The 57,940-nt window shown below is 39.9% G+C and overlaps 1 protein-coding gene and 1 long non-coding RNA gene across 2 annotated transcripts; both read left to right on the top strand.

Annotated features, from left to right (window-relative positions):
* Positions 1-7,294: 7,294 nt before the first annotated feature.
* tspoap1 (TSPO associated protein 1) lies at positions 7,295-46,927 on the top strand (the record flags this gene model as incomplete). Its single annotated transcript, XM_010767484.1, has 30 exons — positions 7,295-7,402; positions 8,331-8,459; positions 9,453-9,629; positions 11,352-11,558; positions 20,682-20,849; positions 22,524-22,607; positions 23,198-23,287; positions 23,481-23,603; positions 23,681-23,785; positions 23,999-24,049; positions 24,689-24,721; positions 26,054-26,234; positions 27,108-27,197; positions 27,605-27,804; positions 29,258-29,364; positions 29,461-29,570; positions 29,657-30,526; positions 31,919-32,070; positions 32,619-33,083; positions 33,452-33,847; positions 34,683-34,838; positions 35,105-35,776; positions 36,781-36,880; positions 38,393-38,535; positions 38,890-39,058; positions 41,280-41,327; positions 41,975-42,147; positions 42,237-42,308; positions 42,884-42,988; positions 43,497-46,927. Coding segments are annotated over 30 exons (5,820 nt in total), but the record flags the coding sequence as incomplete, so codon positions are not given.
* A 10,111-nt stretch (positions 46,928-57,038) lies between these two features.
* LOC104942281 (uncharacterized) lies at positions 57,039-57,704 on the top strand. The gene is made up of 3 exons (XR_797991.1): positions 57,039-57,109; positions 57,205-57,306; positions 57,484-57,704. It is a non-coding gene; the product is annotated as an uncharacterized lncRNA (long non-coding RNA).
* Positions 57,705-57,940: the final 236 nt, after the last annotated feature.

The raw sequence follows: 57,940 nt of genomic DNA, 5'->3' as shown, positions 1-57,940 counted from the left end.
CTGTCGGTCGTCTCCCGGGAGTGGACGTCCATTGCCTGTAAATAGCTCTGTCACTTTGGCTAACCGCACCACTGTCGGTCGTCTCCCGGGAGTGGACGCCCATTGCCTGTAAATAGGTCTAACTAATAAGGGGTCAGGGAAGCCGTCCGACTGAAGAAGGAGGCCTTCAGGGACTTGTTATCCCGGGGGACTCCCGAGGCAGTTGCAAGGTACAGACAGGCCAGAAGGGCAGCAGCCTCAGCCATGGACGAGGCAAATCAGCGGGTGTGGGAGAAGACATCGAAAAGGACTTTCGGGCGGCACCAAAGTTGTTCTGGAAAACTGTCCGACACCTCAGGAGGGGGAAGCAGGGGACCATCCAAGCTGTGTACAGTAAGGATGGGACGTTATTGACCTCAACTGATGGAGTGTTTGGACGTTGGAAGGAACACTTTGAGGAATACCTGAACCCGACAACTCCGCCCTCTATGTTAGAGGCAGAGCTGGAGTATGACGGGGGATCAACACCAATCTCCCGGGGGGAGGTCACTGAGGTCGTCAAACAACTCCACAGTGGCAAAGCCCCGGGGGTGGATAAGATCCGCCCAGAAATGCTGAAGGCTCTGGGTGTTGAGGGACTGTCATGGTTGACACGTCTCATCTACGTTGCGTGGAAGTCGGAAACAGTACCGAAGGAGTGGCAGAACGGGGTGGTGGTTCCCATTTTCAAAAAGGGGGATCAGAGGGTGTGTGCCAATTACAGAGGCACACTACTCAGCCTCCCCGGGAAAGAGTGACTTCACCTTTTTTTAACCTTGCCTTCTCGGCCCCACCTTTTTCTTTTCGTTTTCTTTGATTTTTATCCATGTTTTTTCATTCTCCCTGTCTAATCCCTTCTCTTCGTGTGGCCTTTTTTTTTTTCTTCGTGTGTTTGATTATTTGACAGACAAGAACCACACAACTGCATTAGCGGCCGCTGTCGCCCTCTGTCGGCCGTCAGCGCAACTTAAATGATGACGTTAAACAATTTTTTGATGACCGGCCGTTCTGTGGTTCTCCAGATTCTACAGATGGCCAGTCCGCCCCTGCCTCCTGGTCACAATATCAAAAAGGACTTTGACCATTATAGATCTCGGTTCTGTGGGAACATATACAGTACGTGATAATTGCTTAATGATACTAACGCTTATATTTTTCAAAGATTAAATTACAGTTGGTAGGAGTAGGTGAAGGTCATCACACTATTAAATATGGTGATATATATTCGATCAAATAACTGTGAATGAGAAAGAAAAGCATAATAAGAGTGCATTGACGTACAGTAGACACGTTGTGCCTCTTCACCTATACATCTTAGTTCTTACTCTTTTCCCTCACTGATGGTATAGATGTAATTATGTTGTGTGTAGACAGTGGAAGCAGGGAGAGGCATACACATGCCTTGATCCCTGCCGAGTCGACGCACAACTGTTGATTGGTGTCAGTGCCAGAACACATATTTAGGAGCAATGCGCTCATGGTATAGATGTATACATCTTAATTCCTACTCTTTTCCCTCACCCTATCCTAAAGGAGTGCATGTACGTAGACACGTTATGCCTCTCCACCTCTGTTCCTTACTTCTTACTTGCTACCCTTTTCCCTCAACCTATCCTAAGGGAGTGCATGTATGTAGACACGTTAGTTTAGCTGCTATAGGCTTAGACTGTCGGGTAGGGCTGCTCGATTATGTCAAAAATCATAATCTCGATTATTTGGGTCAATAATTGATATCACGATTACTAAAAACGATTATCCATTTACTTTGAAAACATCCATGTATTGAAAAAAAAATGTGAACAGTATGTTTTTAACAGTTGATTACCCTGAACTTTAAGTATAATTCAACTGAAAAACCAATACATTTAAAATAAAATAATCGTTTTATTTCGATTATGTTGTTTTCCTAATCGTTGCAAGCCAAAATCGTAATTGCGATTAAAATACGATTAATTGTGCAGCCCTACTGTTAGGTCCGCCAAACGATTGTGTGAACACCTTAAATGCAATGCTGTTCTTTTGGTTGACCTTTAAAGCTTAATTTATGATAAATGGGAGTAGAGTGACTCAGCATTGCTCCATTTACTAACGAGGCCAGTACATGTTGGTGCTGTGACAGCCTGCTGTGCTGCACCACTGTGACAGTCATGTGAGGTAGAGCTCGTCTTTCGTTAGGTATGCTTTGAGTTCAAGAGGAACCTGCAACATTGTTGGGTTCATAATCTGGATTATTGTCACGCATAAAGATCTCCTATAAAGAAAAGGTGTCAGTGTCACAATAAAAAGGGGATTTTCTCTATAAATGCTGTTTTACGGAAAGTAAAGTATTGCACTCCTTTTCATAATCCTAGAAAACCCGATGTGATTAAACTCCTCTTTTTAAATCGAACGAGCATCAAACGAGTAGACAGCTGACTCAAGGCACAAAATATCTCACGCACCAGTTATCAGGAGGAGCTCAGAACCCATCTTTTTATCAGCTGCAGTTGCTCAAATGCCCCCACAGCAAAGACAGAACTAAGATGGGAATTGGACAATTTCGGCTTACTCTGCTGTTCATTTGAGGTCTTATATAATCATGTCTTAGTCTGCATTTAGGATGAAATCCGGCCTAATAAATTATGAATGGAAGCAAAAAAATGTTTCCCATAAAATCACATTCAATAATCAGCTTTACACAGTAGTGAGAAAGTTCTCTGATTTGTTATGTAAGTAAAATAGAAATATCCAATTGTAAAATATATTTTTGAAGAAGAAAAAACTCTTGCATTCACAATCTTAAATACATAAGTATTGGCATCAAAATTAACTTCAAGCACCAACAGTACTTGTTATGGGTAATAGCCAATTTAGATTATTTTTGATGCATTAATGTGTCTAACAAAGCTAGTAAAAGTGGGACCAATTAATAACAGTTATAACTTTTTTTATTTGTATACTGCTGCTGAATATCTTAATTATATATCAATTTGTATTTCTTTGATTTATATTTTGTATTAGCTAATAATCTGAATCTATAAAGTAACTTAAGCTGCCATTAAAAAGTATATTGGAATACAAGTTCAGTATTGACTTCTTCAAATGTAGTTTATAACTACAGTATGAATTAGCATGAAATGATAATACTCAGGTACTTCAGTACAGTACTTGTAAAAAAAAAGTGAATGTATGTTGCTACATTTCAAGACTGGCTTACCCATACTGACAACTATTGATACAATGAAAAATAAATGAAAAATGCCCCTTTTTGTCCTTGATGGTTTGCTCGAGGCTCTGCTGGCAGGGACAGTATGCTAAACAGTGTCAGTGCAGTGAGTGTTTTATACTCCCCTCAGTTATCTGCTTGTAACCATGATTGCAGACAGATCACACAGAGCAGAGGGAGAAGGCTCCATTAGGCTCAGCCTCTCCTGACAGACGTTTGTGCAGAGACCCCTGCCCTGCTGCTGCTGAGCTGCATCTGCCTCCTTTACCGAGCCAGGCCAATATGAGCTACAACTCTGCTATGAGAGAGGAAACCGGCTGAATACTAATACACTGGCCTTGAGTGGACCTCACCACCTGCAGCCCTTTACTGTTGCAGCAAATGAAGCAAGGGCAGGGTGGGTTTTTTACTCCGTAAAAAACCTTGAGAAAAGCCCTGGTGTATTTCCGTGTGATTCCAAGGGAACAATTACAAGACATGGACGGGCTCCAAGATCATTAGAATCCGAATGGAGGCATGCGGAGGCTGGGTTCCCTCTGGCTGGCCTTCCTCTGAGGTGATTGATTGGGCTTTAGTATCGACCTCCTCAGAGGAAGGCTGGGACATTGGGACCGGCTCCTTTTGAACTGATAGTAAAATAACTCTGAAGGACACTTAAGTCTCATCTGAGGCAACATAAAAACTCTGCTTTTATCCAAAAAAAACTAATTGAGGCTGCAACTATTTCTGCTAGTTGCAGTGTTTTAGCATAACTTCAATGACTTTTAGTGGTGTTGTATATCCTTTTGCCATTGGCATACTTTAATAATAGCATCCTGTGTATCACCTCTAGCATCGCTATGAGACTACTTTGTAAAGTCATTCTAAAGGCGTGTTTATATAACTGTGGTTCAGTATTACGTACTTTTCTGTCTTATGTGTAGGAGGATTGTTTAAGTTCTTCATTCCTATTTTTACCTTTTTTATTTTACAGATAACACCCTCACTTTTTCTGATCCTGCACCAAGCCTGTCATGAAGTCTGCTGCTGGTCTAACAACCAGCAATTCAAACTGAACACTTTTTGCTGCTGCCTCTTACTTAAAGCTTCCCACTGGTACTCATGTATCGGAGAGAAACTCACTCTGGAGGGAACTTTAGGATTTCAGCCTTTGCAGACCATATACATGCTCAAAAACCTACATAACACATTACAGTAAAGGGAAATCCCCCAAAAGTAAAATAGGGCCCCTTTCAACATTTGATGCGCAGTCATGCTCAACAAAAATGAATGAGACAACATTTCCTTAAAGGATTTTAGCTGGTGTCAAGCCCAAAGAGAGCATTCAGGTTTAAGGAGAACGCTCCTGCTGAGTCACTCACTGCCTGTATTGATTATAATTGTCGTCCATGAAGCATCTTTTATGCCTACAGTGTCAAATAGTGATCACATCTTTGCTTTGACTGCAAGCTGTTCACAACTTATTGATAGCGATGGAAATTTACAAAAACAGACTTAATTTTGGGAACTGGCAGTGGGCCTTTCCATGACCAGGTTTTTTTTTTTTTAGCTAATAATCTGTTAATTATGATATTGGATTTTCTATACCAGATCCAAATTCTCTGATTTTCCATGCCCACTAAGCAAATAATCAGTTTTACCATCACAATGATACTGGAGGATGAACAAGATGGAGCCTCAGGTGCTGGTTTAGTAAACAGCTGGTCATTAGCGTTTACTAAAGTAAAAGGTACAGTAGCGTAAACAACCCTCCAGAGAGCCACCAGACTGGCCATCATGTGCAGTTACCAAGACAACATAATCTCAAAAGATGACATCACATGATTATTTTTTTTCTCATGTTGTCTTTTTGTGTGATGTTAGAAGCGTGTCAAAGTGGCAGAGGGCTATTTCAGGTTAGTAATGAGGTCCCAGGAGTATTAACGGAGACAGGTTTACTGGTGTTTCACGTGTGGAGCCATCTGTTTGCTTTTGTGGTGTACCACAGAGGCACTTTGCTACATGTGCTTTGGACACTACAGTAACATGAGGATGTATAGGGTGGTGCAGTGACTATGTATTTTTAAAGGCCAAGTTAGCATTGCAAGCGCTCCCTTGACAAAAAACAAGTTTTCTTTTTCTTTTTCAATATTTCGGAAAATAAGATCCGTTGCCCGTTTATGGCTAATTTTTTAGCATGATGAGGTTGCATTCAGGGACTTCGTAGATTTTGCTCTTTTATGACACAGAAGCTTCAGACATTTACAAGCTGGGTATTTGGTGACGTATTTTGTAAGGTAAAATAATTCCTGAACACAAGTGCGTTGACCACAGGACTTATTTCAGGCATCTAACCAAAACATTTTCAAAAAAACTTTGGCTTCAAGGCAAGAGAACCCAAAGTGGTAAGATGCTTACTCATTTGCAGGTTTAAGATGTCAATCCTGCACCACTCTATTACCTTTTTGTGTCTCACTCTGAGGACAAACCCTCCCTTTACCTCCAGCTTATCTGTTCACCCTGTCTGCCCATCTGCTCTCTCTGCAGACATTACACTGATGTGTGCCAGGTCTCCTCTCTTCCCTCTGAGCCTCTGGGCACCCCTGTGTCAGAGGCAGGGTGCCATCCATTCCCCTCAAATGAAAGAGCAATCTGAGGGTTCCACCACTTCCAGGTTTCCTCCACATGGACGAAAAATGATGATACTCTTGATCACCACATTAACAATCTGCCACGTTGACAGTGTGCCACATCGACTGCTGCTTTGTAGAGCTATCTATTCACTAACAGCTCACAATATAACAAGCTCAGGGTTATGACACTATGTAAAACCACAAGAAAACTTTGTGTACTTTTCACAGATCTCCAGCGTCCAATTTTAAAAATTGATAGACTGAGTTTTTTTAAATTAATTTTGTCATTATATGTATATTTTTTTGTAATATTTGATGTCAAAGTGTTGGACGACTTTCTCATCCAATATTCAATCATTCTTTGTGAATGCCTTCATTAGGGAATTTCCTGAAATTTGGCATAAACATCCACTTGGACTGAACTGATTACATTTTATGGTTGTGACCTCACAAAACCCAGTTGTGCCCTGACTCGTTAATGTAACGCTAATAATGCTAATTTGACAAAACAATTCATACAAATGTTAATAAGGATAAAATGATACAGTTTAGAATTGTTCTCTCCAAATTGTCAATGGTCAACCTCCCTGTGACATCATAATGTTCTGCAAACCTTTTCTGGACATTATTTAATGCTAAAACTGTGGAACAAAGAAGGGGGCTTATGCCCGTATTTCACATTTGGGGACACTAATCTTGGATGCCCAACTTGAATATGTGCCGATTCTATATTTTGTCGGGTTGAAGATGTGTGCAAAGCATTTTAAAATGATGTAACTTATTTACAGCAACATCCATATTTGAAGTATTGTCTGTCATGGCTGCACATTTGTGTGTTATCCTATCTCTCTCTTAATCCAACATCCACCTCAAACTCATGTATTGCTGATGTTACACGTCAGATGATTGTCATTGCACCATGTAACAAAGCTCTCTATCGGTCCTTTGTGATATAGTCTCCTGGTGAAGACAGCATCTTTTTCATTCTATATTACAACTTTAATACATTCCATCTTAGCTGCATATATTTTCTGGTATAAGAGTTTGAATAGACATGGATGTAGACTGCTACCTGACATGTTGGTGTATTTGTAATTTTTCTTGCCCTCTCTTTGGCTCTTGATAGCTCAATATGCAACCACAGCTCTCTGTCCTCTCGTGCTGAGTTCATGTGGAGTAATAGGTATTCAGTGCCAGTGGTAGGCTGATTGAGTTGGACTAATGAAAAGCCTTCTCAGAGTGCTGTCATCTGTCAGCGACTATTAGATTATGCTGTGTAAACATTGGCTGAAAGCAGAGGGAGGCATACCAATTACCCAGAGATGGAACAAGATTTAAGCAATTCTATGAAATGAAACTCGATCCCCTTTCTCTCTAAAACTATTTTCATGGTGTATTATCAAAACAATAAAAAGGCTGTGTTTGCTAAACATCTGTCTGTGTTGTGCTTGTTTTCCAGAATGGTACTGACTATGGGTTCTTGGTGCGTCAGAACTCTGAACTCCTGCGAGCCCTCGATGAGCTGGAGAAGACTTGTACCACACTGAGGGAGGAGAATGGCCTGCTGGTAAGTCTAAAAATAATGGCAGAGTCTGCAGTCCTTACTGAAGGCTTCATAGAAAGTAGGCCAAGAGCAAAGACGGAGACAACTAAACTTTTTTAACGTGCATAGTTTCACCAAGGCGTCATTTATCCTGTTTATAAATAGATCATTATCTTGACAGAGTGTTTCCCCATTAATCTTTTTAATGTCTTCCGGGTAACACACACAAATGTTACACGAAGTAGGAAGTGTGCCATTTAATCTTAATTTTGTTTTTGGAAGTGTCAGAAACAACGAAATTATGTGATCAGATTACATTAAAAGGTAACTGTATTCCTTTACAGTTGCATAACAAAGAGGTAATCAGATTATGGAAACATGTTTTAAAACGGGGATAACTAGCAGGGTAACAATGTGAAAGGAGTCTCGAGTGAAATCATAAACTTCCGTCTTATGCTCGTAGCCTCTAGTTCAAAGAATGCTTTCAATTTCCTGGATGGGAACGCGATCAATAATCATGTTGTGTTCTAAGGAGAAAAATCAGTCAGTGAAAGCAGTGCTATCCCACTGTTAATGTTCTATGATAGTCAAAGTGTAAACATCCAATGTAGGCTCTGAAAGATTGTAGTCCTTTGATTACTTCCGTAACATCGCGTGTCTTTTGGCTAGCGCTCAGACACAGTAGTTGATTTGTAGGTTTTTCAAACGTAAATGAAATGTACCAGGTTCAATTATTTTTATATTGTGATACTTTCCGTGATTACGTTTGGTTAACGGGTAATTAGTACATTTATTTTAAACTACCATCCCAGCTCTGCATTCAATCCAAAACGATTGTTCAGGAATAAGCAAAAATGTAGAAATATTGACTTTCATGCTTGTTGTGCTACTGTAGTGTTAATTTTTGCTGCAAGCGTTGTCTGATGAGGCTGTTTGTTTCCCGTTTGTTTAGTGGAAGAGCAGTGCCCCAGAGACGGAGGAGAAGGTCAGGCGGCTGAGGAGGAAGAACACCGAGCTGTCTGTGCTCGCTAAGAGGCTGGAAGACAGAGCTCGCAAATTGCAGGAAGCCAACCTCAGAGTGGTATATACGGCACAAATTAAATACATCACATTTCAGCTTCCGTGTGAAATGCTTTTCCCCCCACTGTGACCCAAAGTGACTCATTATCACGCAGCACCATCCAAATAACCACATCACCATAATGTCCGGTAATGAGTTGAATGGAATAGTTCAGCATGTGATGAATGTGAGCCTTGTTGAAAAAATACCAGCTCCCTATTAAATATTTAATGCATCACTAGAATGGATGGAGGAACTAGGAGGTTTCCTGAGATAATATCCACCAGGGGCTGAAATTAGGGGGAAAGGAAGAAGGGGGAGATTTTTATTTTTGATAACGAGAATAACTTTGACTGAAAGATCATATTTATTTGCAAAAATTCAACCTTTTTCTAAAATTGTAATATAAAAAATACTATAATAACTATAATGTATCTTTCCACAGCTCACTCATTGTTGGTGAAATTGTAAATAATTAGGTTGATGATTTGTCATTTTAATTTAAGGATAAGCTGCATGCATGCAAGGTGTCACCCTTTGAAGTTGGATGTAGTATTTACTCTTGATGTGGAAGAGCCTCTATCTCTCCTGAAGAGCAGTAGGGGCTACCTCTCTGTCTGGGATGCTTCGGTCACTGGTTTGTTTTCACATTGCACCTGTTCACCAGACTGAGGGAGGGACCTCTCCCCTCCCCCGCTCACCTCCTGCTGCTCACTGAAGGGCACAGCAATGCAGCTCTGATAAATCTACACCAAAAAAAGAAAGACTTGTGAGGCTTGATTAACTTAAAAGTCGGCTTTTATTATGAGAGACTGACCCACAGATAGTAAAATACCTACAGTGGTGGACACGCCTCTGTTATTCAGAAGGAACATACAAGTACCTCTGCTCTACCTATACCAGATATCTACTGAGTAAAATGATACACTTTTTCTTTGAAAGAGGAAAAGTTTCTTCCTCTAGGAAATCCCGTCTGGTGATTCAAAGACGTATTTCCTTGTTGCTTTTGTTCAGGTGAACTCCCCGTCGCTTATGAGACCCGGGTCAGTGGAACAGTACAAGAGGGCGTTCGCCCGTCAGCGGGCCCGGGACCTGGCCCAGCACGCCGACGCTCTGCTGTCTAAAGACAAAGAAATCGCCTCTCTGCAGGAGGAGTGCAGAGAGCTGGAGTCACGGCTGGGCAGCACCAAGGTATTTATCACACAGCCTCTCTTTAACTGAGAGGGGCTCACTGATTTGGACTCATGGTAAAGACATATGCTCTCCTTTTCTATGTGAAGCACTTTGGGCCACAGAGGTGGAGTGTAACTAAGTACATTAACCTTACTAAAGTTACATTTTGAGGTACTTTTACTTCTACACCACTACATCTCCGAGGGGAATATTGTACTTTTTACTACACTACATTTATCTCGCAGTTTTAGTTACTAAACATAAAACATCCTTTTTCTAACAAAAACACATCATGTTCCAACATTTTAATAATTTAAACTTTAAACATTTGTTATGTTAAGGTTTGTACTGTAACAAAAAATGTTTGGGTGGCTGTGTCATTTGTGACAATATTTTTGACTTTTTTACATACCAAGCAATTAAATAAATCCAAAATGAAAATAATCATTAGGTAATCGTTATAGAAAAGTGAGTGAACTCGTGCCTTTACATAAATTCAAGAAATATTATATTTAATAGTTAGGCATTCACAGAGGACTTTTTTTTCCTCGTCTGATACTTTTGAAAAATGAAATACATGTTCCTGAATATACTTACAAACTTTTCCTTTAGTAATATTTCCCATGCAGGACTTGTACTTGCATTTGTACAGTGTGTTACTAAAAGTAACCAGATGTGTTACTAAAAGTAACACACTGTACAGTAGAGGTTCTGGATTTTTCCTCCACCACAGTAAACAAAAACAAAGCTGAGATAACTTTATGGTTCTTCCAAGTTTTTTGCCTTGTTTCATATACCCCACTCCTCATCCCTGCCACAAGCTCGCCCTCTGCTGGACACCACGGGTACTCCTTCTGCTCCTAACTCCCTCCTAAGCCCGTATTACTGGGGCTGCGTCACTGCGGATGACTCGATGACAGTGCAGGAATAGGCTGCCTTCGAAGTGCCTGTTTTTAATTACTGCTCCACTGACTTAAGAGCTCATTCTCCTGAATGTGAACATCTGCTGGGTTTCATAATGCAGGGTCTCCCAGGGTAAGCTAGCTATTGATCTAGTGAGAGTGTCTGTGTGGGACGTCCCAGATTCTCACCAAGTAATGAGGACAAGGTGGAGGGCAGATGAAGGAGTATTCTCAACTTGAGAGGGAACATTTAGATATAAAGTCTGCATGATGATGTCTAAGACCTAGAATCAGTTTTACTGCTGCTTTAAGCTATGTTATTGTTATATCCCTCTGACTGTTCTATCTACTACCGTTTTCATTTATTGCATTTGTTTTAAATCTATGTATCTATTAAACACAATCTTAGAGTGTTGTGAAATCAGTTCTAAATTGCAAGAGCAATAGTCTTAACTACTTAACAAAACAAATAAAACAGTGCAACAAACATAACAGTGCAAGCAAGTAGCATGAATAAGAAAATATTTACACAAGGTCGTTTACGATAGAACATACCTAACTTTCAAATTAAATACTGTAGAGTTGAATAAATACTGGTTACTTTTACAATATATAAATATGTACATATGTGGAATAAAAAGGATGTACAAATAAACAGTGTATTATAAACAAACAGCATGTGAGTGGTTCAAAGAGCTAAGGAGTTTAACAGTCTAATGGCCTCTGGGACAAATAGTGCCTGAATCTGGTGGCCTTTGCCGGATGCTACGGTACCAATATTGTGATGACTTGACAACGTTCCTGTCTATCTTTGATGCATACGTCTGTGTCTGTGCAGGGCTCCCCTCTTCCATCTGGCCGAGTGGAATTCGAGAGGCTTCTCAGGGAGTCTCAGAGGGAGGTACTGCGGCTCCAGAGGCAGCTGTCCGTCACATCATCTGGGCAGCAGCACGACCACAGTCCCGACCTTGGCGGCCCGGCGAAGTGTGGGAGGATCCAGGAAGAAGAGGAGGAGGAAGACAAGAAAGAAGATGAGGAAGATAAGGTAAAAGCACCCCCTCAGATCAAGGCTACCCTTACCCCTGTTGGTATAAGACCAACATAACAAGTAACATGTAATAAGGGATTTGAATTAGAGGGCCTTGTCTATGCAAACTAAGAAATGCTGAAATCAATAGAATTCCTTTAATGTCTTCCAACCAAATTAAGTATAAATACTGACGGTGTATTAACACATGTCCAACACTAATACAATATACAAAAAACTGTAGGATAACTTGCATATTGTGCTTCTGGATGTTGCACATTTTCTATTTATTTCTTGTATATAGAGCCACAAGCCCTTTTATAAGTAATAAACAAATATGGAAATAGATGCAAAAGAATATACTAAGCTGTAGTTTGGATATAGACATTTGTGCAGAGTTCTATATATTAATTTGGGATGTTACGTTTTTTTTTAAACGGCTACAATGATGCTGTTCGTTTTACTTGCAGTTAAGTGTGTGATGAAAAGCAGCACACACCAGATAATGTTTTACACCTAGGGTTGTAAACGGTATTTGCACTGCAGTATGGTTTGAATTATTTGCCCCTTGGTCATGCACACTGAGTTTTTCCCAAGTCCAGTATACATTTACGTTGGCATGCATGCTGGTTCGCAGTGTTACATAATGGCTTGTCGTTGGACTCGATACTAATCTGCCACGAGCCATAATGAGAGGATTCCCTGCCTTGAACTTGGGCCTGATCAAAGATACAGAAGTCACACACTCCCATCCCCTCTGCATTTAATACTCATCTCCTCGCTTCTCACTTCTTAGAAACATTAATTTACTTGGGAAGTGATGTGCTGATCAGTCTCAGGGCAAAAAAGCTAAAATGCACATACTTTACGCCTTAAATATTTAAATATGTAATGTATTGCAGGAATTACATTACAATAATTGAAACATTTAGTTTGTCACGCCACTGAACATATGACATCTAACAGTGACATATCATTCAAATAGTGACATTCTTAAAGGCATCATTTATGTGCGTTAGAACCAGTCTTGATCACCCTAAAGGCATACATCTCTTTTATGGAGATACAAAAATGTCCTCACTGTGGAGTAGAGTACATTTTCTGCCTGTGAAGCTCAAATGAGAATGCCGATTGTGGTAATCTCCCCCGTTTGTGGGACGCGCACACTCAGAAAGGGGCCATGTTGTGTGAACTCTAATCCCCTCTAACAACAGAATGGTACAGTCCAGTAATCCGCTCTCTGTTGCTGTGGCAGCGGTGAGAGGGTTTTGCATGGTAGGTAAGACTCCAGTCGCACTAAAGACTTTGCTATCTCGCCCTGCTCTGGATAACTAGCAGGCCAAGGGACGCCTTGACGTTGGCACAGATCACACCAAAGGGGTAGGTCATCTTCTGAGTTTTGTCATCTCCGTGTGTCGGTCTCCGTTCCCGCTGTACTTCTCGTTTACTAACCTCGTATGTGCCTGCTTGGACGTTAGCCTGCAGAACTCAAAGTTCAGACTTAACCCTGAAAACTAATCAGTCACATGACAAATCGGGAGCGATCATTTGTGTTAGATATTCAAAACAGCATCTTATTCTGCAAGATTATAACTGTTACATGTAAGTTTAAGAAAAACCACTTGCAGCTGTTTGCAGGATTTTTCTTCTAGGTCTCATAGTTGCTGTTTTTCTATGTTCATTTCAGTAAATCCTCTGCTAAATTGCAGCCATGCCTGTAATGGCATGCTACTTCCTTACAAATGAGAAAGAAGCGACATGCATTAGGCCTATTGAAGGGCAGCCAGTCAGAAACACGGTTTTATAACTGTCATATTTTGGAGCTTCCAGATGCAGAATTTAGATGGGGGGGACTTAGTGACAGGGTGGTAGAGCGTTTGATTGGTGGACATCGATATGCTACGTATTAAAAAGAAAATCAACGGCCAGGCCAATCCATTAAGGTGCTTTTAAAAGAAGTGATCCAGTTACCCGTTTCAGTAGTCTGCAGGGATTACACCAATGTGCTTATGGCATTCAGGGCCTGCCGAATGGGATCTGACCCTGCTTTAGTACGCATGGGCCCAAGGTGTACTTGATCCTCTAGTATACATGGACCACATCAGTGTGAGGTGTACACAATGGCACCTCGCTGTGTGACGCAAAGTGCACGTAGAGGCGAGCCTCAGTTACAGGAGGATTTGATCTAGGATCGAAGCTACCGTAACATTCAAATTGCCTGTGAGGATATATGTTAGACACGGCTGCATCCTTCATCTGGCCATTCATTGATAATGTTTCATATAACTTCACACATTCTTTAAAATGTCAGTATTGACTTCATGTATTTTATAATTTGAATGTTTTTCTGAATGCACAATCTTTAGACTAGTTTTGCCATACCCTCTACATCCAATTTACTTTTGGAGTGACATGTGAAGTTCTTGTTCTACTGTGACTGAAAAGCCAGCAGCAACGTTTCAAAACATTTCAATTTTAAAAGGAGTATAGTTCATCATGTCGTATTAAACATGTCCGTTTGCAAAGTGCATGGAAGTACGGAAACAGGAGAAGACGTTTCTGATTTCTATATTTTCGAAGTATATAGAAGTACTCGTGTTCTCCGTTGATATATTCTGATATATTTTCCTTTATGCCATGACCCAGTATATCCATAATACCAGCCATCAGGTGATGGGATGTGAGCAGAACATGACATCAAGCGAGAACTGTTCTTCAAGTTTCATTCATTCAAACGACCTCTTAATGAACTCAGAAGTATATTGAGGAAAATACCTTATTGTCAATATAGCATAGAATAGAAAAATAAATCAGGAAAATACATACTATAGTAAAAAGCTGAAAAATCAAACATTAAAAGAAACTGGAGGATTTTAAAATTCCCCAGAGTAAACAATCAATGACATAATAATATTGACATCCTTTCAAGAAGCCGTCAAAGCCATGACTTCAAACTGTTTCCTGTTGAACTCCCTCCCCCTGCATCATTACTCCGACGGTTCCTAATGCATTCTGTTCTATAGTTTATTTGTGTCTTATCTTATTTACTTCATGGCATATTTGTTTATTGTGTAGAATGTAGTAGAAGTATTTTTCAAGCTCAGGTGAAACAACTGCACCAGCAACAGAAACTAATAATTCAAGTTTTTTCAATAAGGAACCACATTGAAAGTTAGCAATGAATTTAAAGGGTAAAATAAACAACCATTAAGGGTCTATAAATAAATAGTATCATCAACAGTTAACTTAAGTGCAGTGTAAAGTCTGCAAATGTCTGCCATTCACATTTATTTTGTGTATAAGCCTGACTCACTCAATGCTTGAATGCATAGCAATCAGGTACAGGCTTGTTAGATTTTAAAGATCACATGCACTTCTTTTAATGTCATACATGTTATAAAAGAAAATGAAATGTATAAGTTATATTTACTGATAAATTGGAGCCAATTCAGGTTAAAAACAAATAATAATCACATCTGTATTTATGTGCAAGTTTGCCTGCCAGGAAACATAATATTGAAGTTAAGGATAGCTAACAATGTACTTAATTGCAGTGTCAAATACTATATGAACATTTTCACATGCAAGCAGGTTTTGTCCTACCAGATTATATTTAATTTGACTCCAGTGGCTTCAGCAACATTACGAAGCGTGTCTGCACAGCATGTTTAAATGCCCCATGCTGTAGAAATTGTCATTATTTATATTTGTGTGTAAAGCAAAGTAAAAACAATCTGGTCAGATATTGTCACAAATATCTCAGTATGTGGTAATCATCACATTTTAAAATTGGTGAAATGTCATAATTATCTTTTGAAAGCAGGAACTGATATTTAGATTGATATACTGTATGTATTTGAAGCTGATATTTTTGATTCGACCACACATGACATTGACTAGTTGATAATTCATACTTATTGTAAGACCAACATGGACACCATTAATACATTCACATAGTATATAACTATTTCATAATATGTTAGTATGGCTTGATGTGTTAGTTTGAGATGAGACCAGGAACCAGCTGTACACTTATTTTATTACTACTCTTCTAAATATATATACAAATATTAAAACATGTTCAATTAAACAATTGTATATTTTATTATAACTGTTTGGATATTGTGAATCTTTATATTAATGCTTCTAGTTTTTGTATGTATTATAGCTGGTTATATATGTAGTGTTTTGAACTGTTTAAGGGCAACGAAAGCACAAACTCTTCGCATATATACTGGTCAACGTCTATTACATATATTGTATAGTTGTCCTGTGGGTACTGATTCTAATCTGACAGGATTTACTCTTTCCCCCACATTTTAATATATATATATATAATATTCTTGAATTGATGAAAGTAGTGAAGCTACAGTAATAGGCTTTGTCCCTGTTTAGTGGTAGGATTGACTCAGCTATTGATTCCTTTCTTTGCTGTTTCTAGTGATTGAAAAAGATAATTTGGTATTTTTCTTGCTGAATATTTTTAAATATATTATCTTCTTGGACGCAAATTGTGAAAAGAAATGGAATGAATACTAATTGAGAACTCATTGTAAAAACCATAAGAATGCCTGAATATGTGATTCTCAGATCTAAATTTAAAAAAATTAAATTAATTAATTAAACAGAATTTAAATCAGATCTTCCCAGAAAAGGAACTATACAATTGCAAATTCACATGAATTTGGGCACTACTCCTTTAACACCTGGTCTGTTAGCTTTTGTATTTCAGATTATGCTCAATTTCACTCAATTGATCTTTTTATCATTAGTGTCCTAATGAAGAAAGAGAATTAAACACAGCACTAAGTCATTTTCTAAAACATGAAGTGCCTTTTGGCCACACTAACTTTTGTTTGGTCAAAGTGTTGCCACATAAACCTATTTTCATAAAAGCTCTGGCCTAAAGCTCTCTGACAGTTCCTTTTATTCCTCCTGATATTTTATAAATGAGGGATTATGTTATATTTGCCCTGTGTTCATCCGTCACAACCTTGATATCACCCGTCACCTAAATCCTGATTAGATTTGCTTTGTGAACCAACGTTTCTTTTTCAAAAAGGATTGCTCCTCTTTAAAGGTTTGTAAACCAATAGGAATACAAATCATACTTAATAATATGTTGTCACTGAAAGGTATGGAAAGGACACAAGTAACGACGTAAAGAAGAGCTGCAAAAAGTAGAACAATAATAATTCAAAAGGATGAGGTGTGTTCAAATTGACGTAGGGTTTCACCTTTGCCACCACTTTTGTGTCACTACATTGGCAAAAGCCTGCCAGATCACTGCAGTTTGCTCCACACACTTAAGCCAGCCCACTCAATAGGTGTGACATGCTACAAGCTAATTAAGAATCCCAAGAAGACAGGTTTAACCGCGGCTGCCGAAATACAAACGTGGGATTGCCGGGCACGTATGATTGATGTGACGGGATCTTAATGACCACCAAAAGAAATTAGCAACAGAAAAGTCAGCAGTGTTTTTTTTAAAGCCCTCATGGCTGTGCACTGTTTTTTGTACAGGGGCCAATGGTATTAGTGCCTCCTGCCGGCCTTTCGTCACCACTACTAACACCATCTGGTCACCTAGCCAAAAGATAAACTGGGGACAGACTCGCTTAACGCCACAGACACTCATTTGGGGCTCAACAGTCACTGTGGGTCATAAGGACCGCTTGTTGGGATCTTCTGTATCTGTAAACATATTTATCCTGTGGAGACAGGAAAACGTTCCCCTGATTCTCATGCTGCCAGAAGTAGAACTATTGTGATAATAAGGAAGAGTGATAGGGTGCTGGGAACTTTATCTTGGTATATATAGTATTATATCACACCAATCAGGCCTAAATACTAACTTTTAAAGTCATTGCCGTGTGGCAGAGAACTTCTAAATCAGTTATACATCATCTTAATAATTCAAATGTTATATAAAGTTCTTGGTAGTTTGAAAATTCAAGGGTCAACGTGTCCACACTGATTCTTGGTATAAAAAATAGCATTAGTGCAGCTGTTGTCATGCTCTTCACAGATCCCAAAAAATATATTTAGATTCAGAATACTTTATTGTTCAATACATGTACATAAAATGGAAATGTGTCTTTGGCACTGGAAAATACTCGCCATACACATTACAACATACAATTCACACAATACACATAAAAGGGAAACTGCATCTTGAAGTGACTAAGTGGCATTGCTAATAAAAGAGCTGAGTGGTTTGTTCTTCCACTGGCTTTCGTTCCATTCAAATGTTTGTTGTATTCAAAAGGAATCATTGAATATCCATTAAATAAGGTGATGGTGGCAGAATGTCCTTAAAAGGATCCTTGAGGCTTGGAAAGGGGACTTAAGGTTGAGTCAAGGTGTGTGTGTGTGTGTGTGTGTGTGTGTGTGTGTGTGTGTGTTTTTTCAGTGGTTGCTTCCGTTCTCTCCCTTTCAAATTGTGGTAGCGCAGTTCCAGTTTTGAATGTAAGAGGAATCTTTTCTCAAAATATCTAGTGCAACATATATTTAACATTTATAGATATGGGCTGCTATTTGCTGTCCCTATTTTAATTTGTTAGAAAGTTGATGGCAACCACAGGAACCACAATCCAATACTTGGTTTTCCCTTTGCTCAAATTTGTTTATATTCTTTCTCTCAATGGTATTATCATCATATGAAAGTTGGTAAATGGAATTACTTTCAAAATAAGTCTTTTTTTCAAAAAAATTAAAAATACATTGCAGCTAATTGCTACCATATCAAAGAAATACAATACTTTTGTTACATTTGCTAAATGTTTTGCTTTTTTTTATTGTGTATTATATTTTTAAAACAGTAGGATTCACCATCCACTGGAAACATCGATAAGCTCCTGTAGCACTTAACCTCACTCATTTATTTCGTTAATATTTGCCTTCTTTACTCTCCGTAGTATTGTATTCCATGTTATTTAGCTTGTGCTTTCATCCAATGTGACTTACCTACACTTCAAAAGCTTAGACATGCCTCCGGGAGGAATTTGGGGTTAAATATCTTGGACATGTTGAATGCAGTGGGGGATGGCGAACGAACTTCTGACCCTCATTGACATAATGGATTAGAAAAAACTAATGACATATAAGTGATACACATACAATAAAATGATCCGTACATATGAGTATCTCCATGGAAATGCTGTAGTCTGGACTGAGAGGTCTTTGAGTGACTAACAATTTGAGAGTAAGCAGGTTGTAAAGGAGATATCCCCTCCCCAGCTCGTGACACCGCGCCTTTGATCCTGTTATTGGGTCATGGCTTTGGCTGCACTAGCACAGTTCTACTTTGAGCATAAGTAGGTTTGCTCTAAATTTAGATACTGATTCCCCACTCTTAACCCTTAACCAATGTCAGCCAATGTCCACCACCTGGATCCAAGTAAGACAAATCATACAACTTTTTAAAATGAACAGCAAAGAAAACAGCCACTGTGAAACATTCAGGTCACTGCACTGCTGCCTAATTAGAAAGAACAGGCTTCCCTGCTAATGTGTGTGAGTCCTGTCGCAGGCTGCAGGGATTCCCCCCGGATTATTCTTTGATTTTAGTTGGACAACTGGGAAGGAGGCTTGCTGCTAATCCCTCACTGTGTGGGGCGTTTAATGTTGATTGTTACTGTACAATATAACAACCCAGGTTGCTCTTGTACAGTGTTCGTAGTTATACCTACTATACCTAGTCATACTATATTATTTGAAAGTAACCCACATCATTTATTTGTATTTAAATAACCCACATAATTAATCTGTTCGTAAATAACCCACATAATTAATCTGTTCGTAAATAATCCACGTAATTCATTTGTATGTAAGTAACCCATGAAATGTATTCATACTGAATATTACCTACATAATGAATGCGTATATAACTTAGCCGCGCAATGAACTCGAATGAAAGTTACCCACATTTTTTTCGGACTGTATGTAACAATGGAATTATTATGAACTGTATATAATCCACGTAATACATTTATGTCTAACCCACGTTTTCATAAAAACCAAAACAGGCAACATACTGTAGTATATATAACAGTAAAGCCCATGTAGTAAGACCAGGAGACCACTGTTCGTGTCCCAAAAGAAAGCAGAAGTTAACGTTTACATTGTGATGTGACTTACGTTACGCCATTTCCGCAGTTATTTTAACTCAATCTACAATATTTTTGTGAACTTTGTGGTTTTCTTGCCTAAACTTAAGCAAGTAGTTCAAACATACTTATTTTAATCCAAAACACAATCTTTGAGTAAACAAATCCAAGTAGTTGTATTTCCTTTACAAGCAAGTAGTTTAAACATTGTCATTTTTAATCCAAACCAGAAGTTCATGTTTAATTTGTCACATAATTTCCCAGAACATCTGAGAATGGCTAGCACTTTAGAATCATTTAAATCAAGTCTAAAAACATTTATTTTTAACATGGCTTTTAAAATGTAAATGTTCAATTTTTCGAACTGTTAAACATGGTTTTCTTTCTTTTAATTATTTTGTGTGTTTTTGTATTTCTTCTCAATGTATTGTGTTTTCTCTGTTTGATCCTGTAAAGCACTTTGAATTGCATCACTGTATGAATTGTGCTATACAAATACATTGCCTTGCCTTGCCTTGCCTAATGCCATTTTCGTAGCTATATTAACCCAAAGTAGTTTGAGGTTAAAATAAAGTAGTTTTATTGCTTAAACTTCAGCAATTACAAAGATATACCTATTTATTTATTTTTAAGGATTTTTTGGGCCAGATTAGCCTTTATTGGAGATGACATGGTTCCTGGCTTGACCTGGGTCCTCCGCATGGGCCGCCAGCTCTAACAGGTGAACTATATGGCGGCCCATATATGCCTATTTTAATCAAAAACTTATTTTCGTAAACCTAGCCAAGTAATTGGGTTATCTGAACAGGTTCAGGTTCAGCACTGCAGGGGGTTGTGCAGGCATACTAATTGCTCAAGTTGCTGGACAATCGTAGAAACACGCACAAGAATTACATTCATATGAGCCCTTGAATGATAATGCGTTAAACATCATTACGATTACAATTTTTCCTTTTTTTAATATCTTGGTTCTCGCCTTTACAGATGATGGCGGTACATTTGACTTACTGGATGTTGTTTGTGTCCCCTCCAGGTTGTAGGAGAGACCCCATGTGTGGTGTTAGATGAAGCTCCATCCAGGTGTGAGAAGACTCCCGGAGAGGAGGAGGAGTCGGGGCTGCGAGTAACGCCCCAAACGGGCCTTAGCCCGACCCCCTCCCATCAGGAGGAGCACACAGAGGAGCAGCACCTACAGTTTCTGGTGAGAGCATTTAGCACCAAACTCGGATGATATTGTAACAGAATGCATCAATTCTGGTTATTGCTTGTTGGCTTTTAAAATGTACACTTTTTCTTACAAGTCATTTCTAAGTCCTACACTCCTCTGAGCAGAAATAACTGCACATTGTGCCTTAATGCATGTTTCTAGCTATTAACTTTGCATGTGAAACTAAGGCTTGAATTCAGTGCTGCGGCTGAGCTGACTGCCACTGAAGGAAACTACAGTCCGATCTGTTATGCAACGCTGGGATTATTTTGATCTTGTCCCCTGGAAACAGAAGAGTAGCACATTGCCCTTGCTGATTCCAAGTGGGCCTCGTGGCTTAAATGGAACATATTCCCTCTCAGCTTTGTGTTGACAGTCTTTGTCAGGATGAGTACTGAGTAGAGCACATGCAATTTGTATCGGCACTACCCTCAGCGCTTATACTGATGTGTCAGTAGCCTTTTAAAAAGCTGTAAGCGAAGTGTTCTGATTGTAAGATGTCCTAAATATTCTGCAGATGCACTCCTGTCAACCGAATTATTTCTGCACACACAGCTGTCTCATTTTAATGAACTCGTAATTAAAATGTGCATAATTATGAAGGGAGTGAGCATGTACATAATATAAGTTAGTTTAATACTGTGCATCAATACATTTGAAACTAAAGGGCACAGATTATAGCTGAACAAGGAGTAATGTGAATTATTTTAACTTGGAACATATTTTTATCTTTGCGGTTTTTTTTTACATTTTGGATTATTATTTAAATAAGAAAATGTATAAAGAAAAATTTGAAAAAGAGTTATATCCACATTCGTTCTGCATTATTCGTTCTAGCCTATTAGGTTTGTTTGATTGAACATTTGAAAGAACAATATATAATGCAGACCGATCATTGTATTTAGCCTTCAGAAACTGTAAAAGTTATATCAAATGCAAAGTTCTATCTACTCAAAAACGATTGAAATTGTTTGTTTTACACACGCTTCCTGCAGTCCTTGTTGCGTTTACAGAATGTAGTTATGAGCAGCCGAAGAACCTGAAAACCAAAAGTTGAGTTAAACAGTTGTAATTGTGAAACAGCTGGCAGAACATTAAAGTTCCAATCAGTGGTCCATTTACTTCACAGCACTGATTTGACTGAACAACACTATGATATACGTTATTCAGGCTTTTTTATTGCACAATCAAGCAAATCAGATCACAGATTCCAGTGTAATTATCATTACAGTCCTCCTGTGCCATCACTGGGACATTATCTCTGCTAGTAGCCTACAATTAGCCGGTAGTCTCCTCTATAGCCCCCCCCCCCCCCCTCCCCCCCACACACAGTCACAGCTGTAATAATGGTTGGAGGTCCGGTTGCTGTCTGAAATAAGCTGATTTCTTCTATGCTGGTCCTGGCATGTAAGCTGCATTTAGAATAATTAAAGCATGCTAAGCTTTGTATTGCCTAATTGCCATCAAGCCTGAGGTCAATATGGAAGCTAAAGCCAATGTAAACAGCATTGCAAAACGTAAAAAGAAATCATTTAATATTCTACATGTTGTTGTTCATGGTTTGACTCTACTCTTCTGCCCTTTGTTCCGCAGTCTGTGCAGTTTAAAACCTTGTAGAGATTAGGATTCAGAGTAACTCTCCTTGCTTTGTTGTTATTGTCGATGCAGGAAAGTGAGCTGAGCAAGAAGAGAAAAGAATGTGAAAACCTTGAGCATGAAGTAAAGAAGCGACAGAAGAGATGTCTGGATTTGGTAAGAGAACTTTTTGCTCCAATAATTGCTTTTCCTTTGCCACTGAACATCACCTAGGTGGAGCGCTGCAATTATTTTTCAATTAAAAGCTTTTATTTAGAAGATTGCAATGTCTTTCGTCATATTTTAAGATGTTATCACCTTAAAAGAAAGTTTTTTTTAAAATGATTCACCGCCAACAAATATAGATTGAAGCAGGTTGTTTAGTTATGTTAAAATATGTTATTTTCGGAAATTATTATATCTATCCTTTTTTAATACATTTTGACTTTTGGAGAACACTCTAGAGTTAGTATTTTAAATGTTTCGGAAGTCGCAAACAATCCTTCGCCACCACCACTGAAATCATTTTGTAGAGAGTATAATTCTGAAAATATAAGTGTGGTCTGATCTTTATGTGTAAATGTGCAGCAATAATAGGCTTACACAGAATGAAAAAAAATGCTTTAACAGGTCAATTTACAATTTGATGTTATAAATGAGGTTTGGAACTGTTCGCCACAGTCCTATCATAGTGGACATAAGGATGGGTTTAAAGACATGGCTTGTCTTAGTTTTATCTGAACCTTTTTGTTTTGTTTTGGTAACAGGAGAGCCAGCTTGAGGATGAGCGAGGCAAAAATGAGCGACTAAAGGAGGAGGCAGATCTCCTCAGGAGGAAGGCACTGCTGCTCGACCAGGTAAGGGTCTACCTGCTCAGACAAGCTCTTAAAAGGAAATGAGAAGATCTGCACGTGCATTGACATTATGAGAAAGCACCCACCTAGGACAAGTGTTCTGACTTTTCAGTCCATACTAGTGTGGCAGTCAAATGTAAAATAATATTGTCAATAATATCATTCTGACATAATTCTCCTTTCTCCTGTTTGCCAGACTCGGGCTGAGAATGAGGAGCTGAGGGAAGATCTCTCTGAAGTGACCGCTCAACACAATTCAGTTCTCGAGGAGAACCAGAGACTCCGTGCCAAACTGGAGAACCTAGAGCAGGTCCTAAAGGTACTGCTGGGCTCAGATACAGCTTTATCCCCCGCTGAAAACAATGGCCTTCTGATATTTGTTCTCTTTCTGAACAGCATATGCGTGAGGTCGCCGAGCGAAGGCAGCAGCTGGAATTGGAACATGATCAGGCACTGGCTATCCTTAAGTTCAAACAGGATGAAATCAAACGGTTACAGCGGGTAAGAACCACAGCCTTGTGTACAATTTATGCATTTTATTAATTTTCTAGCTAGAATCGAACCCTTAGGAAGCTCATTTTTTGGGGAATGATTGGCTTCAGCCAGCAGGAGGCAACCTTTGGGCACCAATAAAACCTGAGGTGTCAACCGAGCTTGAGAATTTTATGAGCAAACAACAATAAAGGGACTACAATGCCTTTTATTTATCCTCAGGCTCAGTTATACGCCAAGAGGGAGCATGAAGGAGTTGTTCAGATGCTGGAGGTAAGTCTGTGTAACACCAAACACATTATATCTTCACAGTGTAGTATTTTTATAAGCTCAGAGTTGCTTTCGAGAACGTAAAATGACTTGCTAAAACAAAAATCAATGGTGTCAGACACAAAAGACTTTGAGAAGATATTTGAGACTTCCTCAGTAGTTGTCTCATACACTAGCGAATTTCTGTCTCAATTAATTATTGAAGGAGGTGTTTCTTATCTCCCTTACGCCAAGTAAAACAAGTATACATATTTAATTATCTCCCAGGGTTTAATAGACAAAATACATCTCATTTCCACTGAATCAGCATGAACCTGCAGCACCATGTTTCCTTATTTGAACACCTGGCAGAGAAGCTGTTGCAGAAAATACTCATACTTGTATTTTTGTTCCACTCATGGCCCTGAAAAACCGTTTGAACAGATGGCTGCTCCACCACTGTGTGACGTTTATACTCGCTCTCAGTGTGTGTAAATTCAAAATGAAAGCAGACATTTGATGACAGTGGAAGTCCCCGTCTGTATGATTGGCTGCTGATTTCAAATAATGAAAAAAGCACCAAAAAGTCCTCCCCCAGTTAACTACTATACATTGTGCTCTGTTCTCCACACATTTTGCTAAAATAAGTGTATTTTATTTTAGGAATTGACGCAGCTTGTGTTGCAGAGGGAGCTGGTAGAGTATAGTTGCTCCAGTTTTTTTAAACGCTTATTTCCTTCCTCTTGCTTTTTTTCTCTCACTTGCTGTCGCTATTTAAACCCCAAAGCAGCACAGGAGAAAGTCTCATTTGCTCTCAAGAGCTATGTACATGCTGCCTTTTTACATTTAACAGAATATCCTAATTAATTCCAAAGGCAGGCGTTGGCTGCTGAGGGCCGAGACGCACTCTAGTGATACAGGATTTTCTTGCCTACCTGGATTCAGACTGCTGTGTATTCACTTTTCTTATATATATTTTGTACAAGCATGTTTACTTTTGTTTTCCTTTTTTGTGTGACCTTTTTGCTAACCAGAGTACACTGGACTGCATGCAGGTACTGTTGCTTGGCCAAATGATTAACTTCCTGCCATAAAAACCTCCCTTAGCCCCTGTAGATAGAACCACCAAACCCCTATATGTGTATTTAACTCTGTACATTAGTAAATTCGTTTTTTATTTATGCTCCTTGTGGCCACATGTAATGCTAGTATGTGTTAATAAGGTAATTCACAGATGACGGTGTATCAACACTTATTCTTAGGTTAAAATTGTTATTTGATCTTCTTAGTGGACTTCCTGTGTTAGTTGAGGATTTATTTGAGGATTTGATTTCCCTCTGTGTTGCAGTTCCACTTCAGTTCAGTGTAGCTACATAACAACTGACTGTCACACTAGGTTTTTCTGCGTAGGTGACAGCTAACAGGAAATGTTGTTCACTCAGTTTCGTGCAGAGGCTTCTGTCTGATGAGCCTGCCAGGAAACTGCCACCGCAACCTGAAGTGAAATCGGACTCATATAGAAACTCAGTAGAGCTGAGACAAACTCCTGATAAATAACCCTGCTGTAAACTGGCTTTGTTAAAGTGAATGAAAACAGAAGCGGCAACTTTAACTTCTCATAACCTATATATGCACCTCCCTCCAAATGACTTTTACTCTTGTTTCCCCATCTTAGCTAAAGACATCGCGCCTTTTTCCCCTTTCATCTAAACCTGTATTCCTCTGCTGTTTGTGTTTGAAGCTTCTAGCAAATGCAACACTGACAAAAATCTAACAATATATTGCAGTGCTTGTTTTTCAAATGTATTATTGATATCTTACATTAGCAGCACGTAAAAGTAAATGTTAAGCTGCCAATGTGATCCATCTACCAAAATAATCATAAATGTGCACAAAAGCAAATCATGTTCCATGTTTATAAAAAGGCGCAGTAAATGCTAACAATTCTTCACACCGTTGCCCTTAAATGTATTGATTTTCCCATTTGAAGTACATTGTTTGTAAACTGTTTTCACGCTGTATGTGCAGTCCAAGGTACGAGACCTGGAGGATAAATGTCGCAGCCAGAGCGAACAGTTCGGCCTGCTGTCCCATGAGTTGGAGAAGTTTCGACTCCAGGCTTCGAAGGCGGACCTGGCCAGCGCTAGCCTCTTCAACAACGCCAGCCTCTCGGTTCTGACCAACGGGGTGGGCCTGACCTCGGAGCGAGGTGAGCCACACCACCGTGATATGTACTCACACATGATACAGTAGTACAGTAGTGTTTAGAGAGACTGTTAGTTATTCCTTCCTGTTATCGGCTGTACATTAGAGTTTATATTTAAACAATACAGATTGTTTCTCTTACTGAACTGGTGAGACAAATGCATTGCTTTGGATTATTTAATTAAAAAACGAAATGTGCACCTGCTATAACATAATAGCAAAATGTTTGTGGTAAATTAATGAGTTTTGGTGAATTTGCAAATACACAGTGGTGCTTTTAATGTTACACTGTCACCTGATCTTCAGGACAACAAATAAAGTATTCTCATGTTTTCAGTCTTGTATCAAGATAATGATACAGTTCAAGACATTGTCTAACCATAATTGTAATGTCATCGTGGATACACTTTGTTGGTGTTACTTGATTCATTCAATTCCAAAGGAAATCTACATTTAAAGGATAATTGTCCCCTGGAACAAAGCATACAGTACCTTAGGAATCTCGATAGACCGTCAGTCCACTTAAAGACAGAATGTATTCAAATCATCCAAATCACTTTTTTAACTTTCATTAGAGGTAGAGTTTTGGTAAATGTGTAGTTTCCCCTTAAACAGTAACGTCACATGGGATGTTTTTTAACCCGTGTTTCTCTTTTAAGCATCACAAATACAAACTGAGCTTAATCTCAGCTGTGAAATAAAGGCCTAGGCATTTCAAATGTCCCTTCCCTCTTAGAAATCTATAATATTGTAATACCAGCCACACTTCCCCAAAAAATAAAAGCACTAGTGCAAAAATCATCTATATCTTTCTTAGTGTATCCATCCCACAAATGTCTTCAACCTCTCTTTCCTTACACTCTTCATATGTGTTTAGACTGCACTGATGGCTCATGGGATATGGTGTCTCTGGGCGAGATAGCCTTCTGGAGTCTCGAGGGAGGTGACACTCTCTCCTGCCCTGAGGGTAAATGCTCCGCTCGGTACTCTCTCCGCCCCATTATAAATGTGTCACAAAAGCACGGCATGTTCTCCCCCATTATCTCACCCACACCGTCACAGTCCAGCACTGCCTGTAACACTCACCAGCGCATGAGGGTCACGCTCTTGTGCTGAGGTGAGAAGTGAATTGGTTAAGCCCCTTAACAGTTCTGGTGTGACACAAGGTAGTGAGACCTCTGACCTCAGACAGATGGAGATGGAGACGGGATTTCTCCTTCTCTGTTTAATCAGCCAGGTTCAACCTTAAGCCTTCCTGCATGTCAACCAGCGACCTGACCCACCTTGCCGCTCGTGGACCAGTTTAACTAGTGAGGGTCGGCGCTGTCTATTCAAGTCGTGGATTATGTATATCCTCTTTCCCTTTTTAACTAGATGTGGCCGCTGCGCTGCGTCTCGGGTCCACCCCCCACGCTGCAGGGCTGTCCAGGGTGGAGCGCTCGCCCGTCACCAAGCATCGAGAGCTGCCCACCATCAGCGTCAGCAAGTCTTCCTCCAGCAAGTCAGAGCCCACGCACCTCACCCCCAAGTCTGACACGCACCTCAGCCCTCACAAATCAAGCCCAACTCACGAGGTACAGTGCATCACTTGTAACGTGTCACAGAATCAGGAGTAAAGGTCAGAAAATAGTGAAAAATGTCCATTCCTGTTTCTCAAAGTCCAAGGTGATGTGTTGTACTGTCTAGTTTTGTCAGATCCCAACGATGTTCACTTTAATAGGATATAAATAGGAGAAAGCAGGAAATCCACATATTTAGAAGCTGACATTTTTGCAATAGATTTCATGATTAACCTATTGTAAAAATAGTTGCTGCTTTCAAGGTAAAGCGATATTGGCCGAAACCTACAGTAAGAATATATTTCACCTCTCATATTATAAAACAGTGTATAGGAATGAATTAACACTTAAAAAAACGTTGTGAAACCCCAGTAAGATGGCTACTACATTTGAAAGCTGCCTTAACACCTGCATGTGCTGGGTAAGGTGTTGGTCGTAGGTTATGTCATGACGCAGGACTCCCGCTGCATGCATCTCTCCTGCTTTCTTTGTTTCCACACAGACATGCAGAATGCTCATCAAGATTACCAAAACGAAAAGCTATGCACGATCAGATTGATTGCGTGGATTTAATGGATTGAAATCCCTCCTTAGCCTCCATGTCATCTCACGCGAGCATACACTGTAGCTGAATATGCTCAAGCTCCCTCTGCTCATTCATAGGGTTATGAGGATTCCCCATGATTAATTATTTTTGGTCTGGTTCTGCAGGACAGACAGGTCGGTGGTCTTTTCAACTAGACTATCCTTGTCTGACCACATTTCAATAAAGCTCAAATGTAGTGAGATAATTAATTTGGCGCTATGGATTGTGAAGGTTATACAGTAGTAGTTGTAAGTGATTATCCTTGAAAAGGTTTTCCCAGGGAGCTATAAATATACAAGCCCTCTGTTGTGATGCGTGTAACTACTGTTTATGGAAACTATTCTCAGGTACAACTGTGTTTCTCCACAAACTTGTTGATATTAGATCACCATATAACAAATATATTTTACACAGTATATTCCCATTTTCTTTTATGGATTTACGTTCTGTGCCCATAGTGTATGCTAGAGAAGAATGACACATTTGTTCTGTCTTTTTTAGTCCTAATATCTGGATTGGATGCTTTAATCATTAGTCAAAGTCTATGTTAGAATTATGTTTATTAAATGTTTTCGATACGATTGTTTTTTTTTGCACATGTGTGCATGCACGTTATAACTTGTTATGAGTTCATAAATTCCACAGTTGAATGTCAGACCTGTACTTTCTGACAAACAGCTATTTTATTTTTTCATTTATTGACGTTGAACACATGGGACTACTGTTTTTGTTCTCAAATATAATTAGTATAATAAAAATAGAAAAACTCACTTTTCAACTCCAGATTTGTACTTAGCAAGCCCAGCGAACAGTTTCATCAAAACTAAATGAAACATATAAGTTGCTTGCACAAACGTCATCTTCTGTCCATGGTGTTCTCAGGTGGACACCGCCAGTGAAGTGGAGGAGCTGGATATTGACGTCGCCCCGGTTCCTTTCACAACCAGCAGAGCAGCGGCAAAACTTCAGGTCTTCATTGCAAGATACAGGTAAACTAAATCATGAGCTGACTCACTGTTTCAACAGTTTGCTAATGTGTGATTAAAAAAAAAAGTAACTTCCTTGCTAATCATTCATTTCTACAGCTATAATCCATATGACGGCCCCAATGACAACCCTGAGGTGGAGCTTCCACTCACTGCCGGAGAATACATCTACATGTATGGAGACATGGATGACGATGGCTTCTATGAAGGTAAATATAATGTAACATTTGTTGCATCTACATTTTTATATTACTGTCTTGACATGGTACTCAGTGTTCAATGTGATCCCTTGCAGGTGAGCTGATGGACGGACGGAGAGGGCTGGTCCCCTCTAACTTTGTGGAACGCGTATCGGACGATGACATCATGAGCACTCACCACCCAGAGACGGGGGACATGTCCCATAACTCGCTGCTAGACAGCAGCCTGCACAGTGCCAGCCACCAGCATCATCTCCAGATAGGCAGAACCGCGGCCCCAGCTGCCCCGGCTGCCGTGCCCCCCCCCTCAGCCCCCTCAGATTCAGCATTGGCCTTGGCTGTCCCAGCCCCCCTCACCAACGGCCTGGACCTGGACTTGGAGGAAGTGGGAGTGGACGTTGTGCCTTACCCACGTAAGCTTACCCTCATCAAGCAGCTTGCCAAGAGCATCATCATCGGCTGGGACCCTCCGCTGGTGCCGGCTGGCTGGGGCAATGTGTGGAGTTACAATGTGTTTGTGGACCAGGAGCTGCGGCTCAACGTGCCCTTCGGGGCCCAGACCAAAGCAGTGCTGGAGAGGCTGGACATAAACCTCAAGGCCTACCGCGTGTCAGTGCAGAGCCTGACGGAGAAGGGCCCGTCGGACCAGATGCGCTGCAGCATGCTGGTCGGTCGGGACGTGTGTGTGGCGCCCACGCAGCTGCGTGTGGAGAGGATCACCGCCACCTCTTCCTACCTGTCCTGGCTGCCCAGCAACAGTAACTATGTGCACATTGTGTCCTTGAACGATGAGGAGTGTGAGCTGGTGAAGGCTGGCTGCTGCTCGCTGTGCCTCAATAACCTCCTGCCCAGCATGCAGTACATGGTCAAGGTGGAGGCGCGGCCGCACCGCACGCCATGGGAGTTACCTGTGGAGCGCCGGGAACACAGGAGCGCCACCATCACCTTCACCACACTGATGGCAGGTCAGGATTATCAGATATTCTCTAAGGGAGCCATGCTAACTACACCAACACGTAGTATATGAGACCCCAATAGGACAAACATTGCTTCATTAAAAATGAAATCATATCAAACTTTTATGATTGACTGGAGCAATTGCCTAAAATGTTCAATGCAGATGAAACGTTTTCAAAAAATAATCTTTTAAAAATAATAACTACAGCCTGATAGTGTAGCGAGAAATATATAAGTAATAAGTACATTATGTGTTTAAAATAAGCTGCTCCAGTTATATAATTAGAAAATCCTAAGCTTGCATTAGTTCAAATGCACTTAAAAGTCACTTTATTTTAATGCATATCCTTTAGTGTTTATACAAATAGATTTTTGGTTAGATTCATGAAATAAAGACTGTCTCTTGTTTTTTTTCTAAGACATAATATTTGTCAGTGTGGTGAATTTTGAAGCTACTAAACGAGTCTTAAAGAGGTTGTTGTTAACAAGTGGCTAAAGAGCCTTTAGCTCACTGGTGCTGATGTAGAAGACATGCACCAATGTTTAGTTATTGCCTATAACGTTAGATTTTTACTAATGGTGAAAATTGTGTTCTTGTGTGAATATTATCTGCTCAACTTAAAGTGAAGGTATCATAAGCGCTTGTTTGTTTGACACAAATCTTGTTTTCTGCAATTATCCAATATGAAATGAAAAATCTGATTGACTTTTTGTAAAGGACGATGCTATCTTCGGTGATGTTCTAAAAAACGTCACCCTTGCAGCACTCTATTCATATGATATCTTATAATCAGTTGATTGTCTACCTCCCACACAAGGACATCCGTTTATTCATGAGAGCTGCTCTTGTGTGCTGCTCTGACTCGCCTCTCTTTTACTAAGCAGCAAAACCACCTTGGCACAGAATGCATTACTTCAAAGGGGTTTCATTATCCTAAAGTGCCCTTTGTCATTATGTTTCATATTTCCGTGCCCTGCCAACAAAGCATTGTGCCAGAATTAAAGGGTAGGCTCAAAGAATTGGAAATCTGTGTGAAGCTCAAAGCAAGGACTTGGTCATTGATGTCACTCAACAACATTTCATTTTACTGAATAGATATTAGGACTTTTAAATGCATATTTGTGATTGGTGTCGTATTGGATTTGATTCGTGTTTCTCTAAATGATCATTCAAATTTGCTTTAGTCTCAAGCCCACAGTCTTGGAACTCAGGTATATTCATCTTAAGTTTCTTAATGTCCCGTTAGAGTTTAGAGTTTAGACTTGTTCTCTGTAGAGTAATATTCCCATTGAGAGAACCCTTTTTAAACCCTTGAACCATGTTTTCAATTTTATATATTACTCTATTCTATATTTATATTAAAAACGTCTTCATGTGTTGCTTGCCACTGGCTTTGCAGGTCCCCCTGATGCTCCTCTGGATGTCCAGCTGGAGCACGGCCCCTCCCCCGGCATCGCCCTCATCAGCTGGCTGCCTGTCACTATAGATGCTACCGGGACCTCCAACGGAGTCAGGGTCACTGGATACACTATATATGCTGACAAGAAGAAGGTAAAAACTTGGTGATTTATTGTTAAACATTGCTCTTATGGATACATAAAATGCATTATTTCTTCAACAGATAAAATAACGGATAATTTCACAGTTTATCATTTCAAATGTAGTTCATAACCTATAGTTTATTAACACATGGGGGTAAGAAAGGCTAAGATGTTCTGAGCAAAGATGTAAGGTTATATATTCTATTTCTCTGACCTAGCCACATCTAACTGAAATCATATTGTTAACAACAAAAGTAAATGACACTTTTGACTCTTCAAATATTTGTCTCTAGTAACAGACATAAAAAGCTTGCATTGCCAATAGCAAATGTGATTTCTTGTTCTAAAAACGTATAAAAACATCCACGGCAGAGATGACATGTTGGCTGCCCTTGTTTAGCCACCACAACCTATTGTATCAGTGTTTAGATGATAACCATGCTAAGTTCTAAACCTATTTGTTTTAAATTTGTACTTTTCCTTCTGACTTTTTGTCAGAAGTTTTATAATGTCAATATGATGTGTGAATTAAATGATTGTAACTGTTGTCCTATCAAGGTGCTGGAGGTGTCTTCCCCCACAGCGGGCAGTGCGCTGCTGGGCCCGTCTCAGATGCAGTCTCTGCTAGCAGCTCAGGAGCTCACTGTCCGCACCATGTCCGTCCACGGGGAGTCCTGCGACTCTCTGCCAGTCAATGTGCCCACCAAGCTGGCTGCCATCATGGCAGGACCGGCCCTCCCCGCCCCAGTTATGCCACCTCAGCCCTGCACCCCTACAGGAGTCAATAGCCTGTCCTCACCTCCGTCCTATGGGAACTCTGCTGCCAAAGTCTCCATGCTGCCATCAGACTCAGACACCTCTGGCCTCGCAGGGGAGGCTGCTGCCAACCCTTCTTATGCTCTCCACTCAGAACCTCTTCACTGGTCTGCTTCATATGTGAACGCCTGGGCCAACCCCTCCTCTGCTGCTGCCTTTGCTGCGTGTGAGGCCACATTACCTGCAGCCTCCAACATTATTCCAGTGGTAAACATTACTCTTCCATCCTTGCGTGCATAACGGGGCAACTATGTGTTTATCTTTCTAGATCAGAGGTTTTTGAACTATTAGCGATGCCTCTACAGGGTGGTGTGGAGGGTGAAGGGTTAGTCTTTGTCCATCATAAATAAACATCCATCAATCTGCTTTCAAATTGATCCTATACTTGCCTTAGAATACTTCTTTTTTAAATGATGCCTGTCTGTAAATCCATGTGTACACCTCAAACAGGAACTAATAATAGCTAATTTAGCATATTATTTATATAAAATATATTAAAGTTATCCTAAACCTTGTCGATTTCTACAGAAATCAAGTGAACTAAATTGTGAATTGACTGTGTTTCTCATCATCAGGTGAACGTGATCTCCCCGACCTCCTCAGCCCCTAGACCACCTCCAGTAGCAGTAGCTGCCCCAGCCCCAGTGATGGTAGCAGCAGCAGTGGCAGCAGTGTTGGAGCAGCGCAGAGACCCCGACAGCCCTGGGATCATCCGTCCTTTCCCATCCATCTCAGACTTCATCGAGGACCCCAGTGTCAGTGCCAAGCTCGGGACCCCTGAGCGCATCCCTACCCCGCCCAAAGCCCCAATCACGGACCTCCTTAACCCTCAGGACATTAACATCCACCGACCCCCCAGCTCCTCACCGCTGGAGTCTGATGCGGAGGAGGATCAGGAGAACACCCGCATGGTGTCCATGGAGGAGTTCCTGAGACACGATCCAGAGCCGACATACAGCAGGAACCAGCAGGTCAGCACAACCACTGTTTGAAGTAGTTTCTCTTTACGAGAAAAAATAATGCTCATTTGAAAAGGACGAATTACATTTTTGGTTGAGTCCTTCAAAAGTGTTGTTATATTGACCAATAACCATTGATGTAATCATTTTAAAGGTAAAAAAAAAGGCAGTTTTTATATGAAGTAGATTAGATAGAACATTTACAAATAAAGTGGCTGTAATAGATCCCTAAACACTATTTCTTCGATTTAAAGGGTACAACATTTTAACCTGCATCCGGCTGAAAAATATCCAAGTTAGCCATATGGGAATTTCTTAGAAATGTAAATATAATAATAAATAATTCTAGACCCAAGCTTTCACATTTCTAAATGTATTATATCTGACAATAAAGGACTTATATAGTCTTCAATTAACTTGGGGAACTGAAAAAACCCTGATTAACATCTACGTATTCAGTCAAAGTATTTGTTGAGTGGAAATTTTAAATATAATTTTATAATGTTAAATAAATAAAGACGATGCATAATGCAAAACTGCATTTGAGCTTGAATTTCTTCACATTTTGGCTTCTGTATAAGGCAAGCCTATATCACAAATTAATACATATTTGATTAACGCTAGCTATTACCAGTGCTATTTCGTTAGGGTAAATGCATGTGGCCAATGCCAGACGAAGGCCTTAATAATCTGATACCTTTAGCAGTATATGTATCTGCAACATGTTATTGTTTCACTTGCAGATTAATATATCTTAATCTACATTCAATGGAATTACTAAAAAGGGATTCAAGGTGTCTGGTCAATTGGATAGTTTGTTTAATAATGTCAACGCCTTTCATTTCAGAGTTACAGCAGAGGGCTTGTGGAGCCTCCCAGTGACTACCTCGCAGAAAAAAGCCATTCAGATCTGTCGGACATCCTGGAGGAGGAGGAGGAGGAACTCTACTCGGACCACTTCGGAGACGCACAGGCCAGGGGCTACACTGTCAGGTCCAACATGGTAAAGGAATGAGTGCATTGCATATCCTGTGGAAGATGTGCTGCTTTCAGCTTTTCTTGCATAGTTCAGTTATCATTCAGTGGCCTTGTCATGCTTGTGACCGTGCTTGATTATTTCTGTTTTTTCTTTCTCTTTCTTTTCTCTTTCCTTTTGCATGATCGGATTGCCTTCTGTTTTTCTGCACTTTTTTTATTTTCACCGAAAAATACTATCCAATCTCACCATCACCAATGCATTCTTGCTCAATTTGACATTTGACCTTGTAGTCACGCAATGTGCGGAATCCAGACAGTGAGGAGGAGCTACCTGAGAGGATTCTTAAGTTGCCCCCTGAGGTGCACCACGACCAGCAGTTCATCGTCCCTGAGGAAGATAGCAGTCAAGAGGAGCGTTTAGCCCGCCGTGGTCATCCTCGGCACTGGCCCAGCCCCCACCATGACCCCCAGCATTACCCGCATCACCACAACTTACCCCCTCACCATCACCACTTCAACAGGGATCCCAGAACCCTAACCAAAGAGCCTTTACTCCGGCACAGGCCTCGGACGCAGCACATGGGTTACCCTGAAGAAGAAGACATGAGTTTATATGAGGGTCCCAGCAGCAGGCGGGTCCGCTGTCCCCCCCAGGTTCCCCCCTACAGCAGAGACAGATCGCTGCTCAAAGGCCTCGGGGACCGCCTCAGGAGGGAGGCCATGATCAGGAGTCAGATGGCCGCCGCCATGAACCCCGGACTCATCCCGCCAAGAACTCACCCGGTCAGCCAGGTGAAACAGACTCTGAGGCCGCCCCTAGGTCACGAGGTGGAGATCGACGTGGATTACGGCACAGACGAGGAGGTGGGGATGGAGCAGATGTGTTCTGAGTGGTGGGTGGAGGGGGCTCCGATGGAGCACGGCAGACCCGCTCACCGCAGAGGAATGAAAGCTGACCCGCCGGTAAATGTTGCTGCAGGAAATCTGCGATGGGTTTGTTGTCCCACCCCCTCCTCCTCCCTGTAGCACTGTGGATCAATCCCTCCGAGTCCTTTTTAGTAGATAACAAAAAACTCCTCTGTTCATTAGCGAGTAACATCATCATCACCATAGTGACGAGGAGGTTAGGGAGCACATTCTGTGCTATATTTTTGGTTTGAAGTATATATTTTTGATGGCATGGCAGTTGAGTTGCTAAGAAAGTAGTTGCAATATTTAAAAAAACATTTAATCATCAACCTGTGGCTTCAGATTTTGAAATATGGATGTCAATTGATAAGATTGTATTCTATTATCAATTCTGCTTATCACTCAGGTTCACTTATTTATTTCTTATCAATTTTCTGTGTGGAACAAACGTTTGTTCTACATAGGTTTTTAGCATCCACGCAGCTGTTTTATAAATAACTATTTGTTAGTCCTTACACAAATATTACAAGCGCCAATGTTGTTATTTTTCTTTGTGAAATGAAGCCACATGTAAGACTATTTTCCCTCTTTTGTGTACCTCTTGTTCCAGCAGCTTGCACGCAGTGTTTGGCGTCATAACACATAAGCTTTTGTGATGCACAACTTTAAAAATGCAGGCATCGATTTTTAAGGGATTGATGAACTCGGAGGCATACAACTAAGATGGATCGGGCAATTTGATTATTTTCTCCCTCTGTCTGACTTCACTTCCTGTTGCTTTCATGTCCTCGTACAACTTGTTAACCGGCCCCCTTTGTCTTATCCTGCATTGGCTTACAGTATATGCACTTTAAACTGTCCTGTATCCCCACCAAAAGGAAATATCTTCATGTGGACAATGCTGGAAATTAAATTGGCATTGGATAAAACATAGATTATTTTAAACATGGACAGCTGCATTTTCTGTACATTTCCCCCCTAAGGTTCCCTCTTCTCCCCAGTAGTAATTTTTCTGAATTAGATGTTTTTTCAAATGTTCTTGTTCCCTTTTTTTGTAGGAGCCCAGTCAGATCCCTCCAGTTGAGGCGGGTCCATCGTGGGGGGTACAGGGTGAGCCCCCTTGTAAACCAGCTTCCTCACAGGCCAGACAACTCAGAGGTGAGACACTCTTTCCTCTTTCCTCTTCCTGTTTCTTGATTTCTTTCTCTCTCTTGTTGAAGCTGAGACACCTGTGCTTACTGTTGGCAAGCCTCACCCTCTCCCTCTCTCTCTCTCACATGATGGTGGTCAGATTAGCACGTTGTGTAGGAATGGAGGGGTTGTATCTGCAGAGAAGAAGTGCAAGAGATGCTGCTAAGCTGAGAAACGGCTTAACGCAAAGTGGCTTGTCATGGCAGGAGGAAGTGACATTGAACACATTGAAATAGTAACCTCGATTAGCCAGCAAAGAAACGGCCTGCGGTGAGAAAGTCACGTCCCTTTGTAATCTTCTCAGCAAGGATACAGGCTGCTCTTTAATTTAATAAACCTAAACTTTCTGGTAAATGTGTGTGGTGCACGGTTGACTACACACACACACACACACACACACACATGTGCATGCAGATAGAGGAAGGGAGCAGGGAGAAGTTCTAACTCTATCTACTAGAAGATCATTGAGGATGTGAAAGTGTGTTGCCCGTGACTCTTGCCACAGATGGGCTGATTCCTCCTAATGAGATAGAGAACACATCTCTGCAGCTCAGCTTAAAGTCTCACTACAGCTCTTCAAATGTGTCGCTCGCTGTCAAATAGGTGACAGGTGTCATGCTTTCTGCCACACAAGTGTCAAACCTCATGTAAACCAGGCTGCAAGCTACATTTGAAAGGCTTCTTGGTGACATCACACCTTCAATAACACTCTTTTTCTTTTCGCCTGTGTACGTGAGCGTCCTCAGATTTAGATCAGAGAGTGGGTCAAACAGTGTTTTCCCCGCTGCAGATCATGAGCGAGTGCACGCTTGTCAAACGGCTCACACAGCTTAGGATCAGTGGTTGAGCTTGATTACCTCTTTTAAGGACATGCCTGTGCTCGGCGGGCAGCGTTAGCAGCAGTGCAGGCGCTGGGGAGGGGGAGGGGGAGGGGAGAGCTGCCTCTGCTATTTGCAGAGCACATTGCAAGCTTTGCAGGGCTTGTGTGCACAGTGTGCAGTGCAATAGCAGTGACTATTCATTGTGTAAAGATGATATATAAAGGCATAGTTAACAGATAAACAGAAATCGCCTTAAAAAAAATACATTTTATAAAGTAATGCATAAATAAAAACAAGTAATTACACATTCTTACTTGAAGTCATACTTCTTAAACTTATGAAAATACTTCAGTAACTAATTTATCATAGGGCTGTAGCGCCCATTAATGGCTGCACTTTAACAGAATTATCATTTCATGTCTCAAATCCAACGTTCTTAATTTCTTGACTGAAAATGAAAATAGTTTAGCATTATTTCATAATGCATGTTTTATAAAAAATTGCAAAATGTTTACTTTTTGGACATTTTAAGGAAATGATTGCTCAACACCACTTGTTGAATAATGAACCTGTGAACAAGCTTTATTTAATTATATAAATGGTATATGCATAGCAAGAAAGTATTTGTTACCATGTGAGTGTTTGTGTGTTTCTGCAGGTGGTGTCGATTCACCAAAAATCAAAGCAGACGGTGGCGTCCGTATCTTTGTGGCCCTCTTCCCTTATGATCCCGTCGTCATGTCACCCAATCCTGACGCTGCTGAGGAAGAGCTGCCCTTCTCTGAAGGACAGATCATCAAAGTATGTCCCCGCCACACACAATGCTGGAATAACCATGACATTATGCATGTTTTTTATAATCCAAGGTTGAAAATGCAAACCATATATATATATACATTGCCTTAACATCAGAGATTTTTTAACATTTCTGAAAATAGGCCAACTCATTTTTTTCATAATTATTAGTGTAGAAGAAATGTCTTCATTTTCTCAAAATAAATACATTTTCAAACAAGATTACATTTTCAAGAAATTGCTTGTTACCTGTAAAATTATTTTTCAAAGATGCCTAATTTCACGAGAAAACACAAGTTTTTCAAAGATGTCTTCAGTTTTGGGTAATCCTTTATATTTTTTAATGATTTAATTTGCCAGGTTTTTGGAGATAAAGACGCAGACGGGTTCTACCGAGGAGAGTGTGCGGGTCACCTGGGATACGTGCCATGTAACATGGTGTCAGAGATCCAGGTGGAGGACGAGGAGACCCGGCAGCAGCTCCTGCAGCAGGGCTTCCTGTCCACAGCCGCCTCCATGGAGAAGATAGGTAGGTGAAACTGTTTCAAGAAGGGCCCACAAACAGTGTGATTCCTGATGATGTTGTGATGTAAAGATTGATGTGTTTCAGTTGAAGTTTAATTCAAACGGTTTGATTTCATAATATCACTGTTCTTCATCTTTAAGTGGTAAGTGGAAATAGCAGCAAAAGTGTTTCAGAATCCAGATCTAAATCATAATTTGTATTATCCTTGTCTCTGAATTGGCCAGCAGTATAAAAAGACATACAAATATATTTAAATCTGTGATTAAAAGGAGAAAAATATTGAAGTGGCTCCCTTAGGCCTGTTGGCCCTTTGACCCAGCAGGAAGCACAAATAAATTAGATTTAGTTTAAAGTAATAACAAATCTAACATTTAGTTTTTATGGCTTTTTGCTCACTTTGTTGCTATTAAAGAAATGTTAACCATCTTTTCCGAGTCACTGACTGCGTTTTCATGCAGGTGTCTAAAAAATAGAAAGTCAAAGTGTGTTCCTGTGGTACGTTGCAGCAGCAAAATCAAGCTGCTTCTCTACCTAGAGCGGTGTTTTCAGATGGTTAAACCTTTTCACTTCCACTTGTTGTCACTGCTGTCTGCTGCTCACTGGTTGCCATTTTTTTTTAATTGCTCTTCACTGGCTTCTCATTGTCTATTGTGTCTTGTCTGCTTCTCTCAAAAATTGCACCTCTGTGTCTCTTTTTGGTTTCATTTTGTATTGGGTTTTCCCTTCTAAAACTCCATAAAGGCACTCGCACACATGCACAGCTTCCCAGTCGCCCTGTTCCACCGCCGAAACCGAGACGATCCAAGAAAGGTGTGTCACGCTGCAGATTGCGGCTTCCCACCTCTCTCCTCTATTCTCTCTGGTTTGCTTCTCTTTCTGTCCATTTCACTTTTTGCTCCTGCAGTTGCTGCCTCTCACTCAGCGACCAGTTGGGATTTTTAGTTCAGCTGCTGAAGTCATAAAGTCAGATAGCTTCCCAACAGTCTCTTTACAGTAGCTTCATATTCTAATATTAAAGCATATTCTTCACACTTCTTTTCTTATTGGCTCTTCATCTCTCCACAAGTTCCCTTTTTTTGTCAATAACGCCTACATAAATGTTAAAAGACACATACATGACTACTGAGTCAGTCCTGTCAGCTTTCATTGGATATTCATGTAATACATTGTAGACATAGCAGCAGAATGTGGCAGTAAAAGCTGTACTGAATCATTTGAAACGTTTTCATATGAATTCTAAGGGTGTATGTGTGTGTGTGTACACATAGTGTTTTTCTTCTTTGGCTGAAAAGAAACTGTCTCCATCCCAGCCTTTCATCAAAGAGTGCTCTATGTGATAATATCTTGACAACATATCACCACTCATACCGCTGCTGTATTCTAGAGAAGCATTGCCCCTTTGCTTTTAAATAACTATTTGGGCGCTAACCTATGTTTTAATGCCTTCATGACAGTGACGGCCGAGGTTAAAGCTGTTATGTTTTCGCTGTTATATATACCACCATCTCAGGTTCGTCTTAAGGGATTATGATTTATTTGCTGTTTTTGGATATCTACTTATAGTTCAAATGATATATTTCTGCACAGTTGCAAATAAGGAGCTCACGTATATTATAAGAATTATAGTTATAGTAAATAGTTTAAAGGATTGGCATTACATTTCATTTAGCTGACGCTTTTATCCAAAGCGACTTACAATGACCGATTACAGGGACATTCTCCCTGGAGTAACTGAGGGTTAAGTGCTTTACTCAAGGGCTCACTAGTGGTGGTGTTCCAGGTGGGATTTGAACTCACTCCTTCCGATCTTCAGCCCACCTCACTATCCATTAGACCACCACTACCCTTGGCTGTGTAGGAAGGTTTTCTTCTCCTGTTGTGAAAGTCCAAACGTCCACATAAAAAAAAAAAGAAGATAGATCTAATCATTTCTAAAGATGAACTAATGAAATAGTCTCCTTTTTTCATTTTCTATGGTAAAAAAAGCTATTCAGCCCTAATAGCACACTGTAAGTCCTTTTTGCCACATTCTGCTTCTGTCACAACTGCATTACATGATCACCTAAAGCTCTCCTGTTGAGACATCCATCCCCTCTGATCTGCATCTGTAACTTTGTGTGATGACATACCTGCTCTTGAGACAGGATTATATGTTGGCCCTTGAGGTCTCTTCTCATTCTGTGATTGTGCTCATTTTCTTTTCCTCGTACCCCGTCTCTTCCAGTAGAGTCTGCGGTGCTCTTGGAGGAGAGCTTAGACTCCTCCAGCCAAGGTTTGTAGTCAGCACTTTGCCTCCTCTTCCTCTCTGCTTCACCTGCATGATCAGACAGCCTTTTCAACCGGAGGACAGCATGTGTTTAAGTGCCTTCCTTTAACCTTTTTGTTCATGGTTCGACTGCACTCTAGCTGCTGATAACACAATTATTCATCCTTCTTAGGGACTGTTTGATTATTGGGGTATACTGAAGAATATATTATTTTCAATAGAAGAAAGAAGATTCCTTTGCAATTGCAGAATAATAATTGTATTTCTGGGATCAATTATTTGAAAGACTTGCCCAATTAAAAAAGAAATAGGGCAAGCCTTCTTATTACATTCTTTGTTAAGCCCCAGTTATAATCGTCAAGCAGTCCCTTCTCCTAACTCCTCTTTTCATTTCAGTGGCATCATTTGATACTCATCATTTCATTGTCTTTATTTTTACAGCTCAAGCTGCCACAAGCTTTTTAATGAAGACTGATTTCTAATCTCCTGTTGTTACATTTGTATCTCCTTGTGTTTGACTGCAGTGATGTGACTTTTCCTCAGCTTAGCATGACGCTGAGTGAGTGCAGACACGATGAGCTGCATGCTGATGAGCCGAGTGGAGTTACTCCTTTAATTATCAGGATATCATATTGTCTCTGTTTGATTGACAGATCCCTGCCAGACTGCAGCTCCACCTGCAGCTCCACCTGCCGCTCCACCTGCCGCTCCACCTGCCGCTCCACCTGCAGCTCCACCTGTGGGGGGCCCGGCCCCAGGAGCTCGCAGGATGGTCGCCATCTTTGATTATGATCCACGAGAGAGCTCTCCCAACACTGACATAGAGGTCAGACTCGCATGAATAATATATGTTATCCAGACATGGCCCTTTATGTGTTTGCTAATGATCTGCTTCACTTGTATTGCTCTGATCAGGCTGAGCTGACCTTCAGTGCAGGAGACATCATAAATGTGTTCGGTGACATGGACGAAGATGGCTTCTTCTATGTAAGTGTGAACATGACACTACCGTCAATTACTGTGGGCAAGAGGAGTTGTTTCTCAATAAATACAATATCTGAACTACATCACAGCACAGGTATAATAATGAATAATAAATACAATATAATAATAATAATATATAGGCTGTTGTATTGCTCAATTGATAGAGCTGTTTGGGCCATTGCTTGATCCCCAATAGAAATCTAAATCTAAATTATATATACATATATTGAAGTTTATAATGGGATATATAGCATATGATAATAAATACAGTGATAACAATATTAGCAACATATTAGCATTTAATAACATCATATAATCGTTCGGTCCGTTATTACATCCTAAAGCTTTATGTATGTTAAACGTAAAAACCTGGCACAGTCAGTTATTTGACTTTTCACATAATATAATGTCTTTAAATAATAAATTGATTATCAAAAAAATGTTGATTCACTTTTCTGTTAATTTATATTAAAATGCTGACTCGTCGCTGTAAATCAACCTCGGAAAACCCAGAGGTTGATTTATAGCCATGTTGTTAGAAGTCGCCCTCATGCCCTTAATGGGTTTTTTTGTTACAGGGAGACTTGAATGGACACAGAGGCTTGGTGCCCTCTAACTTCCTGCAGGCCGTACCAGAGGAAGCTCCTGCTCAGCCGGCACCAGACCATAGGAAAGAACTACAGGTGGCCTAGCATTTACATCTAGCATGTATGCATTACTGTCTATGAAACTGTCTGTGACTTTCTCAACTTCTTACATACTTTATATCTAATTTTAACAAAAAAACTTATATTTTTTACTTTATTTCTTCATGCATTGCCAGCGTCTGGTTATTTTCTGATCTGTTTCTTTAATCGTGCCCCGTCGCATTTCTTTCGCCCCACTGTTTCCTGCATGGCCTTTTTGCAGAAGCACAAACGAAGTGTACACTTTGAGACCTGATGGTAAGTGTTTTTAGAGAGGAGTAAAGCAGCTCAGCGATCACCACTAGTGTCCCCTGTTCACTCCCCGCTGATGTCCTCTTCCTTCCAACTTAACTGAACTCCTAAAATTCTGCACCTTGATTGTAGGGTATTCAAAAGTGTGATCTCGTCCTTTGTGTGCCCTTTCCTTAGGTTTCCTTTTTGTGTTATTATTTCAAGCAAAACTAAATAAATATAGCATTCTAAAAGTCTCACTCTCTTCCTGAAGGACACCTGGACGTCTTCTACAGAGGAACAAGATCCTGGGGCCTCAACCCTAGAAGAAGCTTTGCCCCCCCCAGCAGAACCTCCTCACCCTGACCCAGCAGAGCACACAGACCTGCCCCCCAAACTGGCCCCCACTTCAAGCCCAGCATCAGACCCTTCTCCTGCTCCTGCTCCTCTTCCTGCTCCATCAGTGGAGGCCTGCGGCTCCCCTCCGGCCCCCCTCCCTGCAGACAGCCCATCAAAGACAGACTGCTCCCCACAAGGCAAGAAGAAAAAAAGCTTTTTCTCCAAAGGCAAGAAGCTGTTCAAAAAGCTGGGATCCAGCAAGAAAGAATGAGTCGGCACGTCTGACTCATTCTTACCACTCGCGTCACATTGAAAGCACTTTTTCTATCTGTTAGTCTCAGTATCTGACAGTTATTCTACTTTGGCCTTAGAGCACTGCTAGCAGCTGTTAACTTTAGACTACATTCAATGTACCGCTTACAGCATCACACGGGCATGTCGATGTGCATGTCGAAGTGTGCGAATATATCCTCTAAATACTACCTAACTATCTAAGCATTTGCAAATGTTCAACTCAATAGGCTTTAACGATCAATATCAATTACTTATTAGTCAATGGACCGGTTTTATTTATAAAAATCTGATAGAGAACAAGATAGAACAGCAGACACACAGCTAATGAAATATTAAAGTTCATTTTCTGGTGCCACTTTATTTATTTAAAAACAAACAGACGAAGCAGTCTATCTTTGCACTATCCATCCTGAGTGGATGAATTCTAAATGTCTTTCTGCGTGTCTCTCTCCTTGTTTCTTGTCTTTGAGAGTTTATACTTTGTACAGAACATGTTATTTATTTGTGTCAGACTCTTGCTTTAACCACATTGCAGGAAGTGACATCAGGACAGGAGGTTAGTCATGATCCAAGTGTAGTATTATATTCTTTAGTAATGGGCTTTGAGGCTAGCAGTCATTGAAGGTAAAGAATGTGATGGGTTGCCCTTTGTGTGTGTGTGTGTGTATGTGTGTGTGTGTGTGTGTGTGTGTGTGTGTGTGTGTGTGTGTGTGTGTGTGTGTGTGTGTGTGTGTATAAACAGATGCCTTTTCAGACATTAACGTAGCAACAGTCATAACTGGCCTAATTGTCACAATCTACGTGCAGTGTGCAGAAATCATGTAATATCTGTTGATCGGTAGGCTGCTCTGTTAACTAAGTCAGCTGCAACTGATGTTTATCGTCAAACCATCATTGAATAATGAAATAACCGTTGGTATGTACAGCATCACAGTTTCTTACAGCCAACAGTGTTGTAGCATGAAATGACTTGTTTTGTACGACGAACAAAAGCCAAACAAATTCAGCTAACTGTAAAGTAGGAAAAGGAAAAGCTAATTCTCAAAACTTATCCTTAAATCCATCAAATAATTTGCTTAATTTTCTCTTGATCGACTAACCCAGGGGTTTTTAAAGTCTGATTATCAAATATATGTAGTGGAGTAACATACAATATGTGCAATAAAATGTAGTTGAATAGAAGTATAAAGTAGCTTTAGCCCTTATTTGTTAATATTTGTGTTAATCAACACAATCCAAACCATTTGAACACTTCCTGTTTGAAGTGTAGCCATGATATACTGACAGTTATCAGTGCATAACTTTAATACTGAAGAATACTGATGACACTCAGGCAAATTCTAGAGTTTGAAAACCTCTGGACTGATTGATCAATTGAGTAATTGTTGCAGCTCTTACAGAAGACTATTAATGCTAGAAATAAGAAAAAACTCAAATTGAGGAGAAACCTATTTTTTATTTTGAGGATGAAAAGAATGTCTTTAATTGAAATACATTTTGGGAAATAAACATTGAACTCTTAGAGATAAATCAAAAATAATTCTGTAGCGCATACATTGAACATCTGACTTTATTCTTGACATATCAACCGCATTCTAAAAAACATTTCCTCCCTTAAAGATTTTAAAAAGGAGACCATAACACTTAGGATCCTATTTAAAATGAAATGTTTTTATTCATAACACCTAGGCTTTCTGGCACGGCTCTACTGCGACACACTCAATCACCTGTTTATAATTTTGCCTCCAAGTCTGAGTATGATTCACTTTTAGAGTGTGAATATTAGGTCATACAGCGTACATGGTTTCATGCAGTGTAGCTGAAATTCGTTTTTTTGTCTCTAAACATTGACATCATTAAATGATAGACTGTTTGGTTGAAGCTAAAGGACACAAAGTTAGCCATATTGTGTTGTATTCCAACACTTATCAAGACATTCTGCATCTTTTAATGGTTTGTGACACAATTACTCACACTAAGATTTAGTTTTGAGTGTGTGTTTGTGGGTGTGTGTGGAGCAGGCCTTAGGGTTGAGTTTGTGAGTCAGTTACAACACACTCTGATTGGATCTGTGTGACATTAGCTGTTAGGCAACTTCTCAGGTTTTTACTTATAGTTTTCTTACTAATGCTGAGCCACCTGTTGACTCCAGCTGTCATAAAACCGCAGAAAATGCCAAATCTTAGGTGCTTTGCCTGTTACCGTAGCTTCAAAGGAGCGAGTGACGGCAGCATGGAGATAAAGTGGAGTATGTAGAATCAGATTGAAGATTAGGGCCTAGTTTCACCATTCAAAGTTGGAGGAAAATAGTTTTTATTTACTGTCGTGAATGTTTTAAATGTCTTTCTGTGTTATATAAAGGGAGCATGACGATGCCAAGACACTTAAGATGTGAAATAGCCGGGATAGAGGCAAGACTGAGTCTGTACTGTATTTAAATTTGTTTTCTAAGAGTTGCCGAAATGTACAGCGAATATTTGTACTGCTCTTGTATTTGACGGCCTTTTAATGCACAAGTATTCCTCTACCTGCTGTGTAGTGAGTAGGCGCTAGCACCCATGTAGGAAGAGTTTTAGCTCAGTCGATCATATTTAGCCTTACAAGAAGACCTTGTTTAGTCTTTAATCGGTTGTTTACAGGATGTTTATTGACTGCATGCATACCAATGTCATACCCATGTTCGGCCTTATTTATGTTACGGTTATATTTATGTTTCCTAGGCGGACTCGTCTACAATGTTTGAGTTGTAGATCGTCAATGCAGTGGAGAAGAAAGTGTGTATATAATGAACAGTTGTTGTGGTATATTTTCATAATGCGCGGGAATCTTTTTTTTCGTCTTCCCTCGACTTGCATCATTGTTTGAAAAAGTGGAAGATGTACCTTTTGATATATATGTAATGTTTTTATTACCCATCTGTAAATACTTTTGTTAATATGGTTTTTCAGATTTCTTTTTTTGCATGTCGATGGAGGAACAGTAACTGAGGATGTAGTGCACAGAGGACTTGAACATGTGATGGTTTGTTTCAATATGGATCTTTTTACAGGAATAAAGTATGTATATTTTCACAGAAAACACTGAGTCTGTAATGCATGTGGTGCGACTGGAAAAGAGAAGATAACACAAGGTACGTTTAATTTCCTTTATTGCATTTCAAACAGATTATACATCATAATTATTTCTTTTTTTTCCAGGACAGTTGAAAGTCATTCGAGGTGCTCGCTTTGCTCCGCGCCACACGCCGCCCATGTGAACTGAGCAACACTCTGGGCGATGCGAGGCCTTGTGAGACAAAGCAGCTTCCTCTTTTTTTCTCACTTCCTGTGCGGCGGGCCCTCGACCGTGGGGCCTCTCCTCTCCCTGAAGCCAACAGTACACTCATCCATAAAGTAGGAAACACTACACTGTGGCGAGGAGTTTAGTAGTGCTTTCTACTTTATGGATGACTGCACTGTACATCCATCGCCGTCTTCTTCTTCTTCTTCTTCTTCTGCACACGCACACAACCCCCGCCCCAGAAACAACTGCTACACCAAACCGACCAACATGCACACTTCCTGATTCGTCTTGAAACATTTGCATACACGGTTTTCCTAAAGCCTGTTCAAATCTTAGTGCTCTTATTATACATGACAAAAATCCTCTGTCTCTTAAAGAGCTGCGCAGTAAGATGTTTGAGGAAAGATTCAGAACTTTCTAGAGGAAGCGCCATCTTGAGGAAGCCATTTTGGCTGGCATGAGTAAGCTTTTCTGTCTTAAGCAACAGATCAGTTGGTATATTGAAATAGTTAGTAAAGTAATGCAAACAATTACTGTCTACATTTGACATTGGATCAAAAACAAATTGGAGCAATTGAAAAAAAAAACATTATACACAATGACAGTTAAAAGTTGGTAATACAGCAAGAAAAGAGCATTGAGTTCACAGTTTATATCAATACAACTACCCAAATTACAATTGGACAAAAAAAAAACATCTAAAATAAGCAAAGTTAGTGAAGGAAAAGCTGTAAAACTGTTATTATCTAAAATAACTTTTCCCACGTCGTTACAAATCATTCTAGTATCAAGCGCGCCATGTCCTCCATCATACTTTACCTCATCCTTCGTGTCTTTTCTCTAGCTTAGAGTCGGGTGTGCAGCGGCCTCGCAGGTGTCTGCTGTCGGTCCAAGGAGAGGATGAAGTAGAAGAAGAAGAAGAAGTCGTCTCCTTTTGAAGGCTTCACAGCCACGTGATGTAACCACAGGAAGAGGTCTAACAGTCACTCTCTTTCCTCTTCCGGCTTCACTCTCTTGCCTTCTGCTGCCACTTTTTGCCAAAACGCCGACGGCAACTGAGAAGATAGTTTTTCGATCAAATTGACACAAAGTAAACGGGAAACAAATTCAGAACATTTGGTTTCTTTAACGCTTAAAACATCTTGGATTTCATTTGAATAATGTTATCTTCTTAATCACCTGCACATCAAATCCTTTTAAGGCGTTAGTTCATTTTTTCCATTTTGAACATGATGCCGTGCTGCGAGGGATGATGTCAGGCTTTATTTACTCTGCAGAACAGTCAGATGTTTAGTTGTGCTATAAGCCTGTATAAAAAGTGATTACAACACACATATGTAGCTTTCCCATTAGGTGAACCTACGAATACATTTATACTCACTTTAATTCCCTTTTTATTAACCGTTTCATTACTTGTTTGTTACACATTACATACAGTGGGGGAATGTTATTATATGGAATAAGTCCATAAACTTGTGTTCTGTATTCAGGCACTTGTTTCCTTTCTATGCAACCTTCTTCTTCTGCTTCACTACAGTTCACAGACAAATCATGTTCTTTTTACTGCCTTCTCATTTTCTGAGAGCAGTTACCTTGAAGATTCAGTTTCATACCCTTCCTGTCTAGTACAACACATTATAATATTCTGGTAAACTGAAAATAAGAAAGAAATAATTCAACTTTTGAAGCTTAATACTGTTTGAAATGCGTCTTGAAAATTGAGCTTCAAGATCTTCAAGAAACTCTTCTATCATCGTATAGATCATTGAACATGAATTGCCTTTAGATTAAACTACCTAAAGGCACATAAAGATGTTACAATTAGCACAAACTTAGACATCTAAGGCAGTGAAATACAACAAAAAAGTAATGCAGCTTTAATATCAATCCAGATATGTCATATCAAATAGTAAAACATTGATAGAAAATATTTTACTACACAATGATAACACATTTGGTCCTTAACTTAAATAAGCTTAAGAGAGCAGGACTTGAGCTTGTAATGGAGTATTTTCACAGTGTGGTTGCAGTCATTTTACTTAGGTAAATTATCTAAATAATACTTCCATTAATTAATATACATATATTATTAATTATACACGTCCACAGTCCTCAATGCGTAATGCAGGTTTACTAGGACTGTGTGAAAATGTGTCGAAAGAGGATCTTGTGGCAAATATGAAAGGAAACCATTAAAGGGAACACATGTGCATACAGGCATGTGAGAATAAATGCTAGACTTGGAAAATATGACACTATCATTTAATGTAAACCATTTCATTTCAAATCTTGTTATAAAGATGTATATGTTGAGCGCCAATTTTCCGTTGCCTCTCTGTTGATTTGCAAAAGTGAAAGGCCGCAGGTTTCATTTCCTGTTGAATGCCTGAATGTAACTGTGAGGTTTCTTATAATGCTAACACAGGGGGTGTACTGTATGTACAGTGTAAATGCATCTTTAAAACCTTTCAGACTCATCAATTCTACGTTAAAACAACTTTTTTTTTATAGCTAAAAACCAGATCTAGGTCATCAAATACATCTCTGAGGGAACACTTTGGTTGGTTCTAAGGAAAGGAACCAATAAGTCAAAAGCAGTGTAACAATTAAAAGTCCTGATTACATAACCCCGCTTGAGCAAAAGTACAGACGTATATCACCAACATGTGATCAAAAGCAGTATCAAAGTGAAAGTACTTGCTCACTGCTGTAGGTATGTATTCAGTAGTTTAATCATTCGGCTCATACCAAGAAAAAAGGTTCTGCTACACAGATCCCTTTTTGAGAAGAAGTCACTTCTCGACTGATAAGATCTCATAGACATCTAAAACTTGTTAAACTACACACAATCAAAAAGGCATGTAAAACCTCAATGTTAAAAGCAACTTTATCTGTTAATTACATATATTGGAATGCAGTACTTCCTCCAAATGGTGGTGTAATAGTAGTATGAAATTGCACAAAATAGAAATACTCATGTTACGACTTCAGGGAAGAAACAGAACTCGCAAGAGGCTTGGCCTGGTTGCCTTTGTTGGATCAAAATGTAATTGCTGAGATAAAAAATGTTGGTGAATAAATTCTAATTTAATGAAAAAATGAAATGATCAGCTCACTACAATGTGTATTCATAATCACAGCTATATACAAATAATACAGCGTCCCTCTCTTCCACACACACAGGTGAACAGGTGATAGTATTCCCTATGAGCGCTACTCATCTCCATGTGACCCGCTCCAACCAATCCATTACAATCACACAATAATATATTATAATATTACAAAGAAGGACCGATACCAACAAATATAAAATAATACAATACTTAAGCATAATAGTATTTGTACCTAATTTACTCTGGATGTAAGCTGAGGTGCATGTGCATTATCACACAGATTCCCAATGAGGATTTGAAAAGGCATCGGTGTGATCAAAGAAATATGATGTGGTGAGATCTACTATAACTTTATTCCCATAAAGTCTATTCCTGCTTTTGAGTCATGTCGGTGAAAGGCAGAGAGCTGATGTCAATATGACGTCAATACCTTAAAGAATAAGGAACGTGGGAATCCTACAGAGGGTTCTGATTCAGACAGGGAATGCTCATCACTTCATTCCTCTCCAATCACTCACGACTGACAAACATCCCTCACTTTGGGTTAGAATATCCAGCATATGGTGTATTTTAAAAGCCACACTCAGATCTCCTGACCCCTGCCCCACTCTTCACTAATCCCTGCCCTCTCCACCTTATTGAGTCAGCGGGCTCTACTGAAGAGCTGCAGTTCATCTGGCAGGCCCCCTCCCTCCCCCACCCAGCCTCTGAGCGTGTGCCAGTGGGGAAGTGATCCTCTGTCCCTGTGTGTGAGGAGGACACTAAAGCCAGGCCCCTGATAGACCTTATCTGGGCCGGCAGCCATTTCCCCTCCCTCCCTGCTAGCTCCCTCTGCGCTCGGGCCGGGTGTCGACACCACCGAGCCGCCCACAGGCTTATTCTTCCCCCCCCCCCTTCCAGAGCCGCCAACTCCACAGAGGCTGCCTGAGCTGCTCTAAACCGGCTTCTGCAGAACACCAGGGCATGGTAGATTTACTCACAATCTGCACTAAGGACACATTTTCAGGTCTTTCCCTTGAGTCTTCTAACATTTCATACATGTATCTGAACGCTAAATGGACTTATGACATAAAAAAGCTTTTTATCATTTCAAATTAAAGTGGCCAGTTCGCATTTCAGGTCGATACCAGTTCCACCAAAGTAAAATGCCTTCAAAAATCCTTCCAAGAACAAAAAGTAAAATGATTGTATCATAATGATAGTTGTATTGCTGTGTATATCATTGATTTTGCAGCAAGTAGCTTATTTGATTTACTTTGTAACAGCTGTGTATCTAAAAATACATCAATATCTTTAGTTGAATATGTTTGGTATTCATAATTGTAATGTGCATAAAGCTGTCAAATGGATGTATTGGGAGTGGAAATCCTCAAGTAGTGTACCTCAAAATTGTTCTTTAGTTCAATTTACACAGCAGGAACCCTTAATACTAGAAAAATCAAATGAAATAGTACGTTTTTAGCGATAGTGGCAAAATACTAGAAGAGTTCAAGACTATTAAAATATTAAGCTCACTATTTACATGCTTAATGTATTCACCAATTAATATATGGACCCCATTTAAATTGCTTTTCAAGGTTAAAGAGGTCAAATACTACACAGAAATCCAATAAATGTTTATAAAAGCAATCTTTATTTCCATCAAACATCTCATGACCCCTCAGATTTTAATGCTAAAGTGAGTGCAGCACTTTTATTGAACCCTTGTGCCTCACACACATATACAATTTAGTACACTAAAATAAATATGTACATTTTGTTAGAGGGGTTTTCCACAGCAACCAAAACAATGGCTAATAAGAAAATGTGTGTCTTTTGATAAAGCTTATAGTTTGGGCTGATTAGACTCAGCCCCTAGTTTTGCTGCTATAGGTTTAGACTGTCGAGGGACACCTTACTTCTTCCTTCTGTCTGTCTGTACCTGTGTACTCTCATGTTCCGAATAACCCAGCTTCCCCCAAGTTTCTTTTTGGTGTTTTTCCTTCTTTGGAAGTTTTTCCTTGTACGATGTGAGGGTCTAAGGACAGAGGGTGTCGTATTGTCATAGTGATATTCTGTACAAACTGTGAAGTCCACTGAGACAAATGTAACATTTGTGATATTGGGCTATATAAATAAACATTGATTGATTGAAGGTCTAGAAAGAAAATAATATTAATATAAAATAATTGACAAATGTGTCCTATAAGGACCTTACAGCAGCTTTTTTAAAGTGGGTAACAACACCTAAAGAAGGTGCACATTTAACAAGTAATCACAAACTGAGGGCCTCGATGTGTCATCTGCGTTCAAATGTGAAGCCCGGGCATTTCTAAAAAGAAATTGACACCCTTAAATAGGTCACGCTGTTCTCTATTCTGTAGCTGCTTTCTAGTCTGCAAGAGACAGGAAGTTGGGTCAGCCTGATGCAACGCACACAAGTGTGAGTGTGTGAGGCCTTCAGTTGATAATGTCCATCCCCCATGTGAAACACGTCCACTTCCCTATCGCCACGTTTTTTTTCTCAAAGAGCAAAATCCAACACTTTTTTGAAAACCTCCACTTGCTTTTCTCTTATTTTAACAGATGCCAACAGATGCCAGCCGATAAACCTCGAGTCACACCTCATTTTCTGATCTAATACCTTCCCTATAGCCTTAGCCTTGAGATATCCAAATAAGGGCAAAAGCCAGCGATGTGAGCACCAATGAGGCCGTGGCAGACGGGCCTGAGAGTGTGAAAACGAAGGCGTGCTTCCTTTCTTTTGGCTCTGATGCCGGTTCAAACCCTCGCTGCGTTCAGGGCCGGCGGGTGGAGCTGAACGCCTTCCTGACTACACCTGCTGCGGTTGTGGAGGTCTTGCAGCACTAAGCCAAATGTCTCAGTTTCGTTTTTACTCTGCGGCCCTCCTTAAGTGACTTCACCTACGTGCAGATAGAAAAAGAGGTTTCAAATCCCACAGAGAAAATACTTCATTTCAGTGTGGTAGAATCTAATTTTACAGAGCAGAAAAAGTGTCAAGCTGCACAAATAAATCAGGTTGCATTCATCTAGACATGCACTCAGTTCTGCACCGAGTTAAAAGCCACATGGAGGCATACAGGCCGACTTGTGGTTTATTTCTCATTTGATTATTAGCTGTCTCAACTCTCAGGGTAGAAACGCTCTCTTCTGCCAGTGACGGAGAGAATGACAACAAATCTGTACATTTATTTTATGAGGAAGGACGTTTTTGGTTTATTGAAAAAATGTTCACATTGAAGAGGAAATGTAGTTCTTTCTTTTTCAAATGAATGATAGTTTTATGAGCCCTTTATTTTGTCACATGGTTTATTAATATTACCTTGTAACGTACATGGGGCCTAAGTGTTTTGATTCAGCCAAAAATCATTTTGTATTTAACAGAAGCCACCGTTTGGGTAGGATTAACCAGATATGGCATTTACATGTTTATTAGAACATAAATGACTCAATAAAGAAATGAAAATAATGTACAACTGAAATTCCAATTCTCAAATGAATGTGCTTTATACAATACAAATTAACTAAATTATCAGTACATCAAATGTGTTATATATGTGTAATTATAATAAATCAAATAAATAAAAACATTTTGGAAAGAAAAGTAATAATAATGTAAACAGGAAACAATACATTGGGAAATTATTCAATATAAAGATAAATAAATACAAAAATTGTCACAGATATTAAATGTATTTTATGTATTTATTATCATTATAACTCTATTGGTAATAGAGGCTTTTATTTCTAGATGTTTTTTTATATTTCAACTATATATTTACTTAGGAATGTATTTATTGTATGGGAGCTTTAGTCTTCTATAATTATCAGAGCTAGTTTACTACAACTCAGCTGAAATGGACGAGGCGTGTTTCCACTGAGCAGAAACGCTGTGAGAATATACTTCTCGTGGAAACGTGTTTACAGTGTCGCCGCGTGACAAATCTATATGTTCCAGTCCTACACATCCTGCAGTACGACACCTTCTGAAATCAGCTCTGATGCAGGAAGACGCAGATCCTTTGTGTTTAACACCTTGTTGTTCTTCAGCGTCTGACCTAGCTACAGTAGCTGTCGGTTCAGAGACACGTTCCATAAGAACAAATGATGATAGTCGTTAAAACAGATGCATCAAACTCCCTCCTGATACAGTATGTTTAACATGATCTAACATAACTTCCTTGTTCGTTACAGTATAAACAAAAAAACAAATTTAGGTCATGGCACATGTTCAAGGTATTTCAATGTCTTTCTCCCATCTGTGTTGTTTATGGCCATGTTATTTCACTGAATTGTGCAATTTGAATTTCACTCCCTGCGGATTGTAATACATCAGAATTGTATTTTGTGATGGCAAAAGGGCAGCTCGTTGAATTATTTCCTTCTGATCGCCAGTAAAAAGCAGAACGTTTTAATAGATAGATTGATAGACATACTTTATTTATCCCAAAATTGGGAAATGATTTTGTTCCAGCAGCAGTGTCAAGCATTACAGGAGTTACACATGTTTAAAAGATACAATAACACACAAATATAATACAAATGAACATTAGCAGCAAGTATATACAAATTCACAATAGAAAGGACATATACTGTATCCCAAGAGTATTTCAATAATATACTGAAAATATTGAATAAATGAGCAGGCTATACAGTCTCACTAGGCCATATGGCATTGGATTGAATATACATTATAATTGTGCAAAATAGCTGTTGTGCAAATTGTTCTGGTTAATATTTGGATTATGTTTATACATGTACTGTATAGGGTGAGACAGGGGTGTCCAAACTGTTCTCTCTGAGGGCCACATACAGAAAAACATACGAAGGGCTTGGCCACTCACTAGAGGTCTAGTGCCTCATAGATTCAGTTAGGAATTGCAGTAAATCACATTAGTAATGAGAAGGGTGTGTGTGTGCGTGTGTGTGTGTGCGTGCGTGCGTGCGTGTGTGTGTGTGTGTGCGTGCGCGTGCACGGTAATTCCCCCTCACAACATGTGCTCATTTGGTCACACCGACGTTTGTGTGTGTTACATCACAAGAGTCCAGGATGTGATATCAGTGGTAGAAAAGTACCTATATCTTTTACTTGAGTGGAAGTAGTAATACTACTGTTTAGAAATACTCTGCATCAAGTAAAAGTCCAGAATTTAAATTGTAAAAGTAGCCTCCAACAAAAGATGCTTTAGCAATCAAATATAGTTGAAGCGCAGAGACATAATGGCCAGATGAAATGAATATATTGTATTTCTGTATTTCAATGATTGATTCATCAATGTGTTCCTCACTTTAATGTGCAGCTGTTTTTTTAAACTATATATATACGGATGTGTAGCTTGTTCATTTCAATTATTATTATTATCTAAACATGATAAATTATTTGATTATTTTTCTAATACTCATCTGAATCTTTAAAGTAATTAAAGTTGTCAAGGAAATCTAGTGAGTTGCAAAAAAATGTATTGTAAAATTGTAAATGTACCTGTAAAAGCACTAACAAAATAAATCTATTATTATTATTATTATTATTATAGTGAAAACATAAAGTAGCAGAAAAAGGTAAATACTCAAGTAAAGTACAAGTACCTCAAAACTGCGGTGCAGTACTCAAGTAAAAGAGGACCTTTCTGTAATCCATAATCCAATTAGCAATTCTGACAATATTGTTCATATTTCTGTTATATTTATAGAAATGTAAATGTTTAGTGTTCAGTGAGACCCTGAGATAAAAGCATCTCATTAACAGTCTTTTGTAAATGTCAGCCAGGTGCCTGTGTGGTGAGAAGTCCTCTGTGTGCATGCATGACCCAAATCCATCAGGTTACAGGGATTTTAGAAAATGCCCAGACCCTGGAGCAATAAATAACCCTTCCTCTACAGCAGGGGTCGGCAACCCCTGGCACGCGGCACCGTAACCAGTGGCACACTAGGAATAAGTGGAATAAGTGTGCAAAATATTTTAATTGTATTTTCGGATCCTGAACGAGACCGCCGCCAGAGCGCGTCTCCCCGTTACCTGCAGAAGGAAGCCATGCACGCAACGCAGCCCGCTCTCTTGAACTCCAGGTGACTTTCTGCCGCTTTCCTCCGTGGTGCAGTGCTGATCGTTTCACCAAGGAGGAAAGCACTTCACTAATTGCAGTACCCATAAGGAGCTGTACAAATGCCGCAGTTTTTGCGTGGCTGTGTTTATTTAGTTGAAAGCCCAGTGGCGATCTGCTCATCTCTCATCGAAATAATATGCTACAAAGGGGCGGACTGGCCATCTGTGTGTTGAACTTTCCTGTCGGCTCCCAGACCGTAGTCGAGGAGGGCAGAAGCAACAAGCTTCAGGTTCAATAACCCACTTTAGCTTAAATGACTGGAGAGAGGCGAGCTCTTCTCGGGAGGACGTTGCATTTATTTAGCTGTTCTTCTGTTTCACAAAATACATGTTTTTCTTCCAGAAACATACACACGTTCCCTCACTGTCGCTCTACCATTCACAAGCACACATGCACAAGCCACACCCCTCTCTCTCTCTCCTAAAGGGACAGCGATCTCATCTCACTCTGCATGACGATCGTCCTAATCATTATGCCGTTTAAACCAATTATTTAAAGGTGATTGTTAAATTCGGCATCTTGTAAGTTGCGCACACTGCTTCCCCGCAGCGAGGCTCCCCCGCCGTCCTGCTGATAGTTGACGAGCGTCAAGCTCCTCAACCCCCCCCCGTTGATAATAATTATCAATCGTTGGCACGCTGATAACATTTTTTTTTTTAAATGGCACTTCATATCAAAAAGGTTGCCGACCCCTGTCCTATGCTATGACTGGTTGCGGACTTGAAGGGAACGCCTTCCTGACATCCAGGAAAAAGGTGAGATTCTAATACATTTGAATTCCAAAAGCAAGTTATTGTTTTTAACTTTTTAAATATGATTGTTTTGGGGCATTTCTGTTTACATTGGACAGAGGCAGTAGAGATCTACTGGAAACAGTGGAGAGGGAGGAGATGATATGCAGCAAAAGGCCCAGCCGGATGGTTACTGCTCCGTGCGGAACGTGTTCTATCAGGTAAAACACTTTGGTACCCAGTTATTTATGGTATTGAGTTTGAATTTAGCATTTGGAATGTCATTTCCAACAGTGCATTGTAAAGACTGAAAGATGTAAAGCTTGACATGATTTGGTCTTTTACTTAAGAAGGTGTTTCTCCTCCTGTGTGCTCTTATTTCCTTATCTTTCTTTCAGGTGTAACATCTACCAATGGTTGTACATGAGAGAGACCTCCTCCACATCTTTGCTGTCTTGCTAGTCAATCCTTCTGATCAGGTCATTTCCTAAATAGTGGTAAGTTTTACAGTTCAGTGTACGTTAATTTAGCAACTTAATGCTTTACCGCTGTTGAATAAACCCTATATTGCTAGTCATTTTATTAAAACTACGATTTGTAAACTTTTTGATTCCAATTACAATAATCTTTTTGTTATAATTGTAAAACATATCTGAACATCCATCAGCAATCAATACAACAAATCATCCAACACTAAATAGAAGAAATCAGGACCTATTTCTTTTTATACAACAGCATGTTTTGGGACTGCTCATTGATGTCATCAAGAGCCATTGAGTCTACCTTTTGTAATCGGCCTCTAAGTGTTTATCATTTCTTTGTCTCTTAACATTCCTATAATCATTAGTTTTTTTA

This window comes from Notothenia coriiceps, unplaced genomic scaffold (genome assembly GCF_000735185.1).
Source record: "Notothenia coriiceps isolate Sejong01 unplaced genomic scaffold, NC01 NC01_scaffold00004436, whole genome shotgun sequence".
Taxonomy (NCBI): domain Eukaryota; kingdom Metazoa; phylum Chordata; class Actinopteri; order Perciformes; family Nototheniidae; genus Notothenia; species Notothenia coriiceps.
Note: the sequence above shows the minus strand (reverse complement) of the source record. Positions and strands in the feature narration are given on the sequence as shown.